The 60,670-nt window shown below is 37.9% G+C and overlaps 5 protein-coding genes across 8 annotated transcripts; 2 read left to right on the top strand and 3 right to left on the bottom strand.

The window, feature by feature from the left end:
• The first annotated feature begins 10,370 nt into the window (after nt 1-10,370).
• LOC117614684 (vignain-like) lies at nt 10,371-12,146 on the top strand. Its single transcript, XM_034343571.1, has 4 exons — nt 10,371-10,974; nt 11,180-11,415; nt 11,517-11,660; nt 11,742-12,146. Exons 1-4 carry the CDS (start codon nt 10,536-10,538, stop codon nt 12,006-12,008), a joined length of 1,086 nt encoding a protein of 361 aa, XP_034199462.1. The 5' UTR covers nt 10,371-10,535; the 3' UTR covers nt 12,009-12,146.
• A 3,361-nt stretch (nt 12,147-15,507) lies between these two features.
• Nucleotides 15,508-18,970, bottom strand: LOC117625411 (protein terminal ear1). The gene is made up of 5 exons (XM_034356997.1): nt 17,931-18,970; nt 16,956-17,715; nt 16,702-16,860; nt 16,462-16,603; nt 15,508-16,283 (listed from the first exon to the last, which is right to left on the bottom strand). Exons 1-5 carry the CDS (start codon nt 18,646-18,648, stop codon nt 15,855-15,857), a joined length of 2,208 nt encoding a protein of 735 aa, XP_034212888.1. The 5' UTR covers nt 18,649-18,970; the 3' UTR covers nt 15,508-15,854.
• Nucleotides 18,971-27,208: 8,238 nt separating this feature from the next.
• On the bottom strand, nt 27,209-30,379 carry LOC117614048 (D-cysteine desulfhydrase 2, mitochondrial). Of its 2 annotated transcripts, none has more exons than XM_034342723.1 (7): nt 29,769-30,375; nt 29,267-29,593; nt 28,959-29,001; nt 28,495-28,833; nt 28,085-28,214; nt 27,795-27,968; nt 27,209-27,601 (listed from the first exon to the last, which is right to left on the bottom strand). In XM_034342723.1, the coding sequence occupies exons 1-7, from the start codon at nt 29,832-29,834 to the stop codon at nt 27,358-27,360; spliced, it is 1,323 nt and encodes a 440-aa protein (XP_034198614.1). In that variant the 5' UTR covers nt 29,835-30,375; the 3' UTR covers nt 27,209-27,357. The 2 variants fall into 2 exon arrangements, with proteins under 2 accessions (XP_034198614.1, XP_034198615.1); XM_034342724.1 differs by having other exon boundaries at nt 27,370-27,584; nt 29,769-30,379.
• Nucleotides 30,380-38,521: 8,142 nt separating this feature from the next.
• On the top strand, nt 38,522-44,462 carry LOC117616685 (protein SDA1 homolog). Of its 3 annotated transcripts, none has more exons than XM_034346074.1 (16): nt 38,522-38,692; nt 39,108-39,750; nt 39,894-40,070; nt 40,162-40,286; nt 40,372-40,504; nt 40,654-40,803; nt 40,889-40,942; nt 41,259-41,354; nt 41,433-41,492; nt 41,672-41,746; nt 41,826-41,879; nt 41,998-42,099; nt 42,348-42,953; nt 43,137-43,271; nt 43,575-43,682; nt 44,021-44,462. In XM_034346074.1, exons 2-16 carry the CDS (start codon nt 39,343-39,345, stop codon nt 44,168-44,170), a joined length of 2,433 nt encoding a protein of 810 aa, XP_034201965.1. In that variant the 5' UTR covers nt 38,522-38,692; nt 39,108-39,342; the 3' UTR covers nt 44,171-44,462. The 3 variants fall into 3 exon arrangements, with proteins under 3 accessions (XP_034201965.1, XP_034201964.1, XP_034201966.1); XM_034346073.1 differs by having other exon boundaries at nt 38,524-38,643; XM_034346075.1 differs by having other exon boundaries at nt 38,541-38,618.
• A 74-nt stretch (nt 44,463-44,536) lies between these two features.
• Nucleotides 44,537-49,583, bottom strand: LOC117616684 (oxysterol-binding protein-related protein 1D). The gene is made up of 9 exons (XM_034346072.1): nt 48,574-49,583; nt 47,637-47,993; nt 47,372-47,459; nt 47,097-47,264; nt 46,673-47,007; nt 46,394-46,549; nt 45,880-46,188; nt 45,154-45,498; nt 44,537-44,993 (listed from the first exon to the last, which is right to left on the bottom strand). Exons 1-9 carry the CDS (start codon nt 49,099-49,101, stop codon nt 44,820-44,822), a joined length of 2,460 nt encoding a protein of 819 aa, XP_034201963.1. The 5' UTR covers nt 49,102-49,583; the 3' UTR covers nt 44,537-44,819.
• Nucleotides 49,584-60,670: the final 11,087 nt, after the last annotated feature.

Raw genomic sequence — 60,670 nt, 5'->3', positions numbered from 1 at the left:
GTTTATCAACACTAAGACATGAAAATCACATAAGCTTCCTGTACAAGAAAGGTTCCACATCTTTGGACAGAAGAACAACCTTGATAGCCTACGTGTTTCATCTCTTATGCTGTTCTGCTGAAAATAATTGCACGATAAATCATTCACATCTTTGGACAGTGAATCATTCATTATGCCTTTATTTTCAACACAAGTTTGATCATAAAACTTTGAATGTACAGATCTTGTTGTGTCTGAGTTGCTTTGGCTTGCTCAGAGCACGGCAAGAACTATACAAAACTTTGATCAATTTCTGTTTGTCACAGCAAGGTGTTAACTTTAACTCTTGCTGTGTCAAGTTTCTTTAACCTTGAAAACTTAATTATCCTTCAATTTTCAAGTTCTAAAAGCTGCAACAAAATTGGTTAGGTAGAAGATAAAATAACTTATGCTCTGATACCACATGTAAACTTTCTAAGCTATTATAACTTGAACACTAACCTTGTTCTGCCATTGAAGTCTTTTATCGAACACTTGGGAGACAACTCTTCTCTAAGATAACCGACTGCCTTATTCTCAGATTCCAGATGGGGTGAATTACTTGATGAGATTTGTGTGTGTGTCGGCTCTTAGAGGGAGCTGCTCTATTTATATGCAACACTTCAAGGAGTCTTGCCCATCAAGAGACTCCTTGAGGTATCCTTATTGCTATAGAACTGTTAATCCTAATTCTCATAGAACTAGAAACCCCTTTAGCCTTGTAATCCATATGGAACATTGACACAGAGGCTGCAGGTCGAGAGTTGTGTTGAATTCTTGATCAGTCTTGAGTCTTGCAATCCGATATGAATGAAGACCAATTACGTAAGGAATGTGATAATACTATCTTACATTGGGAATCTACAAAAAAAGAAATATAGGTGATGTCGGCACAAAGAGACTAGGGGGGATGGAAACATTGCACACACACATAATCGAAAAGAAAAGGATTGAAAACCTTCAGCTATAGTGTCTTGGATTAAATGCATCAGACATCTCGGTTATCAAAGTAACCAACATCTTGCCCGAGGACTGATCTGAAGTATTCTATTCTCATCATCCGAGATGTTTGCCTTTCTGCAGTTCTTGTCCAACAAACTCCTCCTGCAAAATATGAATGATATGTCTTTAGGATAAGTATATCATAAATTGGTTATTAAATTTATGTATTGTTATACTATGTCTAGGTGTTTCTTATGCCTTTTACCAAATACCAAGTACAAGTTTTTTTGTAGATCAAAAGCAGAGCAAATCTAAAGCCACTTTTACTACAGCCTTGCAGCTATTATTGCACTGTATTCTTCCTTGTTTATGCAGAGGAAAAGCCTTAAGCCACATAGATACGTACCACAAATGCAGAAATTCCGACTCCAATCAAGGACGAACCCAGGAATCTTATCTCATAGGGTTATAGTGTAAAAGTTCAATTTTTTGGAGGAGCTGGGGCTAGGGCTTAAAAGTTTGGTGGGGGGGTTAAAGGTTTTGGGGGGGGGAGATTGGGGATTTAGGTTTGAGGGTTTAGGAATGGGGGTTTTGGATTGGAGATGCTGAAGTCGGGAGAGTTCTCTTTGAATCTTTTTTTTTTTTTTTTTTTTAAAGACCTGGACCAAAATGACGTCGTTTTGGCTAGGTCTTTTTTAAAAAAAATTCGCTCAGCGTGTTTTTTAAAAAAGAAAATTAATCGCTGTGCCAAAAAGGTCGTTTTGGCCAACATGTTTTAAAAATAAAAAATAAAAAATAGAAGCACGTTCTGCATCTTCTTCTCCCTCAGACCAGCAACCATCTCCTTCAGCCATTTATGGGATCACACAACCATTAAAGAGGACCTTGTAGCTTACTTTCATGGAGTCCATAGGGTCGTTTGACTTCATTGACCCCATTATGGGTCTGTCCTTGACTCTAATGGCAAGATACAACAAATTCAGGGAGTACTATAAAAAAGGGAAAGTATGCAGGTTAGTTGGCTAAACAATTAAAATGAATAAATTGTAATTAAGCAGTTATTATACTCTCTCTTAGATTTCTTGTGACATCTAATGAAAGAAGTATCATCACACAATACATGAGTTATGAGGTAATCTGCTATATATTTTTGTAGAAAATATATTTCCTTGTACAGATTACACAAAGTCCCTATTTATATTTATACAGGATATCTACTTAAGGTAGGAAATAATATAGACATGAACACAATCCGATTTACAGTAGGAAAGGCTAATTGCTAGGAGGAGATTGTGGAGTTGACTTCCGTGCGTGCTAGGAAAGGAAAGGTGCGTTAACACCCTCCCACAAACTGGGCGTCACAGGATGCACAAGTTTGGAAGACATATGCTGATGGCGTGGTTTGTCAAGGGCTTTGGTAAACAGGTCCGCAAGTTGGTCGACAGAAGGAGCAAAGCGAACTTCATGACTTCCAAGAGCAACCTTTTCACGGACAAAGTGATAGTCCAATTCAATGTCATGTGTGCGGGCATAGAAAACTGGATTGGCAACCATGTACGTGGTGCTGAGATTGTCACAAAAGAGTTGGACCGGGAACCGAAAACGCACACCCAATTCATGAAGAAATGAGTATAGCCAAGTGGTTTCGGCACAAGCATGAGAGAAGGCACAATATTCTGATTCTGTACTAGAGTGCGAGATTGTGGACTTTTTCTTTGAACAGCATGAGATAAGGTTAGTTCCAAGAGTAATCACATATCCAGTGGTCGACCGACGAGAATCAGGGCACCCAGCCCATTTCGCATCAGAGTAGGCGGTGAGGTGAGCTGCAACAATTTGATGAGTGAAGGTGAGGCCGTGATGAGTAGTGCCCTTGATGTACCTAAATATCCGTTTGGCGGCAACAAGGTGAGGGATGCAAGGGGCACTCATGAACTGAGCGACAGTGTTGACGGAAAAAGATATGTCAGGGCAAGTAACAGTGAAATACTATAAACTACCAACAAGCTTGTGATACTCGGTTGGGTTGGAGATGAGAGTACCATCAGAGACAGAGAGGAGAACCTTAGCAGCCAACAAAGTAGATGTGGGTTTGGAGTTGAGAAGATTGGCTTTCTGTAAAATATCATGTGCATATTTGAGTTGAATGATGTAGAGAGTACCATCCTTATGAAGAACCTGTAAACCCAAGAAATAGTTTAGCAGACCAAGGTCTTTGATGTCAAAGTGGCCATCTGAAAGATAGATGAATTGTCAGATTTAGTGGAATGACTGCCAGTTACCACGATGTTGTCGCCATATAAAAGAAGAAAGATGGTATGGGAGGCCCATTGAAAAATAAATAATGAAGTGTCAGCTTGGCTCCGTTTAGCCTATAGAGTGAAGGAAAGTACTGATGCGATGGAACCAAGCACGAGTTGCTTGTTTGAGGCCATAGAGTGCTTTGTGGAGCTTGCAAACATAAGAAGGACGCGTAGGATCAATGAAACTAAGGGGTTGAGCCATGTAGATATCTTCTTGAAGAAACCCATAGAGAAAGGCATTTTTAACATCAAGTTGACGAAGGGACCAACCACGAGAAACTACAAGACTGAGAACAATGTGAATGGTGGCAGGATTAACAACATGACTGAAGGTTTCAGCATAGTCTATGCCCGGACGTTAATGAAAACCTTTGGCAACTAGACGAGCTTTGTAGCGTTCAATGGAGCCATCAAAGTGACGCTTAATCCGGAAAACCTACTTGCACCCAACCAAGTTCTGAGAATGAGAGGAAGGAACCAAAGAGCATGTATGATTTTTAAGAAGTGCGTTGATCTCTTCAGTCATGGCGTCACGCCATTCAAGATGCTTAGTGGCCTGTGAAAAACAAGTAGGTTAGTATGATTAACAACAGTTAATAAGGCACAGATAATGGGGTATTTAACAGTGTTGTTGGTATGATGCTTGGGCTTTTGAATGCCATCTTGAAGGCGGGTGCACATATGAGGAACAGGGGCAGGAGTGAGAGATTGCGGAGTTGCTGAAACTGGGGGTCGGAGGTGCTGGAACTGGGGGGTTCAAAGTTGCTGGAATTGGGGGGTTCAGAACTACTGGAACAGGGGCATGCACAAGTGGAGATAGGTGTATGCGAGGGCGTCGGGAATAAGTTGGGAGCAATGGTTGGGCTGACGCAGAAGAAGTGTCGTGTAGTGGATTAGGGGGTGCGGCAGGGCCGAGGTCATGGCTTGTGACTGCAGCAGCTAGAAAAGTGCACACCAGGGAGGTGCCGTGCATTTATTAGTCTGGATCTGGGGTAGGAGTGATGGATTCAGGCCCAAGTACGTAGGATGGCAGAATTGAGTGGAATTCAATATCCACATACTCTAAAGAAGATGATACATGTAAATGCTTAAATGCAAAATGCATTTCGTTAAATAAAATATGACGGGACATGTAAACACAACCCTTGAAGGGATGTAAACAATGGTAACCTTTGTGGTGAGAATTGTATAAAAGGAAAACATATTCAAGGGTGTGGTTGGTGAGTTTATTTTTAGTATATGGTCCAAGGTAAGGAAAACAAGAACACCTAAACACTCGGAGATGAGAGTAGGAGGGAGAATATTGGAAGAGACAAGTGTATGGGTGTCCCATTGAAGATTAAGAGTAGGTAGGTTGATGAGATGAATAGCAATGAGGGCAGCTTCAACCCAGAGATTGTGGGGAGTGTGAGAAGTGGTAAGGAGTGTACGGATCATGGTGGCAATGTGTCTGTGTTTAAGTTCAGCTAGGCCATTTTGTTGGGGAGTGTGGGGACATGAGAAACAGTGGTGGATGCCTAGTTGACTGCAAAGATCAGGGAAAACATTATTAACATATTCAATGTCATTGTCACTTTGAGATGGCTCAAAGTGAGATAACGCAAGATGAGATGGATGGCCAAGGTGATGATGCCAAGCAGGAGAGTGCAAGGTGGTAAAGGCACAGGGGACGGTGGACGAGTGAGAGGAGAGGGAAAGTGGGTAAGGACCATTTTTAGAAGGGCCCTGAAAGAGTAACGAACCAATACGTAAGTTATAGATTTGATAAACGTTAGGAGTAAAAATAAAGAAAACTAAATTATCACGAGTAAAACGAGCAACATAAAGAAGATTAGTACGAAGATAGGGAAGACAAAAGACACTTTGAGGAAAAATTTTGTGAGAACCTAAAAGAAGAGGAAGAGAGCCAGTATGAGAGATAGAGAGAGAATCTCCATTACCAAGAAATACATAATTATTACCCTGATATGGCTGTTGATTTTGGAGATTAGAAGGACTACCAGTCATGTGATAAGTGGCACTTGTGTCAAGGTACCAAGTGGAGTCAGGTGGCTGCATGAACTGAGCCCCAACAAAGGAAGGAAATGATTCTAGGCCATTGTAGCGATAGGGACATGTTGCAATAGTATGTTGATTGGTATTGCATGTGGTGCACCAAGCGGGTCCCAAGACACCAAGAGCTGAGTTGGGCCTGGCAGAGTGTTTGCTAGAAGCGGCAGATTGGGCCTAAGAGGACTGAAAGGAAGGCTAGTTGCTTTGAGGTCCAGAACTTGGAGCAAAAGGAGGCCACGGTTGATTAGGCCATTGGGGCTGCTAGGAGCCATTCCATGGGTTACTCCAGGAAGGTGAGAAGTTACGCCAGCCACCACAGCCTCGACCGTGCTAGACACCGCGACCATCATGCCTGTTGCTGGAGAAGCCACCACCACGATGAGAATTGAAGGGTATGACTGGTGGTATGAGGAGAAGATTAGGTGGCCATTAGCGTTGTGTTTTAATCAGGAGAGATTCGAGGAGCTTGTGCATCGAAAGCTAACAAACGAGCACAAAGATCAGCAAAAAAAATTGAGAATTGTCATGACGAGCATTTTGTAATCGGGTCCTAAACCTTGGAGCACAGCAATGACAAGTTCTTTTAGGGAGACAGGTTAATTGATGGCAGCCAGTGAATCGACAAGGGACTTAGCATGATGAAGGTAAGCATCAATGGGTTGAGAGCCTTTTTGCATATCCATGAGTTGAAAAAGAAGAGCATATTCACTGGCCATACTAGATTGAAAGAAGTGGCGTTGGAGACACTCCCAGAGATCCCGGGCAGAGGTGCAGTCGACGGCGAGAGAGAGAAGAGACTCAGAGAGTGTACTGGTGATATAGCTAACAATGAGTGGGTCTTGATGATACCACTAAATATGGGCGGGATTGGTTTGAGTAAGAGTGGTGGTGGTGGTTGTGGGTGTTGCAGTGGTAGAAGTGGAGGTTTGGGTAGAAGGTTGTTTCTGAGTGCCATTGATAAATTTCTAGAGGTCATGACAGACTAAAAAGGGTTTGAGTTGGCGGAGCCAAAGGAGATAGTTGGAGCCAGTAAGCTTGATAAAATGAGAAGAGTTAGGGCTAGAGAGGGAGATGGTGGATTCAGACGAAGCCATGAGCTGGACCTAAACGAGAGGATTGGATCGAATAAGGGAGAGGGAGGAAACCCTAGGTTAGGCTGATACCATGTAGAAAATATATTTCCTTGTATTAAACAGATTACACAAAGTCCCTATTTATATTGATACAGGATATCTACTTAAGGTAGGAAATAATATAGACATGAATAAAATCCAATTTACAGCAAGAAATCCGATTTAGAGCGGGAAAGACTAATTGCTAGAAGGAGATTGTGAAGATGACTTCCGTGTGTGCTATGAAAGGAAAACTGCGTTAACAATTTTACATGGTATAAATTTTCATCTTGAAGCATTTTCAACATTATAGCAATCCATTTCTTGAACAACCATCCAAGAAAATGTTCATTAACATGCTGGTGGATTTCCTACCTTTTTTTTGTCTCTATGAATGTATTATTTGTTTCTTTACCTCATTCACAGTCTCATTGGAGGGAATAGAACGTCCATACTCATTGATCATCCCACCAAGACTATCATGGTTAACGGGGTCATGGAACCATCTCCTATGCTACCCAAAGTCCCAAAAAACAACAGTAACCTGTCTATGCCATCGGCATATCCGAAGAGGCTTCCTTTGCTCCCCATATTGCAGGCCACAAACAACAACACAGACCTCACTAAGAAAATTCACTGTCTCAAATGAAACTCAAATGGATGGTTAAACTCATACTTGATATATACAAACATATAGTGCCAGTGGTATTGTAACATCTTGCACATACTCTTCCAGCCTTTCATGTATTTATATAATGTCATTGGTCTCCTATACAAACTAGATACAATTTTATTGCCATTCTGTTGCCTCTACAGTAATAGAAACCAATAGTTAAATAAGCCACATTGATGTTTCTGATGTAGAACGAGAGGAATCGGATCCTAGTTTATCCGATTGCTTAGGCACAAAATGCCAACAATCCCACGGAAATAACTTTTGAATGCTTACCCTAAAGGGATGTCAACTTGTTTGTATAAGAATTTAGAATTTGGGGTTCAGTTGTGAAGTACATATCATTCTACTATTAATGGCTTTACTCAGTCCAGAATATTTGGCTCCAAAAGTCAGTTTCCTCCTCTCCTCTGCACCGAAAAGAGTCAGTTTCATTTCCTACCACAGAATTAAACGCTGAGAAATCAAAATATTAGCATTTGCTGCTTAGATGAATCTACTGGGCAATCCATTAAATTATAAGGGAAAATTTGTACACATTTGCTGTTTATATCAGCTTTATTTTTATTTTATTTTTAGGGAACAACCGTTGTGACAAGTCAAAGAGAAGGGCAAATTCTTGTCCGTTGATAACTGTACATGACATATGTTAAAAGGTAGCCAGAAACAACGGGTTGCGTTTAAGTGAGTTTCCTTGGAGATTTTATGTTGTTCTGTCGCTTACTTTGCTTCTTGTTGGCAAACCAAATGTCAAAAATTTACCAACCATTACTAATAACACGGGCAGGCACAGCCAAACACCCGAAATTTGATCTACATTCTTCATAGGTTACACTACTATAATGATGGGAAATTCCTGGCTGGCCTGCGAAACTTACAGTGCTCTCATTTTTCACTCAATCTAAGGTGGCTAGTCAAATCATCCACAACAATTTTCTAGCGTACACACACTACACATTAAAACAATCAGAATCATATGATGGAAAAAGAAAATTAGTGGATTTGGATTTCATTTTTCATCAGATTTTCATGTGTGGATGCACCTTATTTTCATTTTTTAAAATTACAAGCAAAGGGAAGGGTGATTTTTCACACACACACACACTACCAATGTGTCGTGGGAGTTCGAATCTGAGACTACTCATATGCAAGTTAAGGTCTCAATCTGTCCAAAACAAATGTTCTTTCATCAAATAGTCTACCATATTATTGAGTTAAATTATCAATCTTCTAAATCTTTGACCAAAAAAATTGTCAATCTAAATCGCAAATTATATGCGTATAATCTTAGCTTATAAACATCCCTAATAATAGATTATTTGCTAACAATAAGTTCCATTTTAACCTCTTTTTTTTGTTGAGATATGGTTCCACTTTATAAGTATTGTATAATCAGATAACCTTAAAATGTTTGTTCCATCCAAGGTCTAAAATATCGAGAGTTTCGGAAATATCGGTGGTCCAAAAACATGGATATATCAATGAAAATATTGAGGAAATATCAATATCGATAAAAATTTAATAAAATCACAAAATTTGTTATTGAAACTTTAAAGGATGTTTACTTAGTCAATTGTTTATTATTTTATCACAAAAAATTGGAAGGAAATGTATGGCATGGTGAGTTTGAGTGATTTAAGTTGATTATGTAGCGACCTGACAAACATTGTAACTTTAAAAAATATGTAATAATTAGTGAAAGAAAATTAAACACACCATAAATTTTTAGTTATAATAATTTACTACAATATATTACACTTGATATATATGATCAGATATATGAGCTTGACAAAAAAAAAACAAATAAAATGTACGAGTAACTTAATACCACATAGAAAGAATTCCTATTAATGTTCAAACTTAGTATCACGTATAATGTACAATATTAAAACTCAATAGTGAATAATAATACAACTCCATAAATATATAACAACAACAAAAATTTCAACTCCATAATTAAATAATAAATAACATTAGACATATGCCTAAATTTATTCTTACCCCCCTTTCTCCCAAAAAACACTCTTCGAGCCTTTTCCACTTTGAGGGGGGAAGAAGCCATTGTTCTTCCCCCCCTCTCCCCTCTTCTCTTCGTCTCTTCCTCCTTTCACCTCTTCCCCCATTTTCAGAGACAAAGGGTTTTCCCTATTTGTCTTAGTTTTGATATGATTTTCATCCAACCATTATTGGCGGCTGCGGCTCAACGTACGATCTTCACCTGCATTTCGACGTCGAATCTCCACCACCATGTTTTTTGCAATTTCTTTATGTTTGGAATAAGTTGCAGAGACTCTTTGGGTTCTCTGTGTAGTTTTCACCTCTCCTTTTGTGAGAGTTTTTCATATCTCCTTTGTGAGAGCTTTTCATCTCTCATTGGTGAGAGTTTTATTTGTATTGTTATGGCTTGGTTTTTTCAAGCTTTATCTCTTTTTTATTATTCTAAGTTTGCAATCTTAGTTGGGATGCCTATGCCCGAGTTTCTTCGATCCTACCTGATCGTTAGTGGAGAAACACCATATTGTCTTAATTTTGATATCAAACCGCTCCGTTATTGTAATGGCCCTTTTTATTTGGCTTTTTTTTAGTTTTTGTGTATTATTGAATGCAATCATAGAATTTCTCAAAAAAAAAAAAAAGATAAATTTTTTTATACGGAAATTTATCCTAGATAATATTAGCTTGCAGACATTTTAAAGACTTTATAAATATTACACGCCGTAGATATGTTCACAAACTCATCCGCAGTGGGTTGGATAAAGCTCAAAAGGTGGTTGGGAAAGGGAGGGGTTTGAATCCTTCTGTGCGCAAGAGCGTGATTTCTCAACATTTCATTTATTTTTCGGTACACACAGACAAGTACAAGTCTAGATCGATCTTTGAGTAGCTTCCCAAAATAATAATCTTCTGATACACCAAAAAATAAAATCGACAAAATGCAGAAGATAAAGAATCACGCAAGTTTCACTCCCAAGTAGCCAACCTTCGGAAAAGTTTTCGGTTTTGAACAAAGACAGGAAAGTCCATAGGCTTGCAAGAAATCGTGCCACAACATAACCCATTTGTCACCATCTATAAACAAGTTAAACAAGGTAACGTGGATGGCATGTAGGCTGTAGATATGAACCCAAAAAATACAAACCCCACCTCCAAAAATATATACAACTTCTAACAAGAATGTCATCTTTTCCCCAGATTTTATGTCTAAAGCTATAAAGTTGAGACCCCGGCCAATATGGCAAGCTACGTACTCATCTTCATGTAGAGCTCTAGTGCCAATCAATCCCTACCAACCAAAATTGTCTATAAAGGGTATGCTTTGCATTGATCAAAGCAATCAAACAGCTTCATCTCCCATAATTCTCTAAACCCATTTTCCTTAAACTCCAACATTTCTTGATTCAAATTAGGGAATCTTTGTTAGAGTGATTGATTAACATGAGGAAGTTCATCTTGGTTGCTCTATTTTTGGCTCTGGTTATTGGCCTGGCTGAGAGCTTTGAGTTTCAGGAGAAGGACCTGGCCTCTAAAGAGAGTCTCTGGGGCTTGTATGAGAGGTGGAGGAGCCACCATACAATTTCCCATGACCTCGGAGAGAAGGAAAAGCGCTTCAATGTCTTCAAGGAGAATGTGAAGCATGTGCACAAGGTGAACCAGATGAGCAAGCCTTACAAGCTGAAGCTGAACAAGTTTGCAGACATGACCAACCATGAGTTTGTGAGCTCCTATGCTGGCTCAAAGGTTAGCCACTACAGGTCTTTGCATGGCAGCCGAAGGGAAACTGCCTTCACACATGAGAACACTGACAATCTTCCACCAAATGTTGATTGGAGGAAGAATGGAGCAGTCACTGGAGTTAAAGACCAAGGCAAATGCGGTAAGTCTCAGATATACGTACATGACCAAAGATTTTCATGTGACAATTTTCATTGAAATATTTTGAAAGTTTATGCAAATTTTGTGTTACGATTGCTGGTTGATGGGGAAAATATGCAGTCCATTTCATGAATAAATGTTACAACTTTCATGTTGATCAAAATCAAGAGATGATTAAAATTTACTGCATGTTGTTGATGTTACAGGTAGCTGCTGGGCATTTTCAACTGTAGTTGCAGTGGAGGGTATCAATCAAATCAAAACCAAGGCCCTAGTCTCTCTGTCTGAGCAAGAGCTGGTTGATTGCAATAGAGACCCCAACGAAGGGTGCGACGGTGGCTTGATGGAAAAGGCATTTGATTTCATAAAGAAAAATGGCGGCATAACAACAGAGCAGAACTACCCATACAGAGCCAGTGATGGGCCTTGTGACTCAACCAAGGTGAAGAAAGAACCAACTATAATTACCCCACATCAATAAAATATCACGTTCCTTCATGCATGTGAAAAAAAAATGGGCATGCTTTGTTTTGGTTCTTGCAGATGATGAATGCTCCTCTGGTGCAAATTGATGGCTACGAAAACGTACCCGAAAACAACGAAAATGCCTTGATGAAAGCTGTTGCAAACCAACCTGTATCTGTTGCAATAGATGCTGGTGGCAGAGACTTCCAATTCTACTCAGAAGTATAAAAATACAACTGCTTTCAAATTAGTTAACTAAACACAAGGATGAGAGCTAAATCATGGGTTAATTAATTTTTGCAGGGTGTGTTTAATGGGGACTGTGGAACAGAGCTAAACCATGGCGTGGCAGTTGTGGGGTATGGAGCAATTCTGGATGGGACCAAGTACTGGATTGTGAAGAACTCTTGGGGAGAAGAGTGGGGAGAAAAGGGATACATAAGGATCCAACGTGGAGTTGATGCAAAAGAAGGGCTGTGTGGAATTGCAAAAGATCCCTCTTACCCCATGAAGTCTTCCCCAAGCAACACAAAAAGAAGAAGCTCCTCCTCCTTCAAGGATGAACTCTAAAGCTCTATGCTATGTGCTGCTGCTACGCATGATATAGTATAGTTTAGTAGATTTCGTTTGCCAATTTAGTTATCAGTGATCAAGCTTTGTCCTAAAAGAGGCATATGAATCTTAGGTGCTTATATATACAGTGTGTAGATGAAAATAAATGTTGGTTTGATGCTGAAATATGAAATAAAAGGCTGAGAGTTTGATGAACATGTACATGGTTATGTGATCAAAGAATTAGCACACAGGCTTCGCTCTGAATTTTATTTATTTATTTTTATGGGCCCAGCTAGCTAATTTAGCCTGTTCATGTTTTTGTTTGAGTTCAAAATCATGTAGCAAGTATTGTTTGATCCAATCCATCCATAAAGGACAACTACTGCAACAAATTAGGTCCACTCTTCCAACTGACCTAAAATGAGTCTATCGGTCGACAAACCTATGCCACCACAATAAAACTAGACACACCTAATTATGTATTGAAACTCATAACAAATATATCAAATTCATCACAAGTCGTTTTAGCTATCCGCATGAGTCGAACATGAGAAGACAAATACCACTAAAGGAAAGCTCACTAATTTATGGTCAATTAAGGATTTAAATGCATATCTTAATTACCATGTGATAAAATTAAAAAAAATTGGACGCTGTTTAAGCTTATATAAAGACAGTCATCATCCTAGATCCTAGAAAATGTAAACGGCCGTACAAGTGTTTTTCTGAAGTTGTGCATCGTATCAAGTGTTAATCTTATAAATTAAGGAAACAAAAAAATAGGTTATTGGGTTCCAAAACAGATTCGATTAAATTAAGAAGATAGGTGTTGAAGAGGCCAACCCTGTGGCCTTGATCAGCTCAAAAAGACTCACAGGGCCGCACGCATGCCACAGTTTCCATAGGACCATGGTGGGCTGCCAAATCTTTGACCATCTCTGCTACCGGCATTTCCCTGTTCCCGGTCAACAAAATCCCTAAACTAAGTCTAAACAATTACAACAAAATATACAAATTTCCCTCAGAAAAACAGTCTCGGTTGCCGCAAATCATATATACTTGGGAAAGGACAGAGAATCACCTTCATGCAACCTTTTGTAGTTGTAACTTGTAGCTCTAGGCTCACTACTTTTGCTGTTAATTATAAATTTTGTGTGCTTCAACTGGATCTTTGTCGGCCTTTAATTGTGATGAAGACCTGTAATCCTATGCTTATATCAGTATGGGCTACATTCTCTCATTATTACAATTATAATACGAAAGAACCTAAAGAATTACGAGGACAGCAACATAATTACCCCTCTCACAAAGGCCTCTCTCTTTAACTCACCATGGTCCGGTGATGGGAATTTCCATTGAATCTTTATTGATTTTGATCCAACTCACATCATCCTCCCCGTCTCGGCCAACTCTTTCTCTATATGATTCTCGTTTGCCTCAAATCTCAACCAAATTTGTACAATGAATGTATCTCACACTTTGCGATCTTAGATTGTGTTTGTTGATATAAGTAATCAAGTTTTTAATTCGAATTAAGTTGTAGCACTTCAATATGATTTTGTTGTCTCCTAATGAGAGTTTTAGGTTTATTTTTGTGTGTGTTCTGAAAGTTTGTCCTGCATGCATTCATATCATATGCATGAATTGGTCAAAACGCAGAGTTTATGCACAACACAAACAATACGAGGTAAACAAGTTGGGGCAAAGACAGCGAGGGATGCGCACACACAACACCACACCACATATGGCACCCAGAGAGGGTACTACGTGGGGGGCATCGGGTGGTCCATGTGTCAAATCCCCAGAGCATCAGAGAAAAAGCATAAAGAGACGGCCAAAGTCTGAGCCTGACAAACAGGAAGTGGAGGAAGGACGGAGCGGAGGGAGGAGGCCCACAACAACAACAACAAGAAGACATGGGCAGCAGCATTAAATGGGCGGTCACTCTTTCTCCCATCTCCTAGCTATATATATATATATACTGTGTACAAAGTGGAGACCACTGTTCAAATCAAAGGATATGTAGTGGAGGACAAACATGCTCTCTCTCTCTCTCTCTCTCTCTCTCAAGAGTCAAAACTAATGGTCCGATGGGTGTGGCTCTCACTGGCTCTGGTACCGTAGCACATAGCCTTGAATAGGAATGGGAATGGGGACAAGGACAATAAGGCTTTTCATTCAGTATATCTGATGACGTGGAGGGGTGAGAAATTTAAAGTGACCTGCCACTCTGCAGTTGCAACCCTACTAGCACAGCTCCTGCTGCTGGTACGGATGAAGGTCAAAGGCTCCACTGCCACCTCATCTCCCGCACTTTCCCACGTGGCATCGGATTCTTACCTGTCATCAACTTGACGACGAGGAGGATGAAGAGGAAGAAGAGAAGCAAAGCCTCCCTCTCTTTCTATATATATGTCTATGAATATCTGTGGTAACCGGGCCAGAGAAAAACTCTCAAGGCAAAAAAAGATGGCCTATTGCAGCGAAAGTGATGTGTTTTAAAAAGAAAGAAAGGGCAGGCTTTTAGGCTTTGTGGTGCTCGTTACGAGGACATATATAAACATTCTCATGAGTCATGTTGCCTCCCTCAACAGTATATTGAAGCCATAAAAAGTACTATTCCCTTTTACTCAATCAATCTCCTTTTCTTTTTTTATACCAAAACTAACAAATAATAAAAATAAAAACCATAACAACATATATATACACATTCAGTTCTTAAACTTGATGTAATAAAGTTACACCAAAATCTAAGCATACCTCGTATGAAATCTAATGCTACACATTTTGCAGATCGTAAATTAATGGAGATAGAATAATAATCCACCTAGTTTGGTCTAATCTATACTCTATTGAATTATGCTTGTTAATTATTGTTCATACCAGCCAGCCAAGTTCGGCGGTAGCAAGAAAGACTTCCATCAAAAAGAGATAACACTTCAACGTTGCATATCATTATTGGCCGCGCCATGAGGCAACGAATAGAAACAACTATGTTTTTCTCCAAGTTAGGAACCTTCATTCCAACATTGAATTATAGCAAGGTCTCAAAAGTTTAACTTGTATCATTTGAATTGTCTAGCCTTGGTTCTAAATAAAACCTATACATGATTCCAATTAATAGAAATAAATGATATTGAACAAGCATTTGATTTTGATGAATTAGATCTAATTAATTGCAATTTTGAACAACGGGGAAATACCACATCAAATATACGTTGTTGATGGATCCACAACATCTGTACATAATTTTGTACGTGTCCGCTCAACAAACAACTTAGCATTTCTGTCATGCATCTGACATGGCAAGGACAATTCAACGGGCATTTCTCGGTCTCTTGTGTTCCGTGGATCTTTGAATTTTAACGGTGAAAAAAAAAACAATTGAATTTTTACAGTTGAATATTAATGTTCAATGTACATACATTTTCATGCGTTAAAAATATGTTTATCCCACCCATCATCCAAGAATTTAAATTTGCTTAAAATAAAAAGAAAAGAGGAGGAAAAATTATACTAGAAAACTACAATCTGTAATTAGCAAAATTAACAAGAAACTCTAATTAAACACTAGGATTACATTTTTCCTAAAATACAAACACAGCACAAAGTTGACACAACTAGTCAAATTTGAAAAAGAAAAAACAAGAACAAGAGAGAGAGAGAGCGAGAGAGAGCAGTAATAAATGGAAATGATGGAGGCTGGTTCTGGTGCAGAACTTAAGCGGAAGCTAATCTAGAGGGAGGGAGGCAGGTAGCTATAAGATCAGAACAGATCAATGTGAGATTTGCAGACTGAAACTGATGAGACAGACAGAGATATACATGGAGGCCAGGGTGGAGGTTTTTATATTAATATTATTAGAGGGTATTATAGGTATAGCCTTTTATTTCTAGGGAGGCGCTAGCTGTCTGTCTGTCTCGTTCGTCGTCATCATCATCATCATCATCATCGTCGTCGTCGTCGTCGTCGTCGTCAGGCATGAAAACGCCGCCGCTTCGACTGCTGCCTTCGTCGTCGTCGTCAGAGTCGCAGGTAGACACGGGCGCGTCCATATCATGGTCGTGTTGATCGTGAAGATGAGGTGGCACTGGCGGGACCAAGAGAGAAACGGGGGAGGACGAAGAGGAGTTATTAATATTGTTATTAAGGGTTTGGGCGCCAACAATGGGAAGTGGGTGGGTGAGTTGCCGCCCGTCCCGAGGCGGTGAAAACACCACTGGCAGGTAATGCTCCATCTCGCACGGGAACTTCGAGTTCTTGAAATGCTCTTTCAACGCTTCCAAACCCTTCAAATTATAATAAATAATTCCACTTCATTTAATTTCCGTTTCCATTTCCATATAATTTAATTACTCTCTCTCTCTCTCTCTCTCTCTCTCTCTCTCTTTACTTACTCCAAAAATACAAATACAAATGCATTGCATTTAATTCATTTAATGAAAATGACCAAAATTAAAAAAGTACCTGAACTCTTGCGTAGGTGACTTCGCAGATTTTTCTGGAATTGAAGACCTCCCAATGCTGAAGATGGAAGGCCTTGTACAGCCTCCACGTTGCCTCCGGCGACGTCATGTTCACAAACCCGTATCCCACATTGCACTTGTTACTGTTCATTCCCCCAAACAAACACACACCCACATATAATTTGTAACAGAATTTTAAAATCAAATCAAACTTCATTGAAAATTTAAAAAAAAATCATACTTGAAATCAATGGGAAGATAAACGAAATCGTAGGAGGAGAAAGGCTGCTTCTGCTGCTGCTGCTCATCATCATCACCATCATCAACGCCGCCATTGGCAACAATCTGCTCGTTGCAGTGAATACAGTGGTTGTCCAGCATGTTCAATAGTAGCTTCTGACTGCCACACCCCGCCACCCACACAAAATTACAATTTCATTATTCAAACAACTCAGAACAACATAAATAATTATGAATCACCCAAAACTATGTTACCTGTACTTATTGGGAATGTTCTTGATCATGACGGTGGTCCTCGTATCTGCGCTGCTGGATTCCGCCATCGCTTCTTCTTTTATTAGAAATTTAGAGTCCATCTTCTTCCCTTGCCTTCCTTTCCTTCCCCTACTGCTCTTCGCTTGCTGCGGCCGCGGTGGACTCATAACAACCTGGTTCTGGCTGTTTTGGCAGCTCTTCTTTGAAGACGAGCAAGACCTTATCGGCTGCCCCGGTACCAAATGGCTCTCTTCAACTGCACCACCCAAATTCAAACCTCCCATTTGAGCTTCAACGCTCGATGAATTCGACCTCCTCAAGCTCCCATTAGCCCCCACATTTCCCTTGCTGCTACAAATATTCGTTGATTTGTTCCTACTCGATGGAAATTGGATTTGTGGCGAGAGGCTAGCGTACAAATGGGGCGGCGGCGGTGCCATGTTCAAACTGTTGGGCCGTCTTGAGAATTTTCCGACCAGTTCCCGCGACGGAGAAGGCGGATAACTAACTAGAGCGTTGTTAGAATGAAGGGGTGCAATTATATTGGTAGGCGAGACCAGCGTTCGGGTGGTGTTTCCCACCGCATTCAAGTACTTCCTGCTGTGGCCTCCGGGTCGACTGAATTCGATGACAACTGGTTTGCCGTTGATTTCTTTTCCGTTCATTTCCTTGAGAGCTTTCGCAGCATCTCTCACGTCGAAGAACTCGATGAACCTTTGGTGCTTTTTCGAAGGCGTCTCTCTCAATTCCTTTACAGGCCCTGAGGAACATGTAAACACACAGCCAATTATGAAAAATTGAAACAAAAAGAGAAGAATCTAGGGCACCATGTGCCTATTGCGCATGGAAAGTGGGAGAAAGAGACCCATGAGAATTAAAAGCAAGCTTCCCCACATGAATATAGACACCCAAAAAAAAAAATTCTGAAAGCAAAACAAACAGAAGATGAAAGAGACTAGCGGCTGTTAGTATTACCAAAAGCTTGGAAGGTGTCTTTGAGAGTGGAGGTGGTGACCGCCGAGTCCAAATTGAAAATCACGATGGTGCCTTGGTTATGGCCGTCCGGAACGGCTTTCAAGGCCGGAATCACGAACTGGGCCCACACGGGTTGACCAGCGATGAGCCCACGACCCGGAGTAACCGGAAGAAGCTGGCTAGACAAATTATTGGGCGGCAGCGGAGGCGGAGTGTTGGGGATGAAAGTATAGGAGGCGTAGTTGTTGCGAAGCCTGACCTGCTGCTGTTGCATGTTCTGCTCCCGAAACTCCCTCAAGGCCCGCTCTGCATGCCGCAGATCGTAGAAATGGACGGTCACGATCCCTTCGCACACCCTCTCCATCTGCACCCACCTCACCTCCCCGAACCCCTCCACCTCCCTCCTCACCGTCCCCTCGCTCACGTCACTCGGCACCGAGCTCAACAGCACAGCCCGCGTCGCGGCCACAGATGGAGGTGGAACCGGCGTGCAAACGGTTGGCGCGGCACTAGCATACGCCGGGGACGCAGCGTACTGCGCGTACGGTACGACTTCGCTGATTGGCGGGTACGGATAGAAAACCTGGTGCGGAGGCGGTGGTAGCGGTTGCGGTGGAGGAGGCCCGAAGAGGGTTAGTTGGTTCGGGTTTCTGGGTATGAACTCTTGGGCTCCCGGGTCCAGGCTTCCCGGAAACCGGACATGACCGGTTTCTGCCATGTTGGGGGATTTCGCTAGTCGGAAAACCACTTGGGGAAAGTGTAAATAAGGAAACAAGTGGTTTTCCGGTGAAGTGAAGAGTGGGAGGATTAGTTGGTTTTCAGGCACTGGTCAAGTTCATGGCTCATCTTCCCGAGTAATACAGTACACCTCTCTCTCCCTCTCTCTCTCTCTCCAGCTTTCTCTCTCTGTCTTTCTGTCTTTCTGTCTCTCTGTTTGAGTCTTCTGTGTGGAAAATGGCCTGGCCTGTACTGTGATTTTAATTGTAGCTACGCATAGTAGAAAAAGCAGGCATAACAGCACAGATGAATTTTCGCTTGGCTTTTTTCCTTTTCCCCTACTTTCTTTTTCAAACCGAAGTTGCTAAAAATGTAATTTTGCCATCTAAACAAGTCGGAGAAATTACAATACTACCCCAGTGTTATTAATGGTGTGTTTACTGATAAAGAAGTGGAATTCTCGTTGAAAATTGAATTCCAACTAAAGAAGATTCTTGTTGACCAAAAAAAAATACTATAGAAAATTTTTGTGTTTACTTCACATCAAGAAATTAAAAGTATTTGAGGCCCACAAAAAATTAGAAATTGAATTCCTAATTTTGGAGGAATTCAGTTTTTGGGTGAGAAGTGATATTTTAATTCCTAGAGAATTAACCAATTAAGAATTTATCTTTTTTATTCATTATATTCTGACATAATTTTAAAATTTTAAAATTCGTCATCTACTTAAACTCAACAACAATGACATTTCAGTAATTAATATCACTCATATCCTAATTCTATATAATTTAGTAAACAACTTCAATAGAAATTCGAAATCTAACTATCCTCAATTTATATGATTTAGTTCAATAAAAAAGCGGAATCCAATTCTTCTCAGGGCATGTTTACGTATCAGTAATGGAGAAAGTAAGGAATCAGATAATTTAGGAATCGGGGAACTACTGAATCGGTATGGGAAGAATCATTCCCATTAAGCTGTTTACTAAACATACGAAATTAGTAAAGGAATGGGGTTGATTCCCATTGTTATTGTTTACTAATTTTCATGAATCAGAATCCAAATTAATTTAATTACTAAAATGCCCTACACATTTTCACCACATCACATATATAAAATTCACCCAAAACCAAAAGCTATAGGAAAAGGGGTTTTGAATTATCAGTAAGAGGGAATCCGTTATCAAAGAAAATTATCAGCAATTTATTCTGAACCAAAAGCTAGACAAGCTAACCTGGCTAAGAAATCTTTGATCAAGTGAGATAAAATTCACAAAAGAAGTCACCTAAGGGCTAAGCAGTTGCAAAGAGCACATCCAAAACTAACATAAGCAAATAAAATTCACAAAATAAACTCCAATAAATATTTATCTTTCACCTACGTAACTAGTAAATAATCAAATAATAATAATTTGCATAATCTTCATACGATTAAATACAAAATAGTCAAACTACCAAAAGAAGAGATATATAATCTCCACAAAAGTCATTCACCCATTACTCATCAATCGCAATCACTATAAGCCATGCTCCATAAGATTAAATACATAATCTTTTTTTTCTTCATCAGTCATGGTAAAGAAGACCCTCAACAAATCGTGCTCTTTGGCTAAAATATTGGTGATACGAAATACTTGCAAAGGAGTTAGGAATTCTATTTTCCTCAATTCACCACCAAGTTTAGCTTGCACATCAGCAAGATCCTTCTCTGTTGAAAGAACATTAACCAAACCTGACATTAAAATATGTATATTATTCAAGATATCAAAAGATTCTGTGATATGAAAAATATATATATATATATCTGTGATATGAAAAACAGTTTAACATATGTAAAAAGATTCTGATCAACACGAGACATCGAAATTTGTAAAAGGATATTGGGAAAAACCAAAAACTAAAACAAAAAAGAAACAGCTGATCTATGGCATGAAGGCTTTTCCTCTTTTCCTTTTCTGATCAACACAATGCGAGGTGAGACCTAGAAATATTTGTGACAATAATAAAAATATTGGTTACCTAAGCCTAATCCTTGTTCTGTATATGACAACAATAATAGAATTATGGAATGTAAAGGAGACTCTAGTAATTATCACGTATGTAGTAATTATCACATATCCATTGATTGGAACTCCAAACGGCAGCAATCACTTTGTAGTAATTACCTAAACAAACTGCAAGTCTTAGAATAGTAACACTAAGAAATTCATAAACAGAAGATAATGACATTCCACTTTGACAAAATAATAATAATTAATAAAAGGTTCTTAGGACGATAACCCCCACAAGTTAAGGGAATCATCAACCCCCATTAGTTGAGGAAATGGTCAAAGTACATTTCATACGATTGTCAATAATACCTCAAATGGTTTACTAGTTGAAAGCCCTACACCAAAATTCAAAATTAAATGCAAACTAGCCTAACTACAAAACAATAAAATCTTGTTAAATCACAAGTAAAAACATGAAGAAATTCCTTGGAATATTAAGCTTTAGACAAAAACTGACACTGCAATTGGAACTCCAAACGGCAGCAATCACTTTGTAGTAATTACCTAAACAAACTGCAAGTCTTAGAATAGTAACACTAAGAAATTCATAAACAGAAGATAATGACATTCCACTTTGACAAAATACATTCTGCACCAGCTATAAGATTTTCCAAACCCAACGCCATCTCTCTTCATTCATATACTACCAACATGGTTAACTATGACAATATCATCAATTTATTTATCCATGATCATACTTTGTTTTGCGATGAATGTGAAGACAGAAGATAGAAGAAAAAGAAAAAGGTGGATAGATAGATAGATGGAGTGACTTACATAGTTTCTGCTGCTCCAGGGAGGCTGTGTTGTAACGTTAAGGGTTTGAGTTGTTTGAACTCCTTCTGGCGTGTATTTTTATTTTTTTTAGGGTTTGAGTTATTTTGGAATTATATTAAAGTGGTAAGGGTATTTTTGGAAGTTAATAAGAGAAAGCAGGAATGGGAATCGTATCGACTAGTCCCCCCTAGTCGATCTGATACCTAGTTTTGAGGGAATGTGATTACGGATTTTGAGGTGGGGCCCATTTATTTTTTCATTCCTGATTGCAAGTAAACGCAGGGGAAGTCAGGAATGGAAATCATTCCCTTTCCTCCCATACCCATTACTGATACGTAAACATGCCCTCAATTCAAAGAATTACCACTGTTGCGATTGTGATGGGGTAATTTACGTTGGGTAAGGATGAGAATGGATGAGGGCCGTACACGTGGCTGATTGGACGAATGTATGTGATGATGCGCGATTGAAGGGGATGGGAAGGGAGCCTAAGACTAGAGAGGAAGGGAAAGGTACAAGTAAATAAGTTGTGCACAAAAAGGACATTTTGCCAAAACCGGACCATAATTATTGCTCTGCTGCGTGGTACTTTTTATCGTGCCTGTTTTGACTAATCAGAATGCTTTGCTTTATTTATTTTGTATATTATATATTTAGAGAAGAAAATAATAAAATGCCCTTCAAATCACATGTAGATTTGGGTTTTCATTCTTCACATTATTATCCTTCATGGGTAGCAATCAATAAAGGCAATCGGAGGACTATCTGAAAAAGTTTTGTACATAGCTTCCTTACTATTCACATGTCACATATGGACATTTTTATAGGGATTTATGTTGGTTTTTTTTTTTTTTTTTTTTTAAAGCAAAGGAATTTATTTGATTTTGTGAGTCAAACAATGAGAGAGAATAATAGCATATGGTCCTGCACTGCAAGTGCATCCATGCAATATGGGAAACAGGGAAAGCTTTGCTTGCTTCCTCCAAGAATGTCCGCTGCTTCTTCTTGTTGGCATTGCCAATCTAATTATTAATTTGTAGATTTAAAAGGAGTTTAATCATGGTTGGTTCAGGGCTGCAAGGAAGGTGCTTGCGATAATCCATAACACAACTCAATTTAACCACCTGTTTCAGAGTTTAATTAAGTTTCAATATTTGTCAAACAAACATCATCAGTAGCTCAGTAAATTCCAAACCTTTTGAACTTGAGTATAAACATGCGAGCTCACTGTAATTACATAACTAGAACTTGAGTATAAACATGCGAGCTCACTGTAATTACATAACTAACTGTCCTGACTCACGTATACAACTGTATTATATTTATCTTAATTTTATACATGAATGGAATCACACTAAAGGCTACAGTGGGCTGTAGCCTAGTGTGATTTTTTAAGGGGAAAAAAATATAAAACCTATATATTTAACTTATTTTCAATATTAGCCCGGTTAGTGGCACTGTACATATTACCTTATTTTCATTTTCAACATTTAAGTAAATGTCTTTGTCATTTTACTTTTATTTATTTTTATATTATTCCATTTACTTAAGTTTACAATGTAAATAAGGAAGTACCTCTCATTTGGATTAAAATAAAAATACTAGAAAATCAAATTCCCACAAAATCAAAATATGAAAAATCGATTTTAGTGCAAAATATGATTTAGGCTAAAAATGATAGCTCATTAAGTCAATATATACTTCATACTAAAATCCCATAAAATCAAGTTTTCTTATTTGATGTGTGAGGAATAAAAGCCGCCAAAAATTATCTTGAGAAAATGATTATTCCGAAACCCATTTTTCATACTTAGTCAATATTTTTACAAAAAAATAACTTTTCATGTATGATATGAATGCATGAAGGAACCTAAGGTCAATCTAGGTAAAAAGCCTTAGATGTTCAATCCACTATGGTGTTAAACTCTATTTAATTTATGTTAAAACTTATTGAGAATTAGTCTATGGAGCTATGAACTAGCTTGGTATATATGATTTAATGTTTACTTTTATTTCTAGAAATACTATAGAAATTGGAAGTACTAAAAAAAATCATTAAATTTTAAGCTAATAACTTCAGCTAGTCCACCCGTTAAAAAATTCCTGATTCTGCCCTTGATTATATATGTTGTTTAAATCAAGAAAGATATAATATCATTCACCCATTCTTAATTAATCCACCCACATGAGCTCAAATTTCGAATTACTTTCACCAAAAAACACTGCAAATGCAGCATGAGTGAAGGGTGGCACACGTGCGCCGGAGTTTCCAGTATAGGGGTCCAACTCCAATACGAGACTTCTTCCAATGCCGTCACGACCTTATTATCATTAGCCAAACCAAACAATATACAAATTAATATATGCATATATGTCTTGTCTTCGATACTTTGCATGCTCTTGTCTCGTCTCCCCCCATCCACGTTTTCCACTCTGTCTGCTATGCTAGTCTTATATTTTTCTTAAATATAAGACATGCATGTTGCATCCAAGCTACTATTTTTTTTTTTTGGGGTCAGAAAGCTAGTATAGTTTGCGTGGCACAATTCAAACCTTTAGATATACACGTGGTCTTTTATTAATTTATTTATGATATTTAATTATATACTGGAAATTTTCTATTTAAACTATACATTTCTCTTTGTTCATCCTAACACTTAAATCATTAAGCTGTAAGTTTTATTATTGTGTAAAAAAACAAAAAAGGTAATCCAACTTAATATTTAACCCTAATACGTTTATACACATATCCCGCCACTCTTCATATTAGTTTTAGAAAAATATAAACTTTCCTACATCCTATTGTCAGATTACTCCTATTTCAAGATATAAAACATTGAGGAGCCTACCTCTTTAAAATATGCGTGGGAGCTGATGGAAAGGCTGTTTACTGTACCTTCGTGTAAGTGAAATTTGTTCTTGCCGAGGTAAGTTGCACATTCTTCTCTACAATGCAAATAAATATCTCCTCATTTAATTTCTAATTTAGAAATCTTTATTTGGTCCAGGATCTCTTTCCATTGATATTAAACGATATATTGTAATAGTTAGCGAGTCTGTCTGTCTTGCGGCAAGCACATGGACCTTCATCTTCTTCTCAAAAAATAGAGGCCTTCTTCATCTTTTCCAGCACTATTTAGTTTAGATATATGTTTTTTTCTATAGTTTGTAGTAGGAAGATAGTGGGGTTTAAATAGAAATTTTTTTTTTTCCCAATTTGAGGTGTATTTAAAAGTAATTTGGGAAGATAGTGAGGTTTTCTTAGTAATTATGAAAATTTAAATTAGAAGTTGGGATAAGCTTAGAACATGGGTTGAACAAAAAGAAGTGTGGGGTTTAAATAGAAAGTGATATAAAAAAAAAGAGATATTTAGTGATATACCCATTTCTAGCACTAATATTATAAATAAACCCTACACAATTGAATTCCTATAAACAAACCCAAAAAAAAACCCAAAAAATGATAGCTAGCCTTATTGAATTTAATATTGATTATTAAATTACTTTGATGCCCTATTGAGTGCTTTGGGTATTTTTATGAGATTTTGGGGTTGGGCTTGTTTTAAGAAATTGATGGCAGTTTTGTAATTTATAAGAAGTTAAAAGCTTTTTTGTTATGTTGTAAATGGGCTTTGGGTGTGTTTCTAAAGTCCATTTTATATAGGGTATTTTTATAATTTGGGCCCCCATATTGGGTATAATAGTGAATCTCCCTAAAAAAAAATCTTACATCATTTAATTTTTATAAATAAATTCAAAAAAATCCATAAAATGATAGTTGACCTTATTGAATTTAATTTTTATTATTAAATCACTTTAATGCCTTATTGAGTGTTTTGGATTTTTTTTTAATGAGGTTTTGGGGTTAGGTTTATTTTAAGAAATCAATGACAATTTTGTAATTTATAGGAAGTTCGAAGCTTCTTTGTTATATTGTAAATAGGTTTTGGTTGTGTTTCTAAAATCTATTTTATATAAAAAAAATTTATAAATAATTTAGGCCATTTATTAGGTATAATAGTAAAACTCCCTTTATTTATTTACCATGTCCCTCCTCATTATGGTCCATCTGCATTATTTACTTTACTCCTCCCCAATGTTTTTGAGTGTGGTAAATTACAGTATGTTACATATATTGCTGTCCCGCACAAATGAAATGGACATTTTCTTTACCATTTTTTAATAACAATGTGGAAGGAGGATTTCCAGTGTAATTAAGGTCAGATTATATTATTAACGATAATTAGTGTAAATGTCTTCTATGTAAGTGAATAAATCCCACACATATTTGACACGAACATAACAGTTACAAAATGTCGATGTTCTAAAGTAATTGTCATAAAATTACTTAAAGATAAATCCACCATCTTTGTTACAGCTAGTGGCCGAATATGTTTAAGAACATGCTCTGTATTGGTCACGTTTAGTTCCTAATTATTTTATAAGTAGTGGCTAACTAGTTATGTTACTGTGTCCCCCTTTTGCTTCACATAATTCGTGGGTCATCGTACTCTTTCTCCTGCATTATATCAAGAACCCTTTTCCATGCCCACAAAAAGTAAGTGAAAGGGATGTTTCCCCTTTTTATTTTTTTTATGTTTTTGTTTAAGGAGGTCTACTCTCTATCAAAGTATGGTGACAAAGTTTCCAAGCCAGCAGGCAACACACATGGAGACATTCCCTATGCTGCTCTGCCATGCTTGTTTGTAACTCAATTCTTTAGTCCATACCAAAAGCAGTGAAAATATAAAGAAAGGTCATCACTATGGATAAGGTTGAATATAATAAAATTCCGTAGAAATGCTACGAACATTCTCATTATGCATCAACGATTGGTAGTCGCCCGTTAACATACGAGTAACTATTTGAGAAAAGAACTCTTAGAAAGCATCCCCACTTTGATTGGCCAAGTTGGAATTACACACAATTTGGCTCTACATTTATAAGTGGGTGGAGAATTTTGGGAGAGACAAGAAGTCCAGGAGACCATCAAGTTTTGCTTTCCCCTTGGTACCAGGAATGTTGCCTGCTCTTGTTTGTGGCTTTGGTTTGCCACCAGCCCACCACAAAACACACAAACTTTAGTGCTAGTGGTTTCTTTCTGGTTGGTGTGTAAAAATACTAAATATAAACTACACAATTATTCAAAACCAAAAAAACCAGGTAGAATCTTGGAGAGCGTGTGCGCATTGCGGACCATGTCGTGTCCTGCAACTGTGGCGAATCGTTTTGCAACTGCCACGTAGGCAAATATACATATTCATACATACACACGTTATAATTATACACACATGCGTTGGGAGGAGGGTTCCTTTCTTTCCTAATGTTTTTCTTATTTGGGTAAGAGATTCTAGGTAGCTTTTTTTATATGTTAATTTAGTTTATTATAAGATTAACACCATGATCAAGAATGTTCATTGATAAAATTAATCCAGGTAAGCAGCCCAATGTGAAAAGAAGAAGTACTTTTCTACTTCCCAGATTTACAGTCCCAGAGAGACACGACTTTGTGCCTTATTGTGGAATGGCACATGCAACAAGCAAAATAAGCAAGAGCCAAGAGGGATCTGGCAAGAAGTTCAGAAGCCCAATTCATGCTTTTGGGCCATGGTCTGGGTTTGTATTTCTGTAGTTTGTTAAACAGGTTTTATAAGGGGATCGGTCCGGAGCCCGATTTTATATGCAGTATGATCTCTAGCCCGGCCCATACACAATCATCCCTTGAGACCAAAGTTAACACTGAGTCACTGCTCAAAACACCTTGACATGTGACCTTAAAGAATATTTCACTATAATTTCTCAAAATCAATTGAAAGTTGAATGGAGATACAAATGTATGAATTTGAACTGTTCAAATGAATCCAGTGAACTCAGCTACCTGTTTAGTTGGAAAGCCCAGTTTTGAGCTTAGAGAAGTAAGATTTGTATCTCTGTGCTAATCCAAACATGCCTAGAGTGCCTCCAGTGTGAAGCATCACCACTGTTGCACCTCCTTCTGCTTCCTGTTCACGAAGGACCGCTGACATCTCCCACGCAGCAAGTGTATACACTGGATCCACTAATATACCAGTTTGTTGTGCAATGTGTTGACATGCCTCTACCTCCCCTTCTAAAACATTGCCAAACCTGAGAAATTAGGGGCGGGTTTGAATTATATATATTTAAAAAAATAGTGAACTACATATGAAGAGTTGTATACATAGAATCTGGCATTTGCTTGCATGAATTAATACAAATTGTTTATGATTTTATATTTTATAAAGATAAATATACAATTGAAACATTGCAGAAGTTGTGAAGATGATGACAGCCTACTCACTTTCTTGGATGGCAACGTTCTAACCAGTGCACAAGTCCTCTATCTATTTCATCAAAGCAGTGGTCAATTTGAAGACCAAAATGCCTCTTGAAATCGGAAATCAAACGCCTCTCTTGACTTCTATACCCATCAATTGTATCAGCCAGCATCACTGCAGTTACCTCCCATGGGAGCCTGACAGGAGGCAATAACAATATTTAAAATGCTGCAACAGAAAATAGTCTGCATCACTGCAGTTATTTAGATGATCATCTCAACACACATGAAAAATATTAGATACGAGAACACACCCCAAACATATGGCTCCAAGTCCTAAACCAACAGCTGTTGTCCCAGTTCCAGCATCTACAACAAGCTTCAAGGGCCTTTCTTTCCCAAGTATGTGATTCTGGGATAAGTACTGCACTAGGCGAATCAGGCCTACGAATAAGACAATATGAACTTCACTATCAATAACACCAAAAAAACTAGGAGAAAGTAACACCAAGCCCTCAAAGATGTGTGGAATTACAGATATGAAGCATAAGGAAGAATGTTGGGGGATTGGGTGCAAAAACTAGATTGTGCCTACTTGACATATAACCACTATATAACAACCCCCTCCCCCAATGGAAAACAAGAACACACAAGAGATGCAGATATGTATACATGGAAGCATAACCAAAAAGATGATTCTTTATTCCAAATCCAGTAAAGTTACCTAGTAATGCTACAACATCTCCTGCACCTTCGTTAACAATTACGATTTTCCGAGGATGGTCACTTCTATAAGCATCCTTTTGCAAAAAGCTCATAGCACCATCATTTTCACTCAAAGAAGCCTCCAAAATATCATCAAACCATATGACATTACCACTGCTGCCTGCCAAATAATCAGCATGGCTCTTTAACATCTTTTCCCTATTGGCATAAAGAGATCTTGGAACATATGTGACATTTCCATATATTGTTGACATCAAGTTATAGCCTGTTAGTATTTCAGGCTGCTCTCCTCGTAGAAGTAAATGTGATTTTAGTCCTCTCTCTGAACATGAAACAGCTGCAAAACACACAAGTCACCACATAGGAACTATTACACCAAACCAAAAGGGGAGAGAGAGAGAGAGAGAGAGAGAGAGCATATCGGAGAGTATCATCTAGTAATTTCAGCGAGAATTTACATACCAACAGCTGCCGCATGTGCACTTTGACAACCTCCACATGTGACCTAAAAAAAAAAAATATCAGTTGAATTTTATTTGGTCTTCAAAGGAACTCAGTTTTAACGACTAACAATTCTGAAAGTGGAACACAAGTTTGCATATGCAATGCAATTCGCCAAATAAAGAATAGGAAATTTGCTATTAAAAGTATCTAGAATCCAATAACAAAGCACCAGAATATGGAGACCAAATGAAGGGATTACATTCTAGTTAAGTAACAAGCATTTCCGAGATGCAATTTAAATCTAGTAAGGATCATAATAATCTCACCACATGGGTCACTGAGTGATCTTCGACAAGGGGAATCAATCCATCCAATTTTCTAGCTTTATTACCATTTATCAACGGATGCAAAAGGTCATCCCTCACAATAAAGAAAGAAGGTTCTCGATCGTCCTTGTCCATCAAACCATGACTAAAAGATGGGTTAATTTTGTTGAAGAAGGAAACATCAGATAAGGCTCTGCCTGGTTGTGATACTTTGCTAGTGGAGAGCATTACTTGGTGAATTTTGGCATCTGGGTGGGGCAATGTCCATCTTCTATCAAGCAATTTTGACACAAAATCTTCACCATCCAATTTGACATTCGAAACACACTGACATGAGCGGCAAAACATTAATCAATTATCATGTGAATGAAAACTGAGCAGCAATATTTAACTAACCATAAAATCCAAAAATCAATACAACCCATTACTTGCAAGAGAAAACTAGCTCCAATTGTGCCTGTGTGTGACTGTGGTTGTAACTTGTATGAGATAGAGAGAGAACCTGACTCTGAAAGCCGCGTTTGATTGCTGAAATGGTGCTTTTACTGGGAAAGCCTTCAACTTTCATACTCCTTAGGACTGGACTGGACAAATAAATCTATAAGAATCCCAAACAATAACTACAATGCAGCGCTGGGGAACTCCAGAGCTTCCATTTGTTGAAGGTAAGCAATAACATTGCATCACTTATTCCTTGAAGAAGTCCCAGCCAGAACCAAATCCAACTATACTGGGCACGACGATGTCCGCTTCTGAACTTACCCAATAGCCCTAATAGCCCAAGCCACTCAAACGATCTGACCGCTTAAAACATGACAAGTCATATTTTATTTATTTTTTATTTCCAAAACCCATTTAAACACTAGGGGTTACAGTGCGTCTTCTCTCTCTCCTGCGAGCATACTTCTCCAGCGAGCGTACTTCTTCTTTCCCTTTTTTTCTTCCTGTTCGTGCTCTCTTCCCACTATTGTCTTTTTTTTTCTTCAACTTCTTTCTTCCCGGTAATTGGGTGGGAGCGTGCTCTCTTCCTATTTGGGAGTTCTGTGTGGTGCAATCGTCTAACTTTGGGGGGTGTATTCCATTAAGATTTTAAAAGGGTTAAATGGAGTTATAAAGTATATAAAGTTCAATGTAGTTCAATTGATTTCTATCAACTCCACATAGAGTTTGATTGAATTCCTAGATTGATTTTGATGCTGTTTGTTAGAGTTTTATAGTAGATTTTAAAAGAGTTGATTACAATTCTAAAATATATATATATATATATTGTTAGGCTATTTATCGTTTTTCTAGATTTTCAAAAGAGAAAAGTACCTTTACAAAAACATTTGAGCTATTGACCTTCCAAATCAATACATCCAAAGAAATTTTTTTTAAAAAAGGGCATCTAATTTGTTCAAATGTGCAACCAAATAAGGACTTATGTCTGCATATTTATAAAAAAAAAAATACGCAAAAGTAAACATATAAAAGTAATTTCATGACAAAAAAATGATAAACAAACTATAATTCTAAATGCATAAAAATGAATAACTATCTGCTTCATTGCTCATCTTTGACTCCTGTCATTCATAGCTAGGGTGGGCGCGGTCCGGTTCTCACCTCAAACCGGAATCGAAATCGGTACTATTTAACTGGTCCTGCTTAGGCAAAAAAAAATTCAAAAATCGGCCGGTTCGGTTCTGTTTTGAACCGGATTATTAATTTTTTATTTTTAAAATATTTTTTCAAAAAAAATATTTTTTAATATTTTTTAAAAAATTATAATAAAGAACTTATTTTTTTGGCGTAAAAATTAACAAATAATCAAATTCATACATTTATAAATTTTTTGAAGTTGAACTTGGAAAAATAGTTATTATAAAATTTAAAACAATAACGCTACGGGCACCAACTTGTTTACCAACTTTTGAATACCAACACATGTGGCACATGACATGGCAATCTATGTCATCTGCCACCTCATTTATTTTAATTACATAATTTGTTATATAAATAAAAGAATTTCACACCGAAAAAAGAAAAAAGAAAAAGAAATTCTTTTATTTATATAATAAATTATGTAATTAAAATAAATGAGGTGGCAGATGACATAGGTTGCCATGTCATGTGCCACATGTGTTGGTATCCAAAAGTTGGTAAACAAGTTGGTGCCCGTAGCGCTATTGAATTTAAAATATGGCATTAGATTTTAAAATTTTGTAAAAATAAAAATATATATATATGACAGGTCCGGTGCGGTGGGGTTTAAAATCGGAACAGAAACCGGTTGGAACCGGTTCCGGTCTAGTTTGTTGACTTTTTTGGTCAACCAGTTTTTTTTCCGATTTTTTTCACTGGTTCGGTTCAGTGTTCCGGTTTTCCAGTCCCGATGCCCACCCCTATTCATAGCATCTCTCCACATATATGAAGATATCCCAACCCTCCGTTGGTTAGCATTCTCGCGTTGTTGTTCTTGGGTTTGAAAAACTTGGTCATAATTATTTTCCTCATTTTATGGTGATGATGACAATGCTGAATGCTCGTTGTTTTCTTCAATAGGAAATTCATCAAAACGACACACCTTGCTGAGAACTTTGTGCAACCCTGCACAAGCTAAGACCAACTGTACTTGTGTCTCATATGTAAACTAGAATATACCGAATATTCTCTCATATGGAAATGAATCGTGATTTATATATATAGTACATTGATAAAGAAGGGAAACGCATAACAAAAAAAAAAAAGGATGATTGTAGATGAAGAAGGCTATCGACATTTGATGAACAACAACAACAAAAAAAGGATGATGTAGAAAAAGTACAGAAAAAAAAAAACAGCAACCAAAAAATAAGAAGGAAAAGTAGAAACATCAATTGCTTGGATATATGATGGCAACAATAACTATTCAACTATTCATACATGATGTGCATCGAATACAAGCAACAACAATTGCTTGGCTATATGATGATGTATAGCAACAACAATTATTCAAGCATTGGAAAGCGTAAAAAAAGAGAAGAGATTTTTTACCTCCACTTGACAAACACACACAATCAAGGATTAGAAAGCGTAGAGCACGTTCAAAGTTTCTAGGGTTCACATAAGATTTGTCAAAGCCTTTTGTATTTATACTTACCACTTTATTTTCTAACGAAATCGGGAGACTTATTAATTCTTTCAAAATAAATTACTTTTTGAATACACCTAAATTTTGTTTGACTTTTAAAAAGTCATAATTGAATACACCTAGATTTCGATGTATTTTTTTAAATATCAATTGAAATCTGAATTGAATACACCCAAACTTTTACAAACTCTTTTAAAATCTGAATTGAATACACCCAAACTTTTAAACTCTTTTAAAATCTTAATTGAATACACTCTCCTTAGTTTGCTTTGCTGGTTGTATTGTAACAACATTGAGGTTAGTTTTAACAGATATTCTGCAGAATCTTTTTGGGTTTTGATTTGGGGTTTTCTAGGGCAAAGGGTGTGGGTTAGTTGTGTTTGCATATTTTGTTTATGCAAATTTCCATTACAATAATACTATGTAGTTGAAATAAAAAAATTATGCTACTGCTATTTTGGCAAGTTTATTATTTTTGGTTTGAAAACTCTATGGCTATTTTACATATTGAGTAATTGGTTTTTCAGTTTTGGGAATTTCATTGTTTGAGAATTTCTATTTTATTTTGTGATGCAACCAAAAAAAAAAAATCTACTATATCTATGAAGTGGTGCCTGTTCTCATTGTTCAACGTTCTTTTGCTACACTCTATAGATGTCTCTGACATGACCCAACTCAATTTCCACTTTGGAATCCGAGCCGAACCCTGTACTCAATTTGCTTTTGGATCTCACTTAATTCATCTACACTTAATGGTAATCTTGTTTTTGCTTCTTCCAAAATATCGAGGGCGACACCTGGTGGGTGCTGGGCATGAATGACTAAATTGCCCTTCTAGCTAAGTTTCAAAGTTTATTTCAAATTCGACTTCTGCTGAAAATTTGCGGAGTCTCCCCTCTAATTTGTTCGTTTTCCAAAATTTTTACTTGTATAAAACATAATTTTTATAATCCCAACACTTAACATGCACAATAATACCATTCAAGCGACCAACATCAATTTATTACGGCCTCAGGCCTCTCCGACTCAAATAAATGTTCTGTCATCTAAAATTCATCTCAACTTTCAGATCATTAATAATACATTAGCAATTTCAAACACACTAACTCGTGGCTACACCTTGTAACATTAGGTTGCCTACGTACCTTTACTGAGGGATCAAGCCACACGTAGATCTTTCAACTCTTTATCTTGCATGTACAAATCTTTATTACTGTTATACATATCAATATGGCTTCAAATCAACCCAAGTCTTACATTAATGATATATTCAATAACCTTCCCAAATTCTGCTGTAAACTTTCCAACTTTCCATATTCTCAAAACAGCTCATACTCATAGCACAAGTCAACCACTTACTGGACTTCCTCTAATTCATGAATCAATTGATATATCATTGGCTTGGATTATCATATATATATATATATATATATAATAAAAATAAAGATAAAAATAAAACAAACACCGCCGAAAACATTTTTAACCTTTCCTTCGAAACTTACATAAAACTCAACTATAAATACCCATATATTTATAAAGATCTTTAATTAACTTTTTATAGAAAAGTAGAGAAACGAGAAAATTATTAAAATAACATTGATAAAGTGAAATCTTAATGCCAGCGACAATAGCTTACTAAAATATAGGTTCTTCTCTCTAACTTATAAGACAAACTCATAGCTTAAGAAGTTAGTTGTAATTTATATAAAATTCTTTATCTTTGAAAACTCTCCACCCGGACGTACCCCCATCCATATTCTGTTAATTCCATCAGTACCGTCAATTCCAGTATTATTCCGTCAATTCCAAATATCCAGACAATTCCATATATCCGTCAATTCCATCCTCGCAGGCCACGAAAACACAAAGTTAACCGAGCCACATTCCTTGTAGGCCTTAAGGGACCATTAGTCAGCCTGAGCCGTATTCCTTGCACCACACGGTTCAGGTGTCCCCGAAACTCGTGGGGCATTATTTATACATGACAGCTTGTTTCAAACAACTAGGGGGTACTCCTGTGGTGGGTTTGAAAAACCATATCCGAAACTTATCACAAATTTATCTTTTATTCCACAAATACGTTTTCCAACTTTTATATCAAAATTCCCACAAATCGATTCTCAACCACACTTAAAATATAAATGCCAAAATCTGATAAGAAAACCAAGATCCATGATTCGTCATTTGCAGCTACTGAGTATATGGATTAAATATCGATGCACTTAAATATTTAATTAGTTTATCAATCACGTTGAACTCCAATTAGCAAGCCATCCCGATACTATAATAATAATCTTAGTTGCAATGAATAATTAGACAAATAGTTAAATAAGCGTTTAAATAACTAAATAAATAATTACTTATCCTAGAGATTCCATCAAATACTATAATACACTACCAATTAGCAAATAATCGAACTATGCACAATTTAGCAATCTACATATAAACATATCTATGTTTAGGCCCTGTTTGATGGGCTGGACTGGACCAGACTTTTTCAATTAAAATATACTATAATCCTAGCTATTGTTTGGTGAGCCTAAATATATTGTGGGACTGGTTAGGCCTCATATTTCGATAGGATACCAATCCAGCAAATGAGGGTTTTGTAAACCCAAGTGGAACCATGTGTTTCGAAGCCTCTGCCTCTGCCTCCGCCTTTCGTTGCTTTAGAGAACCTCTTATTTTCATCATCTTTCTTCTCTTCTTCTATTCATCTTTTTCTCTGATGCTTCCACAGATTTCAAGCAATCTGACACTTCAATCTCTCTCGCTCTCTATCATGGAAATAGGAACAAGAAAAAGAAGAAGGAAAGGGTGGGTCTGAAGAGAAGGGAAAAGGAGATCTTGACCATAATTTTTTTTTTCTTCTCATTTTCTGGGTTTTGCCTACACTCGGAATTGGGGGCCCTTAATAAAGGTTGTCCATCTCTTTTGTTTTTCTTGCTTCTGTTTGTTCCTGGTCCTGATAAGAATCCCAGATTTTCTACATCTCTCTATCTCCTTTTGGCTTCAATTTTATTTATTTATTGTCTGTTGTTAATTTTGGTTAATGGGTTGATCGAATTGATCTCAATTGTTCTGGGTAAGTCAGATATGTTGGTTAATTTTTTTGGATTTTGTTGCTTGATCGATGTAAGTCCTAATCTCTCTCTCTCTCTCTCTCTCTCTCTCTCTTTTTAAATTTTAATTTTTCTGATTTTATTAGTTTAAAATTTTCCATATTGGTCAACCCGGTAAGCGATAAATTTTCATATTGATCAATTCGAGACTCTAAATTCGAGACTCTGTGGGGTCCACGACCTCCAAATATTAATCCGAGAGTTCCTATAGGTTCCTTACATTTAAATAACTCTATCTTGCAAGTTTGGTCTGAATCAGATGGTCAGATTAATCACAATCGCACAATCGAATGATCACGGTTAATTAACTCTAGGGTTCGTGATTTCGGAGTATCCGAGACTCCGATTCATGATCCGTCGAATCTTATACGATCCTAGAAATACGGGGTACAACATATGTGAGTTGAGTTCGATCCAAAGGTACGAACCCATCGAACCTGGATAACGGACAATATGCAAAATCCATTCAAGGCTCAAACGGTATCCGAATTGGAATTCGAGTATACCTACCCACTCATGACAAATAGGGGATCGTATCGGCACACAATATCTCTTTTCTACAGTGCCCACATGCCACCACACGTTCTGGCAGCGCGTGGGTGTCCAAAATGATAACGACCACTGGAAAAATCTCAAAATCAAGGGCCAAGCTTCCTACCTTAGGTTTAGAACATCGATTGGAGCCACTTTTATTCTTGGACCTACCCCAAAAAATGGCCGGTAGTGGCCGGAATCTCATCCCGAAATCCGGCCAAGTTTCAATTCGTGATTTGGGTTATCTATGCTACAAATTGATCCAATCCTACCGAACCATCAGCTAAAGCTCCAAAAGTATATGAGAAACCATACCTCACTTGCCGGAGTTGGTGGCCGAAAACGGCCGGAAAAGACTAAGAAACGCTGCTGATTTTTTCACAAAAGTTTGGGCTCCTTTTTTGTTCAATTTTGGCTCAATGTTTTGGTGGATTTACCTGGAATCATGGCGGGGTATGGATATGTATGGAAAGAGGAGAGAGAGACAAAGAGATTGCAAGTTGTGGCCCTCGATTTGCTGGCTGTACGGAGGAGAAATCGTAGTTTGGAAATGGCTGGTCATCCCAAATTGCGAAACAGCAGAATCTGGATTTTAAAAAAAATATGAACTTTAAAATATTTACGATTGTGCCACTGAACTTCTTTTTATCGTAATTTCTTCGTTACAACTACGATTTCAGTCAACTACGTGGTCTACGCAACGGTACAACTGAATTTCCAAATTCTTTCTCTGTCAAAAAGTCAACTTTTTCTCTAATAAAATATTCTAGGGACAAAATTGTCTTTTTTCATAATAAATTAATAATTAAAAATTAATTAAGGTTCGGGTTGTTACAGTCTCTCTTTTGCTTTGTAGATAGATATCAAATTCAGACTTACACTGAATTTGAGTATTTGAGGCTTCATCTGAATTTGTTTGTTTACTTTGAAGTTTTTAAAGCAAATCATAAAATGCGTAAACAAAAAGCTATCTAGAGTTTTAAATAATGATAAATTATTCATATATTCAGCACTGGCGATTCCAGGATTTGAAAGTCAACTGGGCAAAACTTACAAATTAAACTCAATATTACGAGTGAATTCATTAATAAACACAAAAGGATACATCTATTCATGGAAATGTAATGAGCCTTACCTCAAATGCATCTCTATATAGGCCTCATCATTTGGCTCGCGGGCTCATGGGCTGATGGGGGCCCGCCTGGCCCATTGAAAAAAAAGCCCGACTAGGCCCGTTACGGGCTTTGAGATGGCCCGGCCCGCCTTGGGCTGGGCTAGGCTTGGGCTTGGGTGTCTGAAGCCCAACTCGGTTAAGCCTAAGAAAGCCTGGCTCGGCCCGCCCACAAAAGCCCGGCCCATTAGGCCCGCATACATATATAATTATGTATAAATAAGAGTTTAGGATTAGGATTATATCACTTAAATCATATACATAATTTGTTTCATTTCATTTACTTTTCTTTACTCATTCTAGTTTATAATTTGATGATTAGTACATTAATTTGTGTCAATTATTAATACAACAATTATATATATAAATAACATGAACAACATATCATATCACCAAATATAATCATATCACAAAACATAATCGTACCACCAAATATAATCATGCTTTTCTTGAACACATCACCAAAAATTTGCATATTTATTCATACCATTCTTTAAAAATAAAAAATAAAAATTGATACTTATTATTTTCTAAAATTATTTCTTAAAACGTATTACAGTCTAATTATGTAATAACCTCAAAATTACTACTTGGTTTTATTATTTTTGTGGAAGATCTTATTAAGCTGTGTGACTTTATTGGGTGTTTTATGAATTTGGTTTGATATGAAAATATTGGAATTAAGTGAGTTTAATATCAAATTTGGAGTAAAATGCCCTTATGATTAAGTTTATGATTTTTTTCGAATAAAGTATGCCCGTTTCGAACCAGCTCGGCCCGATGGGCTTTCTCAAACCCGGTCCATAGGTCGGGATTGGGCTTTGAATTTTCTAAAAAAACTCGACCCAGCCCGACCTAAGCCCATTAAATTTGGGTGGGACTAGCCCGGCCCAGCCCATTGACCAGCCATATCTCTATACATAAATAAAAACTTTAAAAATATATTTAACAAATAAAAATAAAAATCAGAAGTAAATGCAATACAATACAATATAAATTAACACTATTTATATTTAAAATTTTACCGTACAAAAGTTAGATTAGAAGTTTTAAATTCCTCAATTATCGTTGTATTATCGAATTAAAACATTAATTAAATATATAAAAATTTCTATATATTTATATTGACTGTTAAAATAGTTTTTTTGTTTGTTAGATAATCTTCTATCATATTATATTGGCCCAGAGGATAAAGTTTTTAAATAAAACCGATAAAACCAAAACTAGCCCATTAAACCCATCGACAATGACAAGAGGCAGCCAAGTGTTGAACACTAAACCCATCGTTTCACTAAAGGAGGCTAATCACAAAACGGTGTGTTTCGTTTATTAGGGCACCGAGACAAGCCAGACATCGTCTTCTTTGCCAGGCACACAGTGCGTCCTCTGCAACTCAGAAAACTCTACGCAAGAAAGGTGCTGCTATGCCTTCTTCACTGAGGTATTTCATAGAGCAAGTGGTGGGGGTATTCTTGCCCAGCCACCAATTGGTGAGTGTAGGCCATGGCTGGCTGGGCAACTAATTAGAGATAGAGTTCATTTTGTTGGCTTGGCTGACACATTTACCTATTTGTTTTTATGGAAAATTTTGGGCCTGGCAGCAGCCCAGCCTGCCCCCTGTGTAGGAGCTTTGGACTTGTGCAGAAATAGATCAATTAGAATAACATGAGCATGTGTTTCATTGCTGCAAAAATCACTGATTGTTGGTGGACCTTTCAAATTGTCATCATTCCTCTGATTCATTGCTGTAAAAATAACTAATATGTGCATGTTTCATTGCTGCATAAATAGACTTTTATGCATTTACATGAGCAATTATCAGGCTTTTTAAATGAAGGTTGGTCAAGGAAGTGATGATTTAACTCTATGCTCATTTATCTTGCATTCCTATTGGGGAATTTGCAGGTTTCTTAGAAGCAGGGCAAAACTCTGCAATTGCTACCCAAATTAGGGAGTTCCGTAAGTCAAAGGCTTTATCTTGCAACAGACTCAAAAATTCTGGTCCAATTCTAGCCAGCCCAACCCAACATTCCAACCCCAATCCTGTCTTGTCCAATCCGACTCACCACGGCCTAAATTCCCAAAAGTTTATAGGGTTTAAGGTTTTATCAGTTTAGTCTCCAAACACCAAACTCCCACAATGAATTTTCACCGCACCATCACCGGCATGTCGCCGGAGCCACTCTCAGCCTCAGGCTCCGAGAAGCTGAGCTTGCCTTCGCTTCAGTCGAAGATGAAGTGCGATCCGGAGGGGTACGAGTCGGAGCTTCACCTGATCTATAATCAATTCAAGTCGTCGTTGGAGCTCTTCAAGCAACAAGCGGATCTTGGGTTCAAGTCGGTTAGCGGCATTAGGAATGACCCGGCCGTGGCTAAGGACCTTGGCGATCGGGCCATGTTCTTGGCTCACGTCACCCCATTTTACCCGACCCATCTGGCCTATTTCCCCGCTCAGCTCGCCGAATTTATCCGCTCCTCTGCCCGAACACTTCCGTCGGGGCTCTGCTTGCACGTCACCCAAGCTCTCATTCTTCTCATGAATCGAAAGGTGCATGTAACGGATGTGAATTGTAGAATTTGTTGAAAATATTGGATTTTAGCGTTGAGCTGTGTTTGGTTGCTGAGAAAGTGTGCAAAATACTAAAATTATCTTGCTTAATTCCAGTTTTTCCTTTTTGGTTGTGCTTGTAGATGGTGGATATGGGAGACAATCTAGCTTTGTTCTTGGAGCTACAGACTTTTGGCAATAAGGCATTGAGAAAGCTGGCATATTCTCATGTGGTTCATAGCATTAAGAGAATGAATCAGAAACATAAGAATGAAGTGAAGAATCGGGCGCTTCAGAATGTCTTGTTTGAGATGCTTCGGGTTTGTTAATGCGTTTTCTTTCTTGTCAAAATTTCAGGGCTTTGTTAGTCTGATGCTTGAACTTGTATTATCCTTCCTTTTGCTTTTGTAGCAAGAGGATGAAACAAAAGCGAAGAGGGTGCTTATCACGCTACGAGAGCTTCACCAGAGAAAGGTGTGGTTCGATGAAAGAACAGCCAATGCGATTTGTACCGCATGCTTTCATCCATCGTCAAGGTATGCATTGTTTTTTTTTGGGTGGTTTCTGTGTCATTTGTAATATTGTGTGTGAAAGATTACAATTTGTGTTTGAATTTGTTAGGATAATGATTGCTTGCCTCTCATTTCTGCTGGATTACGAGAAGTTTGAAGATGATGATAGTGATGCATCAAGTAGCGAAGATGAAGCTCCTCACACACCTCAAATAGTCCTTAATAGAGAGTCTATTTATAAGGTCAGTATTGCACTATTACTTTAATGTTATTTCCAACCAGTTTAGTTGATGGCATTAGGATTGAGTTACACTATTTTGGGACATTTGATTGAATTCTAATGAGAACTCTCATAAGTACAATCAACCGTGTTCTTTTCATTGTCTTTTAGGCACACCATCAAGGAACAATTGCTAGCAAGAAGAAAAAGAAAGCAAAACTACAGCGTGCCATGCGTAGTATGAAAAAACAGCAACGCCTGTCATCAGAAAAAAGTAATTCAAATTATCATACGCCACTTAATCATTTGAAAGATCCACAGGTTTGTCTGATTTTATCATCTAGCTCGTATTTGTCAATCTTTCTCTTTATTAAGAAGGATGCTTGACAGTTCATTCTTCCTGAAGGGATTTGCTGAGAAGCTATTCTCCCGCCTTCAAACCTGCAATGAACGATTTGAGGTAAATAGTTACATTTGTAGAATTAACAAAGAACAGCATTCATGTACACTTGTCTTTTGGAGAAAGTTGTATATTGCTCGCCCAATTATTGTTATTCTATCATAGCAAATGAATACTAACTGTGTTGGATCTTTTAATTTTGGATTTTTTATTCATTCGGCTCTCAATTATGTCATAACAACGAGTAGAGCCAAACACTTACGTATGCGAGAATTTTGTGTCTTGTTTCTATCTAACTAGTTTACATTGTTAATGAATTGATGCTGGACATTGCATTTTCATTTGTTTTGATTATATTACCCTGTGTTAACTTAAGGTCAAGATGATGATGTTGAAAGTAATTGCTCGCACGATTGGGCTTCACCGCTTGATTTTGCTGAATTTTTATCCTTTCCTTCAGAAATATATTCAGGTACATTATTTGACCCATTCACTGAATGTAATGTATTATTCTCTTGAGAGTTGAATTGTGACTATATTGGTATCACAGCCTCACCAACGCGATGTCACAAGTTTACTTGCTGCAGCAGTTCAGGCCTGCCATGATATGGTTAGTTGGATTTTCTGTATTGTCTGATTGGACCTAGACAGAATCACTTTTTCTTTCCTGTTTTAACTTTTATTAACTTTCTTAAAGTCCTACTGCTAATTCAAGTGAACCATGATTCATTTACTAGTGATTAATTAACCTTTCTTAAAGTTAACTTTGATTTACTTTCTTGTGAGCAGGTTCCTCCTGATGCAATTCAACCACTTTTCAAACAACTAGTGAATCAATTTGTACATGATCGCTCACGTCCAGAGGTGTTGCTTCATTAGCTGCTCTGTTTTAGTATATTTTTTTAATGCCTTGCGTATATCTCTGATCACTTGCTTTTTCCAGGCCATAGCTGTTGGACTGAATGTAACGAGGGAACTATGTTTACGAATTCCTTTGGTAACAACCTATTTATACCATTCGACCAAAATCTATTTACACCATTTGGTTTCTGGCCTTGCTAATATTATGGGTTATTTGAAGGCTTCCTTAATTATTTTTTGTTTTGTGCATCTAGTTGATGACCGAAGATTTGCTGCAAGATCTTGCATTATATAAGAAATCACATGAGAAAGCAGTTTCAATAGCAGCCCGTTCACTTATTGGTTTATTCAGAGAGGTTCTCTCTCTCTCTCTCTCTCTCTCTCTCTCTCTCTCTCTCTCTCTCTCTCTCTCTCTCTCTCTCTCTCTCTCTCTCTCTCTCTCTCTCTCTCTCTCTCTCTCTCTCTCTCTCTCTCTCTCTCTCTCTCTCTCTCTCTCTCTCTCTCTCTCTCTCTCTCTCTCTCTCTCTCAATTTATTTATTTCGCATGCATGGATTTCCATGAACCATGTTGCAGCGTAAGGCTGACTATTTAGTGTACATGCAGATTTGCCCCTCACTGCTGATTAAGAAGGATCGTGGGCGCCCTACTAACCCAAAGGCAAGACCAAAAGCGTATGGAGAAGTCAACGTACTCAGCAATGTTCCTGGTGTTGAACTGCTAGAAGAGGATGATGGCAATGAGGATGGTGATGATGCTGATGAAGCTTCATTAAGCGGCACTGATGATGATCTTGATCACGATGAGATGGTTGCTTCCAGTGATGATGAAGACAACCAGATAGCTAACAGTGACAGTGGAAGTGAAGAGGATTCCATAGTAGCTGAAGATGTAGATAGTGATGGTAGTATAGATGACAACGACAGTGATGTCAGTGGTGATGAGGATGATGAAGAGGATGAGGATGACGAAGATGAAGAGGATGAGGAGAATGAATCCAACAACAATGATGCCAAAGATAGTGGAACTGGAGTAAAAGATAACAAAGCAAAAAAGAGGAAGGTTGCAGATTTTGATAAACAACTTACTGATGCTGACGCAAGTCTTCGTGCTTTAAAAAGATTGGCCAAAGAGAACATGGAGCCCATTTCATTGGACTCAACAGATGGTTTTCTTTCTAATGAGGACTTCCAGAGGATTAAGGAATTAAAGGTTTGTTTTTATTTGTTCGGTTGGACCCAAACTTAAGTTGATGCCAAAGGTGAAACATGTTGTAATCCTGTAACCTTGGGACATGAATAATATTAATGTTTTTAATCTCTCTTAATCTTTACATTCTGACCTCTTGTAGATGTCATAAGATTCTGTCCATTATTTGATTCTTCATTTTGCCAGGCAAAGAAGGATGCCAGATTTGCTTTGACTCAGCATGGATTGTTGAAAAAGGGTGCAGATTCCAAATCGCCAGCATTCAAGATTCCCAATTCGGATGAACTGAGCATTAAGCGAGTAGATCCTGCAAAGCTTGAAGTAAGTTTTAAATCATTTTACTGGTCACGCTACTCTCAGTATGCTTCTTCGGAGGAGTCTGTCTCTGCATATAAGAAATAATGCATCCTAAGTAGAGATAAATAGATTGACAAAAAGTTTTAAGAAACGTTGGAATTCTTGATAAGTCCTATACCTGCATTATTTGCTTAAAAAATCCCTGTAGTTATTCTACTGGCCTTGGCGTCTTATAAATCCAAGGGAAAAGAAAACTATAAAGCTTTAAAAACGCCACGTTGTACCTTTCTTTATTTTCATTGACCCAATTGAGTGTCTACTATGTAGGTCCACGTGAAGAAAAGGATGAGCAAGGAGGAGAGATTGGCATTAGTGAGAGCAGGGAGGGAGGACAGAGGGAAGTACCAGGCTCGAGCTGCTATAAAGCAGAAGAAGGTATGTTAATTGGATCTCACTAATTGCCAGAATACTGTTAGAAGATGTCTATTTATTTCCATTTTACTTATCATGTTTTTTTTTTGTCAAATTTTATTTATCATGTTTAGCGTTCTTAAAGCCTCTTTAATTGCTGAGTAATCCAGTATCTGGCATAGCATAGATCCTCACCATTCTCACTTTTGCTTTTAAACCTTTCTGGTTCCTTCTATGATACAACTAGTAGGGGATCATATCTTCAGAAAAATAAAGAGAAAAAATAAGTGAATAGTAAGTTCCGATAAGGTCATGCTGCGACATTGAACTTCTTTAACATGTATTTTCATGAATGCCAACAGACGGGTGGTATGAGCAATCGGCAGAAGGAACACAAGAAACCCATGCCTCTTGCTGCAAAGAGGGCAAAGGTAGCTAAATCTCGTATAGATAAAAAGAAAAAGCAGCAGCGAGCTGGCAAACAATTCCGAGGGAAGAAAGCATGGAAATGAGGAACCTCATCAGTTTATCTTTTTCTTCTCTCCCCCTACTTTTTACTTACAAGTAAATTGAAAGAGTTTGTTAATTATGAACAAAATGCCATTGTTTTTCCTTAATGAGGATGCCCGTTTGTAGTTGTGGCTGCCTCAATTCTCAAAAGAGACGTTTATAGGGTTCTGTATTCAAAAACTTGTGACAGATTTTGATGACGCTTTCAAGGCAAGAATATGTTCGGCCATAAATTTTCTTCAACTTTTATTTAATGTATTGTAGGAAACAAAATTCCTACGGATTCAGACCCAACTTCCAACGGGCATTTTGGTAAGTTCTGTTTCTATCTATAATTTTGATTTAAAAAAAAAATTCTTGTTATAATGTATTCAAATTTGTATTTTCAATATCATAATCAGTTAATTGAAAATTAAACACTGCCCAGGAGCTGCTCCATGGACGATGTAATGTCCCAAGTGAATGTGTGGAGACGATAGAAACCATAAGAAAACTATCATTGCGGCATCAAGGAGTTGTTTTCTATAATACGGCCTACAAATCAGATTTAGGGCAAGGGGGGGCCAAAGGGGAAAAGTAAAGAAAAATGGGAAGAAGGGAACAAATCATAGGACCCAGGATTTAACAGAACAAGCTTGGCCAAGAGACGCCCTACTCTTCCCCAGAACATGATGGCAAATCACTAGTCTGGCCAAAAATATCAGGAATTCCTTCCCAATTCTTCTTCTCCCTAGTTTCCCAATACCCACCTGCATAACTATAACAACCATCCTCGTCTTTTCGAAACCATCTTGGCTGCCAACCTCTCTCTTGCAACTTCCTCGCCTGCATCACGAAATTATCAACAGTTGCTCAATACATTATTACTTCATGTAATAAATGGAAGAATTTTGACCAGAGTTCTAAATCTCGGAGTTTCAAGGTTATAACTTTTACTTTTGGCTCAGAATTAGATACAAGGATGCATAAAACAGGAGGGGGATACCTGTCTTTGTAGCTGTTCTAGTCTTAGTTTCTCTGCATTTGCAAATTCATATTCACCGTTCTCCAAATGTCTTTGATCTGGCCTTAGTCTTGAGTCTGTTGGAGGTAATTTCTCCAATAAGCCAGGTGTTAATTCATTCAGAGATATTGCAAAAGGAGAGAGATTGTATCTTGTCTTGGTAGCATAGTTATCTCTTTCCCACAGCAGCACGGCCTCTGTCATTGGATCATAACCCTTTTGTTTTGTAGTTGGATCTCCCAGCACATAGTACATTGCCTCGTCCCACTTGCCCACCAACATTGCTACTTTCTCTCCAGTTCTGTTGTCTTGAACAAATCCATGAACCTGGAATTTTATGAACAAGGTCATATATATGTAATACCCGTTTTACACAAAGGCAAATTTAGCACCATTTATAATTTCTTTGTTTGCGCATAAATCAGGCCTAAACAATAGTATAACATAAGCATAGAGTAATCCAACAGTCTTACTATAGTGAAAATACAAATACCTCCCCCCTGTATTATTCAAAAATTACTGTGACCTCCCCTGGACATTCAGAAGTAGTAAACTCTTAGGACTTGAGACTTCAAACATATACTTCTTCCCATGTAAAGCAGAAAGAAAAATAGTCTCATACAACACACCAATGGGAGGAAAAATGATGAAATGTTTGCTGTAATATATTGTGCCAGTTATCCTTCCTTTTGCAATCACTAAACTAACCTGATGTGGATTTCGGTCTATGATAGACTGCTCCTTGAACTTTAGCTTGCAGGAGTAATTGCCACTTCCACTGATGCGCATGGTGCCATAGTGGTCACAATAAATTTTTCCTAGTATGATATTGTATATAGAAGTAGTGACCTTGCTCCACTGAAAAGTCTCCCCGTCCTCAAACTGCAAGGAAAGGACACCCACAGGATCAAGCTGAATAGAACGCCCCCAAAACTTGCCCTTGAGATTGGAGTCTGCCCAGAATTTCCAACCTCTGCCTTCACAGTGACAAGCAACAACCATTGGGTGGTGACTCACCTGAGTGCAATCTCACCTTTGTTAGACAACAATCAGTAATTCATTAAACATTTGACAATTTGCTGAGATACTTCCAATTCGATGAGTCCAAACAAGAAGCAACAGAGGGCTGATTTTATCTTTTATCATTCTTCATACTTAAGGAATAAAAATCTAGTAAAAGGACCTATTAGACATCAACACTAAAATTGTCAACATGCATTACCTTTTCAGAGAAAAAACGAAGTCCTTTATCTGGATAGTCAGCTTCATAGGTCTCCCCAAGAAGAGGATTAAAGGGTTTGCACTGCCGACCTTCTGTTGATGCATAGCCAGAAACAGCAAAAGCTGCAACGTTTAGAATTCTCATTAAATCATTCCCCTGCACCACATGAAGTCCAACGTTTAGATACATAAAAATCTGGAACTTTTATGATGGAAACTTGGTTGATCCAGTTATTCTCATCTCTCCTCAAAACAATACAGGAACTGGTGAAGAACTAACCTGCTTTCCCCATTCCAATGCTCGATCAACCAAGTTCGAATACTCCAGATCTTCAAAGCACTTTTGTAACGAAGAGAGGGGTTCATTAAAATAAACAGGAAGACAGACTCCAGACAAGTCCTTCCCAATATTATCCTTGATAATTGACCACAAGCCAACAGGTTTATCTTTCTCCTTTGGTTCTGGAAAATTATCCCTCCTTTTCACATATGGATATTTAACTGTCCGGATCTCCTCAACTCCATGCAATCGATCAGAAAAGAAGGAATCTCTATCATATAAACAACCATTGCCCAAACCTTCCCTACTCCGATGGGAAGCACTTCTTAGAGTATCTGAAGACAAAAAATCATGTGTATCAAAATATGTTCCTTTAAAATAAAAAAATAAAAATCTCCATCATTTACACAATCACTTCTTATACCTTCCCTACTCCGATAGGAAGCACTCCTTAAAGCATCTGAAGACAACATATCATGCGTATCAAAATATGCTCCTTCATCTTCATCTGTTTCAACATCTGCTCCATCTTGACTTTCATTATCTGCGTCAGAGTCACTTGCACTTCCCTCTGATAAGACGGAGTAGAAATCTGTGGCATGAAATATCATTGCACATATATCAGGAACTGAGTGTGGTGCGCGAAACCTTTTGAGTAGCAATAAAACTAAAATAATCGAAATTCCAAACATGACTAACCACTAAATCTCCTATTCCCCTGTCCGCAGTAGGACTCACGCTCCTTTGTTTCATCTACTACTGTAGTTTCCAGCTCTATTTTCTCCGTCTGCAAAAGAAAATTTAGATAGGGTTTTACTTTCCAAACTAGGAAGCGTAGCACCACCACACATGGCAGCACATGTATAAAACAGAAACTGAGTAACCAGATGCATGGAACTCTGGTAAAACGCAAGACTGCTAGAGTATATTCAAATTATTAAGCTGAACACGAAGGAAGAAATACCTCCAATTGTCTCAAAGTGTCTAACAACATCACATGTTTACTCTGAAGAGTCCTCAACTGATTTTGCAGCTCGGAGACTTCTAAGAGCATAATTGACTCGCAGTCTTTGATCACCGGCTCACCAACACCCTCCTGTGCTAATCTTAATCTTAGCTTCTCTGTTGAAACAACTATATCTTCTGAAGGTACTAAATCATGGCTTGTCAACACTCTAGGGAAAAGATCTTTAGCACACAGCAGTGCCTCAATCCATGCAGCTCTGCCCTCTCTAGATACACAACGCAAGTGAAGAGTTTTAGTTCCTGTGAATATGGAAAGCCTTTTATCATCTGACTTGCTGGCACGAATTGAAGAGACCTGTGGACCAGACCACTTCAAATTCAGTAACCAATAACTCAAAAGTATAGATCATGAGCATATATTTGTGTACATCATCATGCAAAACACAAGTATGCACAGTACTTACCTCACAACTCAAAAAACGTCGTGCAAACATATTTGAGTTCTTGTTGGGTTATTCAATATTGAGAGAGGATTGGGTATCAGAAGGCTAACATTATTGTGCTCGCACAAATATGTGGTATTTTCCATTGGGTTATCACAAAATAAAATTTACTACCAATCTGGTCATTGTCCATGAATCTAATATACTTATATGAATCTTACTCATTTCCGGTTCTTGTATATATTTAAACTTACCCATGAAAAGTGCTGGAATATTAAACAATTTTTGTAGCTTTCCAGAGCCACCATTCACATTGCAGCAACAAGTACACAAACTCAACCAAACGACGCAGATAAGCCAAAGTTAACTCGATGCTTTCTCAGTTGCTAAATATATCAGTACCAATAATAGCATTACTAATATAAATCACCAATTTGCAAATAAAACGCAATACTAGCAAGCATCACAGTTTGCGATTAACAAAAGCCAAACCTTCAAATGGACTACGCCGAAAGGCTTGCACGGCCTCGCCGGGGCACCAAGCCGACTATTACTCCAATTAGCCTTCTTCATATACCTCAACGAGTCTTCTCCGATCACCCTCAAGCCTTTCTCCCGGACCGGGCTCATCAAAATCTTGTCCGGTCCGTGAACCTTGTAGTACGAAAGCACACCGTCTTCGAGCACAAACCACCTCGACCTCCATCCCTTCCCGTAGTTCACCCACTTGTACAAAATCCCAGCCACGCTGCCACTGACGCCTCCATTGATACCAAACACCTTCGAATCCCTAGCTTCGCTGATCGTATCTTCAACCTCGTGTCCCGCAGTAACGGAAGCCCTGTCCGATTCGGTCCCGGCCGACGAGACCTGAGCCGAGTAGCTCGGCTTCGAGCCGTAACTCACGTTTCGGATCGGAGCCTCGGGCCCCAACTGGCACTGACTTGACTGCTTCGCCACGACCGGACTGGCCCGGTCCCGATCGATCGACACCGGCGCAATGCAGCACAGCGGGTTCATAGTGAGCACTACCAGACCATTCAATCAAACAAATCGCTTAAATGCAAATCCCATCCACCGATGCTGATCAAACGGCTCCGATTTATGGAAATGCAGAACCCGATCGCCAACGAAACGTTTCGGAAATGACATAAAGCTGGTCCTCGAAACGGAGCCTCTGCTTGTAGCCTTCGTAGCCTCGTACAAATCTCAGAGAGAGACTTATGAAGAGCTCTGCTGCGCACACAGATCCATTTAAGAACCTCTGCTGCGCTGCTGCTCAGTAATTAAACCTTTTTTTTTTTTTTGCGAGCGTAGGTTAAAGTTTAAACACACTTTAAAAGCTTCATTTGTGTCAATTAATAATAATTAAAGGCGCGATGCAATTTAATTATAAATGCTTGGAGGTTGGTTTTTGGGTTTTTGGGGGCATAATTGTGGTGGAGTGGAAGCAGACAGGCGACAGCTAACGTGCGCATTTGTGCACAGGTAGTGATTGGGTGGGGAACCATTCGTCCGGTGGGAGCTATGAAGCTCCGTCTGAAATGACGTTACTGCCCTTCTCCGTTTGGCGCAATCCTTACGCGGGCTGATGACCATTGCGGGGTTCGGAACGGCCGCGTTTTGGGATAATTTGAAAGCGATTGGTGAAACTGGAGGAACGAAGGGGAGAAAAAGGAGGGTTTGATTGCGTGTGTGGGAGAGGGATTGTGGGCGGTGGAGCTTCGGGGCGCTTGGGCACTGGTTGTGCTTATCGAGTGGTTGTTGTTGACTTGTTATCAGTATATTGGAAGTGATTGGCTGGGTGAGGTGCCACCTGGCGGAGGTCTCCAAAAGTGCAAAGGTGTTTGTGAGATTCAATCATTACAATGATTACGTGTACGCAGGTAATTTAGATTAGTATGAGACAAAATGTTATCTCGTCATGTTTAAGGTTGAATGTTACATACGTTATTTCCAGAGGGAAACATAGAAAGTTACGACTACAGTAATTACGATGAAGTGTATTTTCGACCTACCGTGATCGATGTTTCTAGAAAAACATGGGCCTATTTTATTATAAAAGTATATATCAAAAAAGAAATAGACTGATAGAATAGAACCTCGTTGTTGTCGCATACCCAAAAATCATCAATCCTAATGTATTAAAAAAAAAATTATGATTGTAATTTTATATCTATCACTTAGCTATTCAACAAACTATATTTGTTATACATTTTATATGTGTAGATTAAGGTCCCGTTTGGATTTTTTTTATAATAAAAAATCTGTTTCACTTTAAAGTTGATGAGTTTAAGGTATTCGGTAAAAATAAAATATCATGATTATTTTTTAAAAAATGGTCTTTTGACATCAACTTTTAAAAAAATAAGCGATAAGCCTTTAATAAAAAATTTCAATTCTCATAATACCATCATTATTTTTTTTAATATGACATTGTCTACCACCACCACCACCAACTCCTCCATCTCCACCTCCATCTTCACCACTACCACCACCACATGATTAGCACATAACACTTTCAATATTATGTCTATTTTAGTAATTATTCATAGTTACAATAATTTTATATTAAAATTTACCAAACGATTTTGACACAATTTTTTATACTAACAATACTTTAAAAATATTGTTTACCAAATATGAAACCGCTTTACTTTACAAATGATTATTTTTAAAGCATCACAAAAACTGTTTTTTTAAAAAAGCAATCCCAAACTGGCATTAGTGGACCTCAAAATAATTTCTTCTTCTGATTTGCATGGGAATGTTATATTTATTAAATTGAATGCAGATTTCCTCCATATGTATAAAGCAAAAATCTTTATGGTTAAATTATTTGAATAACCAAAATTTGCCCATATTTAATAGAAGTTTTCAAAATAAATCCAACAATTTCATTTTTAAATGGATAAATATGTGGAACACTAATCTATTAAAAGACAATAAAAATTAAAAACAAAATAGAGTTTATAATCAAACAAAAAAATAAAATTAGAGAAAAAAACAAAAAAATGTTATAAGACTAGGGGGAATTGTAGAGAGCAAAGAGGAAGAGAAAGACAAGAATTTTGTTCTATGAACTTGTATCAACTTATCTTATTCATCTTTGATAAGCGTTTATTTATAGGTTTACAATAGAGGTATTGACAGGACCCGATCCAAATTCCGCTTTGGAATTCGAGTCGGATCCTGTGCGTGTCCGACACTTGGCGAATGTCAGGCACAAATGACCAATTTGCCCTTCTAGTCACAGACTTAATTTTAAATTAGCCTTGACTTCTACCGAAAATTCGGCAGAGTCTCCCCTGTAATTTGTTCAATCCCAAAATTACACCTGTCAAAACGAGCATGTATATTTATACAACCAACTGCCAGCATACTTAAATATATATTCCAACAGTTCAGTTCTCAATCTAGGGCAACATATCAGAGCAATTACTAAGAGTTTACAGATGAGTTAATCCTTTTACAAAACAGAACTTCTACATCAAAGGAAGGGCGCAGAAGACGGAAAAATGGCCCGGTGGTGGATTTCTGTGCACGTCTACAGCCTGGGGGTGCAAAACATTCAAAAATGTGAGTGGACAAAAGCAAGGGTCTAGAAAATAGCATAAGAACATACTAACCCCACTGTAAAAAAACAGTTATGTAAAAACTGAATTTTTCCTTTACATTATTTTCGTACTAAAATCAATGCATTCACACATTTATATACGTATATGCCAATCATATTCAAGATCAATAAAATTCTCTTAAAAACACTGTAATCAATTTAAAACTATCACCCTAGGTGTACCCCCTTTTATTCCGTCAATTCCTGATATCCATCAATTCCCCTGGCAGGTCTCGGTGACACAAAGTCAACCCGAGCCGCAAACTGGCAGGATTCAGGGGACCGTAGTCAGCCTGATCCGCATTCCTGGCTCTCACGGTCCCGGCGTCCCCGAAACTCTTGAGGCAAATGTCAAGTGCACTGACAAAACTGAAGGCAAACTGGATGTCCGTGGACATCGTCATATCCGAAGGCAACATATACTGAAGGCAAACTGTTTCTATAACTGGGTACATAAGGTGGCTTAAGAAAATATAAAATTTCTGATAGGTCTGATGAAAAACTGAATTTTTGGTTAAATCTAGGACTCTGCTGCCCTTTTTATCTGATATAAATCTCAATATCTACTTTCCATATCTTTTTAGCATTTTAACTAGGCAACATATAAATAAAGATATTTAACTTCAACAAAACATGCTAGGAAAATCACAATCAATAAAACTTATTCAAGATCAAATAATGAAATTTATTTGCATAAAATCATTTATAAAAGAAAAGTCCACTCACTCCTATACGATTCTGGAATTATCTAGAATAACATATCTGAAATTGAGTACGATCCAACGGCTCAACAGTATTGAACACGGAAAACGCACAATATGAAAAATCCGTTCGAGGCTCAAACGGTATCCAAATTGAGATCCGCGAATTCCTACGCGCTCGTGACAACCTAAGGATCGCAACCAGACTCAGTGCCACTGCACTACATCGCCCAAGCGCTGCCACACGCCCCGGCAGCGTTGGGTGTCCAAAGCGATTACGCATCGCCGGAAAATCTCAAAACCACGGCTCCAAACTCCTACCCTATGTATAACACCATATTTGGAACCACTTTTGTTCTTGGGCCTACCCCAAAAACTAGCCGGAAGTGGCCGAAAAAGCGATTAAAAAATTGGCCGATTTCCAATTTGAAAATCGAACCATCAACCCTCAAAATTAATGAAATCCTACCCATCCATCAGCTAGAACACATTAAAAGGATGAGAAAACATACCTAGATCGCAAGATTTGGTAGCCGGAACGAGCTCTGAAAATTCTGGGTAAAACTGGCAATTTTTCTGCAATTTTCGGTGATCGTGGCAGCTGCCGGTGTCGAGGATGGAGCGGGATGGAAGGAGGAGGAGCTGGCGGTCCTTTTGGGACCGGTACCACCCCAAACGGTGGCCGGAGCAAGCAGTGGCGACGGTAAAACCGTCGCCGCTGTGTATACAGGAGGGGAGGGAGGCGCGCACGGGGGAGAGAGAGAGAGAGAGAGAGAGAGGAAAAAAAATCTGGTTTTCTAAAAACCAACTTCGAAATATTTACGGTTTTGCCATTGTCAATGTTTTAATCACAACTTCTTCGTTACAACTCCGATTCAAGCCCACTACGTGTCTATGAACTCATTTCATCGTGCTCTACGCAACGGTGTCTGTAAAATTGTCAAATTCCTTTCTGGTCAAAAAGTCAACTTTTCGTTAATAAATTATTCCAAGGGCAAAATTGTCTTTCCTCATAATAAATTGCTAATTAATATGAATTTTGGGTTTGGGTCATTACAGGTATTTAACCCACAATTTATAGCTACTAATTACAATAATAAGGGCATAGGTTACAAAGCAATAAGGGGAGGGAGGTAATGAATGTTATGGTGGTCATCCACATTCCATAGATTTATAACACTCCCCTTGGATGTCTACCATACAATGTGTTGAGCCTATCCTTAACAACTAAAATGAGTTATTAAAAACAGCAACTTTAATTCTCGCAAGTGCACGAACCATTTATAGTATAGCTTATGTAAATACGAGGTCGATCCCACGGAGAATGGTAACTTGGTTCCAAGTCAAATTACTTAGAATGCTAGAAAAAACATAAAACAAAGAAACTGACTAACTAGCTAAAGGCAAGGTCGAATTCAACAATGCCTCTTGCTAATTACTCAAGGTCTAGGACAGAATCCTAGCACCACACACGCACTCGAAATGGGGGGTTTTGTTGTTAAAATGAAAAGAAGAAAGTGAACTGAAAGTGCTCGAAATTAAACACTGGGCAGCAATCAACAGATTGTGAAACACTAATTGAGAGGTGTTAGAGCCGTGGAATCCACCACTAGTTTTCCTATCCAAGTTATGAATGCATAGAAATTGACTCAAGCTTCATCAACAATAGATTATCGCATACAAGCCTATGGTATCTAGGTGCAGGATGCATGATTCTCCCTAAGGCATGTGATTATGCATGGTATCTACACAACACGTGATCTCTAATATGCAACCTAAGCATGGTATCTACTTAGAATAAAGCATACAAGAGTCATTAAGCTCCTTGAGAATATGATAATCACACAAGTCCTAGAACATGGTATCTGTCCTAGTCAACCTGTGGTTATTAACCCCTTGAATGATTCTTAGGCCATTCATGTGTTGCTTGTGAAAGGAGAGTAGAATTGGTGAATCTAAACCCCTTCCCAACCTGTGCTAGATGCATAAAATCCTAGTTAGCTACTCCAAGAAAACATACATCAAGCACATAATAAACTGGAGATTAACAACTTGATAATAAAAGCAAGGAAATCAATTCACTATAAAATCATCCATAACATTGAATATTCATGACTAGGGCTTCATCCTAAGCCCTAACTAAATGGATTAGTTAGACATAACTATGAATACAGAAAATAAGAAATACATAGATAGGATAAAGAGAGGAGAAGAACTAGAAGATGGCAGCAAGGAAGTTCCCAGGACAGCACCAAGCTCCCTTCTCTCTTTGTGGTGAATCTGAATGTGTGTATGAGAGTAATGGATGAAGTGAATGTGTGTGTCTGCCTTCTATATCTCTCCTCCTCTCCTTTGAATGAGTGTGCAGCTCTCTATTTATAGAGTGCCAATTTCGTCCTCCCCTCTACCTGGTGAAACACACCTCTCTTGGCTGCTCCTAATTGTCTAAGCTGCCCAATAAATGCCAACTGCTCCAGCTGCCCAAAAAGTCAATTGCTCCAGCTGCCCAATAAATGCTTTGGTGAATTATTCTTGGTCTCTTTATGGCAATCTTGACTTTTGTTCATCTTTCTGACTTCCCAAGCTGATTTGTCTCCCATGTGTGGCTGCTTTTATGTGTAGCACATGGCTCTAGGGATGTAGCCACATTAAATGTGATGGCAGCCAACTATGACTTTTCTGTGAACTTGGTTGAGACTTTGATGTGCTGAAGGCTCCAGCTTTATCCAATTGGGCTGAACTTGGGATATGTTATAATAGACACCCATTGAAACAACTTCTGTCAAGGATGTCTCCTCATCCGACCTGTGTAAATTGCTGAAATGAGGCCTGCAAGATGACCTACGAAACTGGACTGTGGCTCAAATTGGTTTTGTCTTTAAGCCCATATTCCTCTTGTGCCACACAGCCATTAACATGCATGAAGTGTGTCAAATGTCATCCCCTTGCTGTCTTAACCTACAAAACACACAAACATAGGTAAGAGACTCAAAATAAAGAGAAGCTAAACAAAATTACTAAGAAAAGAAGGCATGCAAATGTGTGAAATTATGACCTTATCACAATGATATTGTTGCCTCATAAAAAAAACCTTGCTTGGAAAACCTAGCGGGGCAAAATCGAAGAGAAGGGAAAAAGAGTACAACTTTCTTCTGGATCATTGATATGGTGTTGGACACGCTTATGTTGCCTCGTTAAAACCTTGCTAGGAAAAACCCAGTAGGACAAAAACCTAGTCGAAGGGAAAAAGAGTACAACACTTATATGTCATGTATGTAGTAGAATTGGGATGCTCCCCCTAATTGATATCTCCCCTTGATTAATATCACCCCTTGATTTTCATTAACTTATGGAATTTAGGCTTCAAAAAAAGCTTTAGTAAAAAGGTTCGCTAAATTATCCTGTAAACGAATTTGTTTAACTCTAATCTCTTGAAGTTTTTCTGAAGCTATGTCACCCTTGATGAACCCTTCTTTGATTTGAGCAATACAAGCAACATTGTCTTCATACATGATCGTTTATCACACTATTGAACTAGCTTTTCACTTTTCAAATGATTGAACTCTTTGGGAGAATCAACAAATTTTCTAATAGTTAGAATATGTCACAACAATATTAAATTTGAATTCCTACTTAGACTCTTAGTCTTAAATCTTAATTAAGAATATTGTGAAACTTTATATCCTTCAATGGGTTCCTTCAAGCAATATATCTCAAATATTTCATGAGTTTCAAGCATTTAACACACGTTGAAAATAACCACTGTATTTATAGAAATGTGGATGCATCTACGATATGATGGGGGACTAAAACCAGGTCTCTATCAAAAAACCTTATGTCATATTAGTTATCTTATTTCACTTCACAAACACCAATCCGTAACCTTCATACTTAACATTTATAATTTGGTATTTGAGTTATAGGTTCAATATCCAACACTTCATATTTAGTGATAAATGGAATAGCCTATTTCCATTTTGGTCAATCACTTAACTTGTCGACATTCATGAAACGTGATTTAATATAATCATAGCTCTGGATGATCGCAGTAGCTACTAATAAACCAAATGTATCATCAATTTGTGATCTCACAATTCTCATGTGCATGCACATGCATAATTTATAAGCATCTCATTGATTTGGGGTACCAATGCCTCTTCAGGGGCTTATGTTGTTACTTATGGGACAAACAACTCTTTCAAGATGATTATTTAGAAAATATGGATCATAACCTCTTATAGAGCGTTATTTTTAATAGGGCTTGAATTTTTCAAATAATCTTTACTTCTGGGGAGTTAAGTCTTTAGAACCTACATTTCTATCATGCTCCAGGCATGCATTATATATAGTTACTTATTGTCATATTAATGGATTGTGATACATGAATATCAAATCCATGCTTGCATATTCATAACTTTATATATGCATTATCTTGATGAGACAAAAGTGCACTGATTCAACACTATTTCAAGATGTTCTTCAAGAACTGCCATTTCTCCCCCTAACAGCAGGAAAATTTGTCTCAAAATTTAGGAAAATAAACTCACCATCATTAATAAGTCAAATTGACTAGATTGGATAATATGGGAGTTGTGCTCGTAAGCGTCTTGACAAGAGACAAATATGTGACCATTTTAGTCGGCACATTCAGTAAAACTGGTGAAGTGATCCATAATTAAATGTTGTATAGGCTCACAAATATCCCCTTAAATTATTTAAGGAAAGATGACTCAAAGTCAATTTTTGACTGAGATGATCTTATGATAGCTTTTATTTGTGAGCATGCTTTACAATGATATTTGTTGGATAAGATAATAGTTTGAGTCTTTAAACGATGTCCTTACAAATTTATAAAAATCTTACGTATCATTGTGGAACATGGATTGCCAAGACAGTCATGCCACAACATAAAAGTTATTCGGTCAATGAACTTCTGGTTCATGATATCATAATCTTCCACTACTTTAATTGTAACAACCCGATCCTAAATTAATAGTTAAATATTAAATTATTCAAGAAAAAAACAATTTTACCCCGGGAATATTGAAATGATTTAAGAGTTGACTTTTTACTCGGGGGAGATTAAATGATTAAAATAAGAGGAAATAAATTTAAATGAGAAAATAAATTGAAATAAACAATAAAATAAAATGATGTGAATTAATTAAGGTTTTTGAAAATTAAAGATATTATTTAATATAAAAAGGGTCAAAAATGTCATTTCAAGTTTGAAAAGGAATTGGGAAATTTCGATTGGACCGTTACATAGAGCACGGCGAAACGAGTTCATGGACACGTAGTGGGCTCGAATCGGAATTGTAACTAAGAAATAGCAATAAAAAATAGCCCAGTGGCAACCTTGTAATTATGTTGAAGTTGGTATTAGAAATCTGAAAATCTCTCTCTCTCCTCCCTCAAGCCAGAGACCCTTCTCTCTCTCTCTCTCTCTCTCTCTCTCTCTCCCTTTTCGAATCTCCGGCCACCAGCCACTGCAGTGCATTGGATCGGTGCCAAAAGGACCTTCCCATTCTCGCCGTCACATCCTGGCCTTTCCCTGAAGTCAACCACTGCTCCCGTTGTCAAATTCCATTGAAAAAGAGCCGGTTTAGCCTCGCCTTTTCCTTTGCTCAATCTTTCTCATCCGACTGCTATTTTTAGTGATTAAGGTATGGAAATTTATCTATTCTACGAATTCTAGCTGATGGTCGGGTATGATTTGATTAATTTCTAGCGTAGACAACTTGTTTTTGGATTCAAAGTTTGGCCGGATTTCAGGTTGAATTTTCGGCCACTTCCGGCCATTTTTCGGGGTATGTCCAAGAACAAAAGTGGCTCGTCCTGAACCTAGGGTAGGAAGCTTGGCCTTCAATTTCGAAGTTTTCTAGCCACCAGAATTTATCTAGAAACCCACGCGCTGCCAGCCCGTGTGGCTGCACGTGGGCAAGGTGGTGGTCCAAGATTATGTTCTAAAATTATCCTTATGTTGTCATGAGCGCATAGGTATGCTCAGATTCCAATTCGGATATCGTTTGAACCTCGAACGGATCTCGCATATTGTGCGATTTTCGGGTTTGATACGTTCGAACCATTGGATCGTAGTGAATTTCATATATGTTGAGCTAGATAATTCTAGGATCGTGTAGAAATTCGCGGATCGTGAATTGGAGCTCCGGATGTTCCGATCCAATAACTTAAAGTTTGCGTTTCACGATAACTGTTCGATTGTAAGCGATCCGATCGTCCGATCTGAACCAAACTTATAGGACATATATCCTAAAGCTGGTGGAGTTCATAGGAACGTTCTGATAGTAAAATGGGGGTTGTGGGCCCTGCGAGCCAGGTTGACGAAATTTGAAAAGTTTGACCCTCGATTTACCGTGAGTCTTCCGAGATAGTTTCACCCTTCGAAAAGTATTAGGATAACCTTGTAAATGAGTCTTAATTGTTATTTGAGTTTAAATTGGAAATTGATTCTATACGGGATTTTTTTTTTATAAAAGGTTGTTGCTTATCATTAAACTATATCATTTGATTATAAATGAAGCACAATGTTCTAATTGTGGGATACAATATTTTTTAGAATTTGTGTGAAACAAGTCTTGATTTCTATTTAAATTGTTTTAGGATCTTTATGAAATTTATGCTCATGTGCATAATCATTGGTTTAAAATAACATTAGTTCCATTGATTAAATTACCATGCATGCAATCTACTGTAGACTTGGATGATCATGGAATGAATATATATATATATATTATTTATTTATTTATTTATAAGTAGATCGCTATATTGTAAAAGTGAGCCTTGAGCTCGGCTATAATTGTTAGTAAGTAAGTGGACCTTTATTTTAAATATACATTATTTTAAATGATTAAAGAAATATGCATGAAATATATTTTGGAATAAAGATTGAGAAATTCCTATATGGTCATATTAGTAATAATTAATTGGGAAATTGTTGATATTAAGTTTTGAAACCTTGATTTATTATAGTGATGGTATTATGTTGATGATATGCAACTGTTGCTTATGATAAATCTTTGGATTGAACTATGGTGATTTGGGCAAAAGAATAATGTTGATGAATGTGGAATTATATAATTACACTATGTTAAGTATCATCACCCGGTTACTGGACTTCCTATACATGGCGTTGGAAATTTTCCAACGTATGGGAAGAGTATGTGATTATTTGGTCTCACACGTGGCGTTGGAATATTCCAGCATGTGAGACACTTACCATACGTGGCATTGGAAATTTTTCGGCGTATGGGAAGAATGTGTGATTATTGGATCTCACACATGACGTTGGAATATTCCGGCGTGTGAGACCTTGTGATTTGTTATGGATTTCCCACACGTGGCATTGGAAATTTTCGGCGTGTGGGAAAATATGTGATTGTTGGACCCACACGTGGCGTTGGATGACTTCGGCGTGTGGGGTGTATATGGTTTAGTTGGGCCACACGTGGCGTTGGATATTCCAGCGTGTGTGCTCATTGGGATGATGGTTACCTTACCACACATGGCATTGGATTTTCCGGTGTGTGGTAAAAGAGCCATGTACTTAAGTTACCGTTACTTTACTACGCGTGGCGGTTGGACTCTCCGACATGTAGTAAAGTAACAAAGAGAGGAAAAATGGATTATTTTACTGTATCGGAGAAAGATTAATGTTTAAAAAGAATTATGTTTTGTGTGTGTGATAAATAAAAGGGGAATGATAATTCTAGAAATAACTTATTTGTACTACTGAGAATGGTTGTATATCATCTGGTTCGTGATTATGGATAGAAGAACTAGGTGTGGCTTGATCTCTCAGTAAGGGTACGTAGTGTCACGGGTCGCACTTAGACAAGTGTTACCGTGACTCCGTTGGGACATCTATGCGCTTATGAGGTAGTCCAAGTGTGGACGGGCGATAGCTTAAGAGCTAGAATGGTAGGTGTTGGCCGAGTTGCACTTGTGAAGGGTATTTTGGGTATTTCCGAAGGTTACGGGAGGAATCTGAGGAAACCCAAAATACGGAATATGTTCGTGATGTCGAGACGCATGAAACGCAACTGACGGTTTGCCATTCGGAGTTCGTATGAAGAAGTTATGCCCAATTATGACTCCTCGTGCATAGGTGATGTTCCTTCCTGGCAGAAGGCTAAATGCATAAAATGCTATATAGGGGGTGACATGGTGTCATGCTCTCCACCACCCCTGGTGCTTACACCCTTGTGGCACTAAGCGAGCATCCTTATGACATTGGAGATAGTCATGAGGG

This window comes from Prunus dulcis, chromosome 1 (assembly GCF_902201215.1).
Source record: "Prunus dulcis chromosome 1, ALMONDv2, whole genome shotgun sequence".
Lineage (NCBI taxonomy): Eukaryota > Viridiplantae > Streptophyta > Magnoliopsida > Rosales > Rosaceae > Prunus > Prunus dulcis.
Note: the sequence above shows the minus strand (reverse complement) of the source record. Positions and strands in the feature narration are given on the sequence as shown.

Excerpts from the sequence above, each read along its gene's own strand:
- LOC117625411 (XM_034356997.1), bottom strand. The coding sequence starts at position 18,648 with ATGGCAGAAACCGGTCATGTCCGGTTTCCGGGAAGCCTGGACCCGGGA. Across the intron at positions 17,716-17,930 it reads AGACACCTTCCAAGCTTTTG|GGCCTGTAAAGGAATTGAGA; the intron begins GTAATACTAACA and ends CATGTTCCTCAG. Across the intron at positions 16,604-16,701 it reads TATCTTCCCATTGATTTCAA|TAACAAGTGCAATGTGGGAT; the intron begins GTATGATTTTTT and ends GGGAATGAACAG.
- LOC117614048 (XM_034342723.1), bottom strand. The coding sequence starts at position 29,834 with ATGAAAGTTGAAGGCTTTCCCAGTAAAAGCACCATTTCAGCAATCAAA. Across the intron at positions 28,834-28,958 it reads TGCACATGCGGCAGCTGTTG|CTGTTTCATGTTCAGAGAGA; the intron begins GTATGTAAATTC and ends TGTGTTTTGCAG. Across the intron at positions 27,602-27,794 it reads GAACGTTGCCATCCAAGAAA|GTTTGGCAATGTTTTAGAAG; the intron begins GTGAGTAGGCTG and ends CTAATTTCTCAG.
- LOC117616685 (XM_034346074.1), top strand. The coding sequence starts at position 39,343 with ATGAATTTTCACCGCACCATCACCGGCATGTCGCCGGAGCCACTCTCA. Across the intron at positions 40,943-41,258 it reads CCTGCAATGAACGATTTGAG|GTCAAGATGATGATGTTGAA; the intron begins GTAAATAGTTAC and ends TGTTAACTTAAG. Across the intron at positions 41,880-41,997 it reads TATGTTTACGAATTCCTTTG|TTGATGACCGAAGATTTGCT; the intron begins GTAACAACCTAT and ends TTGTGCATCTAG.
- LOC117614684 (XM_034343571.1), top strand. The coding sequence starts at position 10,536 with ATGAGGAAGTTCATCTTGGTTGCTCTATTTTTGGCTCTGGTTATTGGC. Across the intron at positions 11,416-11,516 it reads GGCCTTGTGACTCAACCAAG|ATGATGAATGCTCCTCTGGT; the intron begins GTGAAGAAAGAA and ends TGGTTCTTGCAG. Across the intron at positions 11,661-11,741 it reads ACTTCCAATTCTACTCAGAA|GGTGTGTTTAATGGGGACTG; the intron begins GTATAAAAATAC and ends TAATTTTTGCAG.
- LOC117616684 (XM_034346072.1), bottom strand. The coding sequence starts at position 49,101 with ATGAACCCGCTGTGCTGCATTGCGCCGGTGTCGATCGATCGGGACCGG. Across the intron at positions 47,008-47,096 it reads TTCCTATCGGAGTAGGGAAG|ATACTCTAAGAAGTGCTTCC; the intron begins GTATAAGAAGTG and ends TTTTGTCTTCAG. Across the intron at positions 46,189-46,393 it reads TTCGTTTTTTCTCTGAAAAG|GTGAGTCACCACCCAATGGT; the intron begins GTAATGCATGTT and ends GATTGCACTCAG.